The following is a 65,370-nucleotide window of genomic DNA, read 5'->3' on the forward strand; positions in this document are numbered from 1 at the left end:
TCTAGAACATATTTTAAAAGACTATAAGAACAGATTTATTCTTATACAAACAAAACGATTTTGTCGTTGTATTATCTAACAAATCAAAACGAACGACATATCCTAGGTTAATGGTTCTCAATCCATATGTCATGACCCAAAACTAGGTCGCCATGCTGTTTTGAGTGGATCACCGAGATCAACCTTAATAACTTCTTATTTCGGTAACCTCCCCCAAAATGTCTGGAAAAAAAAAACACTGCACTAGGTACACATTTTGCAGCTCTTTCATCAAAATGTAATTTCAGGTATCGACATCTTTGTTAGATTCTGAGGTCTGAAACATATACATACGTAGTCGTTTTTGTGTCGCGCTCAATATCGTTTGATAAAGCGTATTAATTGCTTTCGTAATCCACCAATATATGGGTCAGGAATAGACATATCATCGGCAAAACTGAAGTAATGCATCAATAAACTGTCGATGTTGCATCCAATAGAATACCTTCTCAAATTCTCCTTCCTTGGCATCCGTCCGTCTACGAGAGACGATGGCATAGCTCCAAAGTACGCTTTTGCTTATCCTTCTTTTTAGCTCTCTTTTCAGCTTGCTTTGTTCTTCTCTTTTCCTCTGCGTTTTGAACTCCCTGCCTGACAGCTAGACGCCAGCTGGAACGGTTGTTGGCACAGCTCTCCCAGTCGTTGACATTGATGTTTGCTGTCTTCATATCCTTCTTGCAAACATCTTTGTAGCGCAGATGTGGTCGTCCAGTTGGTCGTGCACCTTCTGCTAACTCCCCATATAACAGGTCCTTGGGAATGCGACCTGGGTCCATTCTCTTGACATGGCCGAGCCAGCGAAGGCGCCTCTCGCTGAGTATGGAGAACATGCTGTTCATGTTGACGCGTTCTAGAACCTCTGTGTTGGGTACTTTGTCCTGCCACTGGATGTGCAGAATGCGCCGCAGACATTTCAGGTGGAAGCTGTTGAGTTTCCTCTCGTGTCTTGCATAGGTGGTCCATGTTTCGCTGCTGTAGAGAAGTGAGCTGAGCACGCACGCTTGGTAGACACGCAGTTTGGTCTTCTCTGTGAGGTTGGGGTTGTTCCAGACCCTCTGGTTAAGTCTGGCCATCACTGCTGCTGCCTTGGCAATCCTGCCGCCCACCTCAGAATCAATGGAGAGTGAGCTGGAGATGTTAGACCCGAGGTATGTGAAGTTCTCGACAACTTCCAAATTGTACCCATCGATGGAGACAGAGAGAGAGGAGTCTGTGTCCTGTGCCATGACATTCGTTTTCTTCAAACTGATGGTCAGTCCAAATTCCTTACATGCATGGGAGAGGCAGCATACCAGCTGCTGAAGTCCATCTTCCGTGTGTGATGTCAAGGCTGCATCGTCAGCAAAGAGCAATTCACGGATGAGTACCTCTGTGACTTTAGTCTTAGCACGGAGACGGGCGATGTTGAACAGCTTGCCGTCAGCCCTGGTATGGATGTACACTCCCTCGCTGCAGTCCTTGAATGCGTACTGGAGAAGCATGGAGAAGAAGATGGCAAAGAGCGTCGGTGCAAGGACACAGCCTTGTTTGACTCCGCTAATGACTGGGAATGCTTCAGATGTTGCGCCATTGAAGCACACTGTGTTGTGCATGTTCTCGTGGAACGACATAATGACAGCAAGCAGACGTGGGGGGCAGCCGATCTTCTGCAGGAGTCTGAAGAGTCCACTCCGACTAATCATGTCAAACGCCTTCGTCAGGTCTATGAAGGCAATGTAGAGGGGCATCTGCTGCTCGCGACACTTCTCCTGCAGCTGACGTAGTGAGAAGATCATGTCTACAGTTGACCTGCCGGCTCGAAATCCACACTGGGATTCTGGGTAGACGCGGGAGGCTAGGATCTGCAAGCGCGCCAAGGCAACACGGGCGAAGGCCTTTCCGACGATGCTGAGGAGGGAGATGCCCCGATAGTTGTTGCAGTCGCTACGGTCTCCTTTGTTTTTGTACAAAGTGACGATGTTGGCGTCACGCATGTCCTGTGGGATGTATCCCTGTTCCCAGCAAAGGCAGAGGAGTGTGTGTAGGGGCTGGAGCAGTGCTGGTTTTCCGCTCTTAAGGACTTCAGGCGGAATGCCGTCTCTTCCAGGAGCCTTCCCACAGGCAAGGCAATCGATGGCTTTTCCGAGTTCTTCCAGGGTGGGCTGTGTGTCTAGCTCCTCCATGACAGGCAGGTCTGGAATGGTGTCCAGGGCAGTTCCAGTGACATTGTTTTGGGTTGCATATAGCTCGAGATAGTGCTCAACCCATCGCTGCAGTTGTTTCCCCTGGTCTGTGATGACTTCGCCCGTCTTGGACTTGAGGGGGCGGTCTTGTAGCTGGGGGGGGCCTGTCGCCTTTTTGATACCCTCATACATTCCTCTTGTGTCCCCAGTGTCAGCAGCTGTCTGTATACTGTTGCAAAGGTTCAGCCAGTAGGTGTTAGCAGAGCGGCGGGCGGTCTTCTGGGCGTTATTCCTTGCAATCCTGAGGCTTGTAGTGTTCTGGGGCTAGGTGCAGGCTTGTATGCCAGGAGGGCTTTCCTCTTTGCCTCAGTCACGGGCTCCATCTCCTCCCAGTTTGCCTCATACCAGTCGACATTCTTTCGCTCCCTCTTCCCGTAAGCTGTGATGGCTGAATTGTACACAGAGTCACGGATATGGGACCACTTGGAATCAATGGTGTCATCAGGTGTCACTTTGGTGAGGGCTTCCTTCAGTTTGCTGATGAACTGCTGTGTTTTCTCTGGGTTGCTTGCACAGCAGGTGTTGATACGTGGGTGACCCTTCTTCTTGGCGTGGTGCAGCTTCTTGGGTGATATACGCACCTTGCTGGCCACGAGGGAATGGTCCGTGTCACAATCGGCACTGTGGTAGCTGCGTGTAAGGAGGACACTGGCCAGTTCTGCACGCCTGGTGATGACGAGGTCTAGCTGGTGCCAGTGGCGTGAACGTGGGTCTCTCCACGACACCTGGTGGATCTCCTTGCATTTGAAGAAAGTGTTGGTCACACATAGGCTGTGGGAGCAGCACATCTCCAGCAGTCGCTGACCATTCTCGTTGATCTTGCCCCTTCCGTAAAAGCCGAGACAGGTGGACCAGGCCTCATGGTCAGCTCCCACTCTAGCATTGAAGTCTCCTAGTAAGTAAAGGCTTTCATTGTTGGGGATACTGGATATTGCCTGATCCAGAGCCTCATAAAACTTGTCTTTCTCCTCGTAGGTGGAGTAGAGGGTTGGGGCGTACACACTGAAGATGTTGACCGGGCCTAAGGATGTTGACAGCCGGAGGGCAAGGATTCTCTCAGTACCTGATGATGGAGGTTCGATGAAGGCGATTAGCGTGTTCTTGACGGCAAAGCCTACACCATGCTGCCTAGGTTCATCCAAGGGCTTCCCCTGCCAAAAGAATGTGTAATTGGCTTCCCTGATGGTGCCGCTGTCAGCCAGTCGGGTCTCCTGGAGGCAGGCAATGTCGATGTTCAGTCGGGAGAGTTCTCTGTCAATGACAGCAGTCTTCCGTGCATCGTCGATCTGCTGTAGGTCAGTGGTCAATCCAGGACACATGGTCCTGATGTTCCAGGTTGCAAAACGAAGAGTTGGAGTCTTTTTATTTCTTCTTTTAGTCTTTCCTGGTGCAGAGTTTTGTGGCCCACTTGTCGAGATGGTTCTCTAAGCTCCACGCACCCAGTGAAGCAGGCAGGCCATGGCGGGCAGCACCTTACTGACTGGGGGCTGCCCAGCTTGAGGCGGGCGGTAGCTGTCCAGTGAGACCTGATGATCTCTCCCACCGTCAGAAGTAACCCCTGGCGCCAAGCTCTACGCCAATCGAGCTTTGACTTAGAACCGGTAAACTGTTACTTCTCGTGTTGTGCCGACGCCGTACGACGACGCTGGAGTGTCCTCTCCAGTGGAGCTATGAAGCCTGGGCAGGGTGGTATGGAGAATCAGCTGTTGCCCATGCAGCAGATCCCCCCCCCCCTCCACGCAGCTGGTGTGCCCAAGGGAACGACGAATGCCGATACATCTTGGCACCAACGGCGTCGCAGGAGTTGCCGGAATGACGTTGAAGTCAATGTCATACCGCCTTAGGGACTCCATCTCCGGATTTTCTGTCGGGGTTTACTCCCTTAGCCTTTCCCATGAGTGGGTATAGCCACAAGGCAGCAGAGGTTTGGAATCAGAGTTTTCCTTCTCCTAGATGAGCTACCATCCAAGGTTTACGAGTCCCATCTACCCGAAGCAACTGGTTTTAAGGCGCCAGTGGGCCGCCTTCACCCCTTCTCCTGTTAGTAGAAAACATGGTCTGCCGGGCTTCAAATCTAAGCCACTCGCGAAGGCCAGGAGCTGGATTTTAGTTGACAGAGGCAGTAAGAGACGCAGGCCGTATGGGGCATTTTGGAGGATTGGGGCGCTTGTCTCCCACTCCCACCCCGGGCAATGTCAACCTTAGACCACCTTCTCAAATTATGATTACGGTAATCAATATACATTAAAAAGAAAGGGGGATAGAAAGCATTCTTGCCGCACACCATTCTGACATGGAAAGACATAGTAGTTTTCTGTCCCCACTTTACACAAATTTATTGTTTGCCGGAACGTTTCTATCAATTATGTTTCTGAAAAGAGTTAAGTGATTTTATTCGGTCAAACTCATTTTTAGCATGTAAGAAACGTACATAAACTGTTATACCGTTATCGACATGATAATTTGTGAATTTTAACCTTATGAGATGATGTCAATCATTAAAGCCTTCGAAACTGTAGAAAGGAAACTACACAGATTCGTCTTGAATTTGCACTGGAAAAAGAACGATAAATAGATGATGTACAGCCGAGAAGGTTCATAAAGATTATGATAATTTTTAAACAACTCGTGTCAGAAGTAGCAATAGAACCTACCGTGATGAAAAAGGGACTGAAACTTTAGACAGCACAGCTGATAATTATCTATTGCATTTATTTTTAACTGTATAAGCCTTATGACCTTATTTATTTTCTCTTCAGTCGCATGTTTAAAAGTCAGTTCTATTTTATATATAAATTTATTGCAAAATGACCAGTTTAATATCCCCAACTCTCTCATCTAGTGGGTAGCACATAGGAAATAAACAACTTACCAGCCACAGGGGGTTGCCGCATCCCCTTTGCAGACCTTCTTCTTGTCTCCACTATTAAAATGTGTGCTCCGTGTTATTCCTGTCTTTCATTTATACGCTGTGTCCTGTATCATACTTTATAATACTAACATTATTTATTTATTTATTTATTTTTGTTGCATATGCGATGTGCTGTGTCATGCTTTATAATCAGTTAACCGTATTATTTTATTTAAAAAAACTGCGGAGGTATTTTGATGATTTTTTTTTTATGTGGCTGACTTAGGTACTAAATACATATGCAAAGTATTTTAGATAGAAATTGAGTTTCGTTCCATCAACCTTTCGATTACAAATTTGATGAATATAGGTATCAAGACATTTCAGTCGGTTACTAATGCACTATTTTTTTGTATTACTTTTATAACAGAGTAGTAGCTAGCTTTACAGTTTATGTCAAATAATCATTTATTATTGTGAAATTCTATTTCAGTGAACAAGTCAGCAACTGCTGTTCTAGTTTTAACCGATCAGAAACAAGGGCAGTCGGATTTCTACGGTACAAATGTCCTCCTTGGATCACGTGATATTGTTTTATCTATATTCGCGTCACTCATGGCCAGATGATGTAGTTTATTTAAACATGGCACATCAAACTTGAGATTTTATGAATGATAACAGTACTGCGTGTTATACATGTACACATTTTTTTAGTACAAAACCCATTCATAGGATTTTAGAATTAAATCATTAACTAAATGACTCTAATAAAACTCTGTTATAAAAATAATATACATACTATACATGATATAGATACAAAAAAAACTTACAGTATAGCTGGTGACTCTAGAAATATGCCTTTCAAAGTAATAATTATGAAAGTCATAATTATATATTTTGAAATGTTTGTAAATTTAATTGAAATAAGAAAAGAAAAGTATCTAAAATAGTGAGGGAAATCATATCTTTTTAAATTCTCAATAAATATTTAATTTGTACGTGTTTAATCGAGTTAGATACTTTGGAATTTTGACTTAAAACTTAAAAGTTACGGATGCATTGTATACATTTTGAAAGAATATTTATATTTTAATAAGATGCTTGGGTAAAAACACACACACACACACGTACACAGACGGGAAAGAAACAAAAACTACACGATCTGAGGCTTAGTCAACAGTGTGATTTTTTTATATTTCGAATTGCCGATTACGACTACTGATGTGTGAATTAGGATGTTTCATTGTGTGAACACGCCAGTCTAATAATACAGTTTTGATGACGTAGTGCGCAAAGTAGTGCCTTGACATAAAACGTTTGTAATTAATGTTACACATCCGAGGTATCTACTGGAAGCGGACATTAGAACATTTTCTGCAAGGTTGGGTATCACAGTAGAAAGGTTCTGAAAGACAGCAGAACTATGGTTTCCCTTACCGTTAAGCAATGAGTCTAGCAACTGGATTTAGAAGTGGGGAAGACTGGGTGAGGGGGTATCACATTGTATTAATAATACCATTATGCAGAAATGGAAAGTGAGTAATCTCGCCCGCAGATGCTCGACGCGAGCTTTATGTTAAAAAAAGCAATAACTCGAAGAAAAAATCATACTGAGAGATACAATATTTTCATATTACCCAGATGAACCACCCTAACAAAGGACTCTGTGATACCAAACTAGTTTTACATGTAAGACTTATCACATGTTATTTATGTTTTAGTGATACGCCTTACTACCCAAATAACGGTCGTGTATGGCGTGTTCTGATGTCGGTTGACATCGGAACGAGGATTCAAAGTTTAAGGAATATCTCACACTTGGCAGCCCATATGGACACTCTTCCACAGATTGATATGTAATTAATTTACTTGCTGTGCTGATTTTTATCCTGGGCGAGTCAAAATTTGACACTAGCTAATGGATGCATTTTCATGTTCGGTTGACATACATTTGAATTTGTTGAAATGAGATGGTAGTCGAGGTATGCCAAAGTATGTTAAAGTAAGTTGATATGGGGGATATGTTTCTTGAACGAAATGAAACGTTGCTTACAGTTCCAATTAGGCATGATATATTTTTTATTTGTTTCAACTTAACCTGATTTGGGCATTCCTGGCTTTCATTGCTTTCCAGCCAACTGAAATGTAGGCCAATGAAACTTGGAAACTGGTCCATTTCTTTGGTGAGAATTTGAATTTATTGGAGGAAAGACATCAGGGTAAGTCTGACAAAAACATTATGACTTTGTAGAAAAGTGTCATTATTGGTTGCCAGTTATGGGAGATATTCCTGAAAATTGAATTTACATTACACTGTTAGTCGACATCAAAACATGCTACACAGCGCCATTAGTTAGGCCGTAAGACCCATCAACCCCCAGAACAAAAATATCGGGTGATGTGTCTTACATTGTAAGACTAATTCTATACAAGAGACAAAGTAAGTTCCAAAAACGTCAATCCACTCTTTACTCTTTATTTCCGTCTCTGAAGGCACACAACCATAATCTACGGCTAGTTTCACTTCTGAGATATTTTTCTAGTGAACGAGCCATCTTTATTATGCATTGCACCGAACTGAAGTTACAAATTGCATGACTTTTTCCAGCTGGAATAGGGCTCCCAAGTGGTCTAAAGCTCTCTCCGTTACAGATAACTGCCATCTCACCTCTGTCTGCGCGGGATCGAATCTCGGATTCTGCTAATGTGGGTATGTGAGAAAGCTTGCCTGTAGCTTCTCGTGGGTTGATGGTTCTTTCCGGGGTTTTCCCAGGTTCTTCCTTCACCATTAATTCTGGCCGTCATGTATAGTCTATCGTGTGCTGAAAAATGGCATTAAACCCGACAACAACAACCAGCTGGAATAAGCTTACGCTTATATGCAATGTGCTCTGTTTACTGAGAGATGTGGTGTTTGCGACTCATCAAAATGTGATTGGATCAAAAGCTAACGTCATGAACCAGATGCATGCATGTTATTTAAATTTTACCCTTTGAGCCAATTGTATTTCTCTCTCAGTGTGTGTGCCGCACAGCCGGGATGTTTTGAAAATGAGTGTAACCTGTATTTGATCTGTGTGGACTTCAGATTACAAACACATAATTCTTTAATGGAACAGGATTCCCAATGTTGAATTGAGCTAATGGTAAGTAAGAGCTTAATTTTGCATCCACCACTGTTCTGAGATTAATGAAGGAATGTATTTTAGCATCACAAACATCATATCCCACAGTAAATAGAGCACGTTGGAGATGAGCATAATGACCTGGCAGGCAAAGTTTGTGCAGTTTGTATGTTTCACAGTTTCAGAGCCTTTAACATCAGTTTGCAACACAGAAAAATCAATGATGATTAGTAAAATATTTTTGAAGTAAAACTAGCCATAGAGAGCAGCAAAGTTTTTGAAAGTTACTTACCTTGGTTTTTTTTTTCTGGTATAACAGGGTCTTATGTCAGGATGGGTCATGGGGATCAGTTTTGTCACTCGTTTTGATTATTTTTTCAGGTTATTGCTTTTTTAAATGTTGAGCACCTGTGGTCTTGCCAGGGTGGTGATGCCTACCCCGTTTATGTTCAAGCATCCATTCCAAAACTTAACAATAATATAATGCTTCATCTGAATCGGTACTATCCTGCAGTGAAATATGTTTCCCCTGATATTTATGCTGTCTTAGTCAACATTTTACTTCCAAAGATAAATGTTTTGTAGCGTGTTCCTTGGTCAACTTTCAGGTGAACTAGAAGCCAAATTTTCATGAATATCTCACACATTTAACAGTCCATATTAATAATTTTCCACAAACTTAAGTGAAATTCTTTTATTTGGATTTTATTTACTCTGAATTCATTTTCCTGATGGAATACATTTCTGACACAAACAAGTGGGCACCTTTTCAGGTTCAGTTGACATACACAGTGCTCAAAGAATTATTTTGTGAGAAAGCCTGCCAGTAGCTTCTCGTGGGTCGGTGGTTCTTTCTGGGGTTTTCCGGGTTCTTCCTCCACCATTAATACTGGCCGCCATGTATAGCCTATCGTGCTGAAAAATGGCGTTAAACCCAACAACAACAACAACAACCTTTTCAGGTTCAGTTGACATACACAGTGCTCAAAGAATTATTTTGTTTTAGTGACAGGCCCCGGGCTGGTGACTTAAATAATCTTACAAGCCCTGACTGAAATTTCACAAGCCCAGACTCGAATTTCCACAAAATTTCGTATTTAATATTGTCACACAACATTGCAATAGCTACAGTTTGAATCTGAATTCAGCAGGGTTCAAAGGTGTTTGAAAGTAATGCAAGTGGCAATTAGTGTTCATTACTAAGCTGGCTGGCTTCACACACTACAACTCCATCAACCAAGAGTTCTGAAATTTATTTTTGTTGGGTTTTGGTGATAGCTACTTGCTTGCAATGCTGTATCGGCTTCAAGAATGAATTACGCTTGAACACTATTCCAACAACATAAAAGAAACGTTGCCATGGTTCACAGACTTGTCAAAAATATAATACATTTTTATTCAAGACAATAATATGTAATAACGTTTGTTCTTGTACACATGTTTATCATCTCTTTGATTTACATATAATGGATTGTTCCACTTCCTGACCCTACTTAAGTAAATTATCAAAATGGGCTCACCCACTGCAGTCTTCAAGCATATCTCACTAGCTATTGTCAGCCAATTAAGTAATATGTGAAATGTTGGTTCATACCTGACCTCTTTGCCTTTAACTGCCCAAGTGATAGTTTTACATCAGCTCCAATCATGACTGTTTGCCGTTTATACATCCTACATGTAATGGTCATATGCTGGAAGTGTTTTTTTTTTTCTTCTTTTCTTTTAAAAGTTTTTGTTATAGAAAGATTACTGAAAATTGTTTATTCTTGAGTCACGACCATGTCGCAGAGCTTGGGAGTATAAAATTGTATTTTTATCATGACATGCCATGCTTCTATCAGATTAAAATCAGATCCCAGTTTGACATAGGACATTGGTGATCTGGTTTTGATTGCAGTGTTATGGCAGGCCTGTCAACATCTTGACAATACATTTATACATTTCATAAGTGTGATCAGTTTCCTCAGGAAAATTCAATTTTGTTTGATAAGCTCGATGGGCTCCTCATTTAGAGTACAGGACAGGCCTGATCTAAAATTATAGTGGCCTTGATATTGGTCTTTCAGATTTTGTGAGCACTGGTACATTTCACTTTGTTGAAATGTGATGAGAATGGAGCGAATGCCTAAGTTGGTTATGTTTCTTGAATTAAGTTTTTTAAAACGTGCTAATGTTGACAAACACAATTAGATGGCATCATTTAAGTAATCTTCACTTTCCCTTAACTGACTTTTTGGACAGTGAGATATTTGGACACATTGAGATACTAGTTTTGACAGTGAGATATTTGGACACATTGAATCATTTGGATACTGAGATATACAAGTTTGGCTGTATTGAGATCTTTGTTTGAACACTGAAATGTAAGTTTGGATTTTAATACCATGACTTTCATACAGAACAAAGGAAAGGAAGGGACAAAAAGATAATGAAAAAAAACTTATGAATTCGCCTACATTTATTATGTTATATATTTTGGGATTGGGGAAAAAAATATTTACAAATAAATGTAAATCGTTATCAGTTTGTCAAGAACTTGCGACATAATCCTTTATTACAATGTTTGCCCCAACTCTGTTCCTGCTGTTCTTTATTTCTGGTATACCAAAATGGATTTAGGTCATGGTTATGGTGTCTGGGGGTGGGTGCATGTTAGACTGCTGTATATATTCAAGCAGGTCATGGTTACATTCATGAGGATGTTTCTGCATGATCCGTTCTGCACTTCGTTTTCAACAGTAGATTGTATCAGTGGTTTAATTTATATCTGCATATGAAGTTGGAACTGAGAGATATAGATTATTATTTTATAAGAAAAGGTTATAATTTGACATGTGCAGTAAACATTTGGCTTCTACTGCTGGTTTAAATAGACACTTCTCTACTCTGCAGATATTCACTACAAACCCTTATCACAAAGCAAAATGAATTTATCAGGAATACATGTAACACTGACTGCAGACATATCCATTACAGACCCTTAACACAAAGCAAAATGAATTTATCAGGAATACATGTAACATTGTCTACAGAAAGTTGACCTTTAACGAATGGGGACAGAGGGTGACTCATATTCTTGCCTGCCCCATTATTTAATTGGAAGCTAAATGACACATTCTTTAATTATTGTTACCATTGGTGTCCTTTCTTTATTTCAGATTGCATAGGATATTAGTTTATTCTTCTGGAAATAGCTGGCTTACTACATGTATAGGCCAGGGTGTACAGAAAGACAGACAAGTGGACAAGCATTGTAATCCTGGATGAACCTTCTCTTGTCATTAATTCTTTTTAGGAGATACGATATGTGTAGCCTGGGTGTAAACAGATCTGAATTTTTCTTGTTGTGACTGTAGAGACGGCTGGGAGTTGTAATGAGACAAGATGAACACATCAAACAGCAACTACCACAGTCCAAACCAGGGGAGAAAATCCAGGTCCAAAGACTATTGTGGAAAATACTTCTTGAGGAATGTACTCTATGTTTTTAATATCATATTCTTGGTAAGTGTTTGTAACTTTTAATTATCAAATGATACATAGACATAAAAATATCCCAGTTTAATTTAGCTTTATTCAGAAAGTCACTGGTAATTAGTTATATGCAGTTCAAGAGACAGAGTGTATCGTGTTATTTTATGTCTGTTCATACATCTGCTTCCTGTTTCATTTTAATCACATAACCTCAATTTCTCTACTATCTACTGATACCAAACATTGCACACAGTTTGTATTTGAGGTATAATAAAAAGGTGTTTTAATTTGTGGGCGAGAAGGCCAAATGTCCAGGTAATGGTGATCAAAAAAATAATGGTTTCATCACACTAGCTTCTACACCTGAAGATGGCTTATATTTTGGGTAAGGAAGAAACCTGTTGCTTTTGGAGTCATCATCTTAAAGGTCTAGGTCACTGAGGCTGAAGATTTTTTAGTATTGACCATATACCTTTACTAGACTTAGAAGATTACTTGCACTTGAGTTAAGGTAGAAGTTTGTTAATGTAGGGTCCAAAGGTTAAGGTTGCTGACTTGAAGTTTAACAAAATTGGTTTCCACATAAATAACATTAGTTTTTCATCGCTGCCCCAGACTAAACTTTGTAGAGGGCTTGAAATATAGAGTACAATAGAAGCCTATGTGTTTTGGGAGGAGGGGTAAAAAGGTCAAAGGTCAAATTCACCATGACAAAAAAGATTAGTGATTTTTTTCTATTATAATTTTAGTTACAGACCAAATACTGTACAAAGGGTTTTGGAGGGCAAGCATTTTAGGCAAGGAAGAGGCCTGTTGATCTTTTTATGTGTGTGTGTGAGCGAGAGAGAGATACAGATTGGAGATTAATGGTTTGTATATATTTCAGCTAACTGGCTTGTCATTACTGGGTGTTGGTCTGTACATCAGGCTGAATCGACATACCTTTGTCAGTCTCCTGGGGAGTACAACATACCCTGTGTCAACGTACCTGCTACTGGCCACTGGAGTTGTCATAATTCTGACTGGATTCCTGGGCTGTTTTGGAGCCTGCAAGGATATCCGATGTTGTCTCTTCACGGTAATTACAATGAACTACACTTTGAGGTACACATCATTGGAGGGGACTTGGATGGTCTAACATGCTATCCTTTTAGTGATACTGGCATCTTGCTGCTGTGTGGGTTTGAGTCTTGGGCTTGTGCAATGTATTTATGTGAGAAAGCTTGCCAGTAGCTTTATGTAGCTCAGTGGTTCTTACCAAATTTTTTCTGGATCTTTTTTCACCAGTTATACTGGCGACCAAGTATCGTTTATATTGTGATGAAAAATGGTATTAAACCAACAACAGCAACACCATTGTATATTACAGTGGTCCCCTTCTTATTTGGCCACCTCTTCTACACCAGAAAGTGGCCTTATAAGATGGGTGGCCTTTCCAGAGGGGCACTATATTCGTGATATGTGTATGTATGTGTATATAGCAGGAAAGCTACAATTAACTTAAAAGCAGTTAATACCTTTATTTAAAAGTAGCATTAATTTTTAAATGAACTTCTTGTCTTAAAAACAGAGTTATTTCAATGTAACATAATAGTTCTTATTCTTAGGCGTGAAATGTGAGTGATGTATTGCTCATTACAAAACCATTCTAAAACATTTTTTAAAATCTTGGTACATATGTTTGTTTGCATTTAAAATAATTCTCTTTTCATTTACTCCATTTTCACACTGCTACAGAATATTCTCATCTTTTGTGATCTTTTTTATTTGAGTCTTCCCCACATTAACTTTTTCAACAAGTGAACTCTCCCCCAATCTTGTCAAGTCGAATAACATTTACTTTTTCTTCTAAAGTATTAGTTCTTCATTTACGTGATGGCATGTTAAAGTTTTGTAATGATTTATTCCTATGTTGCTAATTATACAGTACTGCAGTTTAATTTTGCAGATGAAACTTTTGTAAACAAAGAAACTTCGTTATAAATGAAATGATACATGTACTCTTGCATGATTTTCCCGTCTTTGTCTGGTATCCTGTTTTGTTCAAGGTTAATTGTTTCTTTGTGTAGCTATATGACTAATGATCTTGAGAAAGTTACATCTTTTGTAATCATCAATTTAAAAAAAATGTGTGAAGTCCAAAGCTCATCAGTACTAAGGGATTCTGGGCATAAAGAGGGGGTGGCTGCTCATCAGGGGGGTCATTCATGAGGGGGAACCAATGTATCATAAATTCTCTTCAGTTATAGAGAGTTTATTATAATAGTGTATTGTCAAGTCATTGAAACCATGCAAGGCATAGCATTCATCGATAATAATTCCAGGGAGCCTGCCAAACTTTTATATATATTTTTTAAAGTAAAAGATAACAGTTGTCATTATGTGAAGGTTCTAGAATAATGGGAAATGGGCTAATTCTTCGATGATTATGTTTAGCTGAAGACCAAATCATGTCAGAATTTATGTTAATATACGGTGGTGGTGGTGTTGCTGGTTTAATACCATTTTTCATCACAATATAGGCTATACATGGTTGCCAGTATGACTGTTGAAAAAAATTCAGGAAAAATTTGGTAAGAACCATTGATCCACAGTAAGCTACTGGCAAGCTTTCTCACATACCCACATTGGCCAAGCCCAAGATTCAAACCCACACAGTGGCCCCTGATGGCTTGTGTTTCTGCCATTGAGTTCCACAGCATTAATTTGTTCGAGTTGTATTTCAGCCAGCTTTAATAGACAGCTTTATATAATCATTGAATAAGTTGATTTCTAGGCCATCATTTGGAAGAGTTATTGACCCTGATTTCCCCATTCTCCTGACTTTGCAGCATAATGTTGGATTTCAACCGGTTTACAGATTTGACCTTAAAAATTAATTTTATTTCTATATATATTATTTTATATATTTTATGTCTGTCCATTTGTTTTCTATTTCATTTGTGCTCATAACTCGAGTTTTCAACCATCTACAGTTAGCAGATTTGTGAATGGCTTGTATTAGTGATAAAGAAAGAAGCCTGTCGATTTGGTGGTGAAAAAAGCCAGAGGCTGAAATACAAATTTATTTATACACATTAACATTAGTTCCTCATCAAATACCTGGACACAAATTGGTAAATGTCATGCAAAGTTAGAAATGCATGTTGCTTTTGGTGTCAAAATGTCAGGGATCAAGATCAGTGACTGAAAATGGTTTCAGCACAATAACACTAGTTCTACTCAACAGATTGAAACCAAACGTTGTGGGTGACTTGCACTTGAATTAGGTAGAAGTCTGTCAGTTTTAGAGTCAAAAGATCAAAGATTAAGATCACTGACTTGAAAGAAGGAAGAATGATTTCTGTACAGAAATTTAAGTTTTGACTAGATGCCTTTACCAAAGTTTACCACTGCAGTGGCCTAGTGGTTAGAGCAACCATCTCGGAAGCGGAAGGTTGTGGGTTCAATCCCTGGCTGAATCATACTAAAGACTTACAAAAATGGTACTTACAGCTACCTCCTGTGATGCTCAGCATTAAGAGGCTAGTGTTAGGACTGGTCGTCCTGGTGTCAGGATAATGTGACTGGGTGGGACATCATGCTACATGTCTTCTGTCATCTTGTGTCCATCTGCCCATTAACACAAGTTTTATATATACAATAAAACCTGTCTGCAGCAGCCACCCATGGGAAAAGGCAGAAATGGCCTTTATGCTCTGAAGGCATGCTTAGTTCACAGACTATGTCTGTGACAGATTTATGTACTATGAACCGAATAGCATTATAATTGGCATTAGTAGTATTGTCATTACTATTTCACATGTATTTTTATTAGCAGTAATAGTATGTTACCAAGATACATGTATTTAGGTTAGCTATTTAGCAAAAAGGAAAATAAGAGAATTTAATCAAATAAGTTCTACACAAGGATACAGTATCTTCACTGGGATTTTTTGACTTGCCAATGACAAGAGGTGTTATCTGATCTCCTGTAGAGAAATAAAGCAGTGTTGACTTGAAGACTAAATACTTTCAACTAAATTGTTTTTTGAGTATCGTATATACTCACTTATAAGTTGAGTCGTATGTGTGCGTGTTTTGGAATTTTAACATAGCTTTAAAAATTTTCAATCATATCGCTATGATGTTTGCAGTGTGGCATCTTATATTGATGTTTAGCACTGGGGCATCATGCTGTGCAGACATGTAGCATTATGTCCCACCCAGTCACATCATCCTGACGTCAGGCTGACCAGTACAAACACTAACCTGTTAATGCTGAGTGCTAAGCAAGGCAGTTGTTAGTACCATTTTTAAAAGTCTTTGGTATGAATGAGCCTGGGTTCAAACCTGCAACCTAACACATCCAAGGCAGAGGCTCTAACCACTTAGGCCACTGAAACAACAAAGATAATGATCTACCATAGCATCATGCACCTGCAGAGCAGGGTACATGATGTTTGTTCTACTGGTTACTCCTAACAATCTGCACAGACCCAGATCTGCTGGTGCATTGTGCAATGACAGGTTTGGGTCTATGCAGTTTGCAATTGGACTCTACTTATAAGTGAGTTTTTATAGTAATTTCAAGGCAATAAAAAATGTTTGTAGAGAATTTTGTTTGCATAGTATATACATTTATGCTGCTTATTTAGAGTTCTCTAATCTTCTGGTTTCCTCTGCAGTTTGCATTCCTCCTTCTGTTGATCTTTCTTCTGGAGGCTGTGGCAGGAGTTCTTGCCTACATGTATGATGGTGTGGTAAGTAGTACACTTGTCGATTCAACTGCTGTTGATAAGATTCTCTCTTCCATCATTTATGACACAGTGTAACTTGTTAGCTCATTGCAGTTGGTATTTTTATACACTTGCCATGTGTATCGTGTTACGATGTTGTCCAGATGTGCATCTACTGTTCCCAAACTTGGCACAGTGCTTGCATTTGGTTCATGAAAGAAACATATTGATTTTGGGCTCAAAGGGTCAAAGCTGAAGGTCATAGGGACTAAAAGATGGAAAACTGTGTCAAAGCAGAATCTTAACTTGTATACTAGTTAACCTTGACAAAACTTTGTAAATGACTTACATTTGAGATATGACAGATTTTAATTTGGACTCAGAAAAGGTCACAGTCGCATGACTCTTAATAAAGAAAATGGTTTTTACACAATATTTTGAATTCTTTATCACCATCTTTGACAAAACTTTGTGCGTGGCTTTAAGTCAAGACAAGAAAGATATTTGTTCATTTTGGAATGAAAAGATCTAAGGGCAAGGTCACAGGGACTGTTAGAACAAGAACAATTTCCACAAAACTATGTAAGTTCTGCACTATTTGCCCTGACTTAATATTGTAGATTGTTTAAGACCGACACATTGATTTTGGGATTAAAATGTGTATGGTCATGAGCAGGGGGACTCCAAGAAGGAAAATGGTTTCCACATGATATCTCAAGTTCTATGTCACAAACCATGATCAAATGTTGTGGCTGTATGAATTTGAGACAAAAAAGAGTCACCTGTTGATTTGAAGTCAACAGGTCAACATCACCACAACTGAAAGAATAAAAATGTTTTTCAGATGACTGGTATTCTTGTTACATTAAACATTTACAGAAATGTTTATAACAAAGATTTTATTTGATAATCAGTCCAGAATTTAATATGGTCTACCACTGCTTTGAAAACTTCCAGTCATAAAAAAACCAGAGTTTTGATGCATGCATTAATTTTGTTTTATTTTGTAATGACCTCAACTGGGAAAAGACTTATTTTGAAATACCATTGTTTAGCCTGCCTCTCTAGAGTACCAGGAGTTCGCATACATGCCAACCATTATGCTTTCTTTCCCGAATTATGTCTTACGCACAACTGTATGTGGATTATGCTTTTCGTCATGTTAAAAAATAAAATTAAAATAAGGCAATAAGCAATAAAAAATTTATTTGTAGTTTATATTATCATGTCTTTAATTCCACTCATCCTAAAAAAAATTGAAAATATTATAAAACGAAAAGATTGCTGCATAAGAATAATGTAAGAGCTAATTTGTTTATCTTAGTGTACTTTCTCAGTTTTCTATTTATAGCATATGCATGACCCATTCCAAGAAAATAGGTTTCTTTAATTTGAAACTTTGCATTGTAGATTCATTATGTTGATTATGAATTTAGGTAGCAGGCCAGTCTGTACCTTAAAAGAAAATGGCACCAGATATTACTTGAAATTGACTTTTGCAGGTTGACTTGTGGATGTAAATTCTTAGAGCAGATGCAGGGCCTCTGCTAGGCTTTGCATTTGTCGCTAAATGCGAAAGAATTCTGAAAGTGGTACTAGTTTTTACTGACTGGCGAAGTTGTTGGTGAACAAGTTTTATAACATAAATTGTTTTTTTCCATTGATATAAGCAACTCGGGGCCACTTAATACCTTTTTTCACTATCTGCGGCAGTCAGTGGATCATGTTTTTAGTTGATAAATGAGGCATTATTTGAACATGATTGCAGCTAACTGCTAGCCGCCAGTCAGTTTTGAGAAGCAATTAAATGTGATTAGTAGGAAATAAGGAATTAGGGATTATTTACTTAAATAACATGTTTTAGTGGTCTGAACATAACTGAGTAACAGGATGCCACTACAAGGATGTCAGTCGTCGACTGTAAACAGCCAGAGTCACTTACATCAATAAAAAATTAAAACATTACTTTATAAAACAAGTCTGTATCCAGCACAAAGCATATGGCTAATATTGCTCTGAAAAACAAAGATTTATATCCAACTGCATCTGAGGCAGCTACCAGGTTACTTGTTGCCCCTATTTCTACTGAAGAAAGTGAGAGGGGGTTCAGTCACCAGAACCTGTTATCAAAACAAATTTATGAAATTCTCTGGGTATATATACTCTGAAAAATGTAATGAGAATTTCTATTGATGGGCCCAGTGCTGAGAATTTTGTATTCAGGAAGGCATTTAAGAAATGGTCTGAGAAATGAGGCAGATATTGATAAAGTGTCAGTGACATTGTTCATAAAGACTAAGCCGTATTTTGTATTATCAGTTATCAGGAAACATTCTTATTCATTCTTGCTTTTCATATGCTATACATTGAACTTCACGTGTATATAATGGTATTGTTATATTTATTAATAATTAATCTTGTGCTTTGAAATGTAATATAAACATAAATACTGTTTTATTGTCATATTTATGTAGATTAAAAATAGGACCAATATAATACGCACATATTTAAGTCCCTGCATGATGGCATAAAATGGCTCCTATGGCTGAAAAATGGCTCAAAATGTTTTAACTTGGTAAATTTCATAGCACAAAGAAAAATATTTCCAAGGGAGGCCTGCAAATGGGTCTTTCTTAACTTCGAAACATGTCCGATCAGAAAAAGGACAATTCAACACCACTTGAGATATTTGTAAAGAAGAATATGGGAGTGATGCAATACAACAATCAGATTGAGGACATAATCTGGACATCACAATCATTTTGCAAAAGTTATAGACATGTAGACTAGTTATGGTGATGGTTGATTATAAATAATTTTTCAATATGTTTTTTGTTTTATTCTGGTTCTAATCCACGTCGATTTTAACCTGGAGATCCAGATTAGTATTAAAAATAAATGACATTTGTCATACAGTATGTTGTATTTATGGCATATAACATATTAGTATTAAAAATAAATGACATTTGTCATACAGTATGTTGTATTTATGGCATATAACGTATTAGCTACGATGTCATAGCCTCAACAAAGTAAAGGTACTATTTTTAGTAATAGTAATATATTGATTACACATTTTATGCTCAGATTACACTTTTTTTGCCACTTATATTAGCAGATATTACGCTTATACCTCTCTCTTGGTTGGCATGTATGAGTTTGTTATACTACCCCTGGTGCAGAAAAAGAATATACATGTGTACAACTTCACTGCATCTCAAGCAATCTTTCTAGACTTAGCAATAGTTTGGAGTGGATTGTACATCATTTGTACTTTCTTGGTGATGTTTTTGCATTTAGTTCAGTTTTTTGCATACTGTACGCTGTTTTTCGGACAGGAAGCAAGAAACTATCCCTCACATGAGTGCTAATAAGCAAAACCTTAGTAAATATCAACCCCATTTTATATAGTGTACTTTTTAATAGAACTGGTTTGTCACAAGATATTTCTTTTCCTTTAATAGCACCATAGGAACCATATTTCTGAAGAGGTTTTTATAGAATTTGCTGTGTATGTTTACGATAATGTTACTATCATACAATACTGGTATTGATCTTGTCAGTAGTACCCTGAGTATGAATCGTTCTTGTCTGTTTCAGGTTAGAGAGGAGTTGACAAGGAATCTCAACAAGACAATGATGGATAACTACATGTATGATACAGCAATCACAAAGGCTGTGGATGAAATGCAACAGCAGGTAAGGATGTATACATCTTCCTTTCCTTCTGCAGTTTAACTCACTTATACATTGAATCCAATTGCAAACTGCACAGACCCTGATCCAGACCTGCCAACTCTTAACAATTTTGCTGTAAGTCTTATGAAAATTATCCTTAAAATACAGACTTATATCATACTAGCCAAAACTAAGTAAAACTTATTGTTGCTGAAAAATCCAGATAATCAGTTCATCCGTGTTTTATTTGGATACGGGTTTCATTTTGGAATTAGTGAAATTAGTTAGGGAACCAGACTAACTTTACAGCAGCGCCACAGACACTTTAAACTGCACCTATTTGTTCATGCGAAGTATCTGCATGATCAAACTGTTGATTATAGAATTTTTAGAAATGGTGTCCAGAGAGATGCATGTTTAAAGCGAAAGGGAAAATAAGCTTTTAGTAAAGTGTTAATAATCAACACAGAAGAATAAAAATGAGTATTCGGATTCTTGAGAATAAAAACTGGAAAGGACACAATTAGGTTTATTAGATATTACGTGCCAATTTGAGTACGCCTCATGGCAGGAGATATGATTGCCATCATCATGTGAAATGGAAAAGAATTTCCAAGAATTATGTCAAGTTGAGAGATTGCAACAAGCCATTGAGCTGCATAGGGTTTGGAACTAGAGTTTGTGCAACTGTACTAGTGGTAAATAAAGTCTATGCGTACTTTACAAACTTTTCAGTTGAACATAATGTTTATCTTCGATACATCAAACCTTTACTTTCGTTTTCCAGCTTTACAATAGCAGTTATTGACATTTTGTTATACCATACTGAAAACTGCTCAATCTTAAGGAAAAAAATCAACTGAAACGGACTCATCAGTGTTGGCAGGTCTGCTGATCTGCCATCACATAATGTGCAGACAGATTTGTGTTGTACATTATGTTACCTCATGTGACTTCAGATTAGGGTCTGTGTTTGCAGTCTAACAAGACTTATAGGCAAGTATATACATTAGTTAACATATGCTACAGCAATATACAGTCAGCTATAGTTACAACAATCAAATTTATTTCTAGCCATGATTCTGTTGTTGTAATGATCTTGCCTTAAATTGTGAAGAGTTTCGGTTGTCAAATCAGCAAGAAAAGTTTGTGTCAGAGATATATTATACAGAATTTGACATCATAAATTTCATGTTTAATTGTTATAAGTTGATTCATTTTGAAATGCTGGAATATGTTTAGTTTATCTCTAGATGTATGAAGATAATTCTTCAAATGAATTGTGTACAAAAGTTACTTTGTTTGGTTTAGCAAAAGATTTAATATGAGACACAAGTGGTATCAAGTATAACTGGTGGGGAAATTGCATGGGAAAACCCCAGGGAGAATAACAACCCAAGGGAAGCTGCTGGCAAGCTTTTTCACATGCTCACATTGACTGAGCACGAGACTTGAACCTAAGTGGAAAGAGGTGAGATGGTAGTGATTAGTAAAGGCAGATGCTTGAGACCACTCAGCCACCAGAGGCCTCAGTTATCATTGAAAATGACTATCTGCTGTTGTGATTGTAAAATAACAGACACCAAAGACCCAGTCTTACTTGCGATGTTGAACATTAAGATAAGTATATGAAAACTGTAGTAATTAATTAGTTGGTGTTGAGGCAGGACACCATTTTTGCTTTTGAGTGAAGGTTCTGAAATATATAAGATGACTCATTAAGCTTGAAACGATTAAGTGGACAGAATTTCTTTACATCCTTGTTTTACAGTTTGAGTCGTTTATTATTCTTATTTTCGATAATTAAAATTATTGACTTTTGTTACATCCATGGCAAAACATTTCTCTAGCGTTTCTTTAGTGAAAGCATTTTGCTGTCTCATTAATATAAAATGGGTAATTATTTTTAAAAAACCATTTTCTCTTATTTTTAAAGATTACCAGTCACATATTGTTTTGCTCTATTGGTCATTGACCAAATGAGAATCTGGGATGGTCTATTATACATATTATGTTATCCAGTGTCCACCTGTTGGTTAATACACTTTTTATATTGTTACTCCTCTTTAACTACTTTGAGGATTGCCAAGAAACTTTACACATTCATAATAATGTCTAGTTGGTCCAGAATGGAAATGATTTTGCTCAGACATCCATGGTCACCACAGTGGCCATCTTGAAATTTTTTTTATCACTGCTACATTTGAATGGATGGTTGTATCAGCATGGGGTTTTCACTGAAAGAATTCTTAGTTGTGTTTAAATGAAAATGTTGCTGATCTGACATATATTATGGACACCTGAGCAAACATCTTGAAAATCTTGCTGGTCCCCCTCAACAGAATGTCATATGAGCATGAGGTTTTCACTGGAAGACCTCTTATGGTGTCTGCTTTGTCAGAAATGAAAACTGTGCTGTTCTGGTATCCATAATGGCCATCTTGGTCACTGCTTGTCTTTGGTTGAAAGTCATATCAACAGAAGGTGTCTTATGATGTTGTTGGTATCAAAATAAAAATTTAGTTGGTACCAAAATAAAAATGGTGTAGATTTGATATACAGTATGGCCACCACAGCAGAAATCTTGAAATGCCTACCAACCATCCAGTATGCCTATCATGGTAGCCAGCTTGGAAATCTTGTTATCGTTACTTCCCAAATTAATCATCATACATAGGTGCAAGCCCTCACGATTTTGGCGTGAATTTTACGACTTTCTACAGGATTCACTAATTCATGCCACGTGCCAAAAAATCACTAATTCCCCAATTCTCATTTAAAATTTTCCAGTTAAGTGCTAATTGTGATATCGGCCATTGCCGAAACGGTTCAGCACAGCTAGTTATGATATTAGTAGAACTATAGCCGATTGGTACTATTGGCCCGGTAGCAAGCATTTTAGCATATTTTAATCTATATGTATAAGAGTAGTTTTACAAGTGCTTTTGAAAGAAACCAGGGCCTAACCAGAATATTTCTCTGCACATGTGCTGCCAACACTGATTTGAAATACCGTATTGCATCGCATCTTTAAAACATTTTCACCACCAAGGAAAAATAAATGTATTGCACAAAAAGTGAGTTTAGTTTGGAATATACCAAAAATTGGCCATGCAGTCAGCCATCAAACACCGATATACATCATGCTTTTTGCACACAGTGTGCTACAAATTTTAGCATTGGGCATGGTGGCAGAGATTATGTCAGGAAGTACATTGGTAGCAAAAAGCACATAGAGGTTGGGAAACTACATGAAGACAGCTTTTTTGAGCGTTGGAATATTTTAGATTGAAAGATGAGCATATATCGTAATTTGCTTGAGTTCGCAGTTTTCTGTGCATGCGCCGACACCGCTAATCATTCACCATTCGATGTTATATCTTCTGGATTAATACCATTTAGTAATTAAGCTACACAACAGTTAAAATGGAGTACACCAAAATTTGGCCTAGTGTTCAGCCATTAAACATCACTGTACATTAGGCTTTTCGCACAGTAGTATGCTGAGAATTTTACAGTTGGGAATATGCACAAGGGCTGGTATTGTTGTTTATAATTTACTTGTCATATATGTACCCATGTAGTAATATTATTATAAGTACATGTAAGAAAGATAAATTGTAAGCAACAAAATGAGCTATTGGAGGTATGTGGCAGAACGATGTGAAACAGCACACTGCTTTAGCATCCCCAGCAGATTTCAGTTTTGGAGTACTTTAAGCCACCTACTCAAGTCCTGCATGCTACCAGTTCTGAAGCATTGTTTGTGAGTTTTCTTGTTGAACATAACCAGTCCTTCTCAGTTGGAGATCAGCAACAATGACAGTGAAAAATTATTTCCTATTGTGAGGAAAATTAAGACAAACTTTAAGTGCCTCCTAAGGTGCTGAAAATTTGCAGCAATCAAGATTAACTAACAGGCAAGAGGCCTGAACTGTTTTGAAAACAAATTTACTATGGCCTGATTGAGGAAGTTCAAGACTGCCACAGCATTATATCATAACAAATAGCATGAAGTTTGTGTGTCAGTAAATTTGGCTGCAGATATAGTAGTACATGTAATCAGTGTAAATAATGTTTTAGTTTTATTTTGGGATTTTCATATAATGCAGTACTGACCATCAAAGTGGATGCAGTTAGTGTCATGATATAATTTTTCACTAATTGTGTTCAAAATTCACTAATTTGTATCCCAGTTTTTACTAATTGTGAGTCTGGAGGGCTGGCAGCTCTGGTCATATTGACATTGAGTTTTCACAAAGGACTTCTTATGATATTTAGTTTGTTCTACATAACTGCTAAAACAAATGGACAAGCAGGTTTTCAAAACCATCCCAGAAAGGATGAACCTGGAAACCTGGAATATATCACAAAAACCCTCCTAGACTGAATTGCTCAGGCAAGAAGGGCCACCACTTTAACACATCAGGGAAAAGAAGATTTTTCTCCTAATGGTGTGAGCAGAGAAACATCTCCATCTCTCTCTCTTTCTCATATATGTCTCAGTTCCACTTCCACCTATTTCTTTTCAAGGACAAGAAGTTAGTTCTGATGACTGCTTTGATTGTAACACATTTGGTCATTATGGAAAGGAGAACACAAAGACTAGCCTATAAATAACTTCTGAAATGCTAAAAGACCAGATCATTTCAAGTTGCAAAGACTGCCTATAAGTGTGACGACTGTGACTTAAAAATAAATACAATGAACTTTAAACAGTTTATTAAAAAAGCACTTGACACTTTTGAAATAAATTTATTTGGATATGGCATTAGAATTAGTTTCTTATTGTAACGTTAGTATTATCAAATTTAAATTGGGTCAGCATTATTTGGATCCTTGTTGCTGTGTAAAGAATCAGTATGTTAATAAAATGGAGGATACAAATTGCTTCATTATATAATATTTTCTGAAAGTGTTTACAGAGTATGAAAGTCAATAAATAGTAAGTAGCATAAATCAAATCATGTAAATAAATAGTTATTAAGCATATATTGTACATTTTATGTTACTTTATATCTTTTTTCTTTATATTTTCATTGTATATAATTTTAACTTTGTACTAGTATCATCACAAGGGGGCTCTTGATGGCTGAGTGGTCTAAGACACTTGCCTTTACAGATCACCGACATCTCACATCTGTCCTTGTGGGTTTGAGTCTTGGGCTCTTCTATGTGGGTGGGTGAGAAAGCTTGCCAGCAGCTTCCCATGGGTCAGTGGTTCTTGTTGTGTTCTTCCTCCACCAGATATCCTGGCCACCATGTATCATTTGCTGAAAAATGGTGTTAAACACATAACAACAACAATAAGGAAAATCTTCATGAGTGTCTATTCCATCATTTTTGTATTGATTGAAACATGCTCAGGTAACAACTATCTGATAACTTTGATCTTGTCATTAATACTGGGACTGCTGTTTGCAGTACCTCACATTTGTGACATATTCCTCCTGTAGGTGGCCAGTTTTGGGCTCATCACATGCAGCTTAATTTTGTAATAATTGGTTCCTGCTGTTGTCTAGTTTCAGTGCTGTGGAACCCGAGATTTTCAAGATTGGCAGTATGCCAAATGGAAGAGGAATGAGAATGAGACAAGAGTAACACCAGATAGCTGCTGCAAGACACCAAGCTTCATGTGCGCTTTGAGTGACAGCCCTAATAATATTTACTATTTGGTAGGTCAGTTAGAACAGCCTAGATCCAAGTTTTAGTGTGTATAAAGTACAAAGCACATGAGGATTGTATTATTCCTTTATGACACTTGTGTCATAAGCATTTTCATATACTTTTTTCCATGTTTTAATGTGTATTAAGTACAAAGCGCATGAGGATTGCATTATTCCTTTATGACACTTGTGTCAGAAATATTTTCATATACTTTTTTCCATGTTTTAATGTGTATTAAGTACAAAGCACATGAGGATTGTATTATTCCTTTATGACACTTGTGTCATAATCATTTTCATATACTTTTATCCTCATTTGCATTTTTAGCAATTATTTTTAGTAATAAACCAGAAGAGCTTGTGGGATGGCCTGTTTTCCGTCAGTCGATTAGCACAATTTTGTTATGTCCACTTACCTTGAACTATTTGGAAACATGCCAGGAAACTTGACAGACACACTCTTTCCATGGTCTAGTTGGTCCTACATGAGATTAGTATCACATGCACATTCATGTGAAAATCTTTTTTTAGTTACTCTACCTGATTGGATGGTCAAATGAGTTATTTACAAAAAGACTTCTTATATGTAGTGGCTCTAAGTAAATATGGTGCCAATCAGACCTATATTACGGATACCACCTTATGATATATAGTGGCTCTAAGTAAATATGGTGCCAATCAGACCTATATTATGGATGCCACCTTATGATATATAGTGGCTCTAAGTAAATATGGTGCCAATCAGACCTATATTACGGATGCCACCTTATGATATATAGTGGCTCTAAGTAAAGATGGTGCCAATCAGACCTATATTACGGATGCTACCCTATGATATATAGCGGCTCTAAATAAATATGGTGCCAATCAGACCTATATTACGGATGCCACCTTATGATATATAGTGGCTCTAAGTAAATATGGTGCCAATCAGACCTATATTATGGATGCCACCTTGAAAATGCTATTGCTACTCCTCCTGAACAGAATGTCATATTGACATCGGGTTGTCACCAGAATACTTAATATGATGTATAGTTGATTATTCTGACATCCATTATGGGTGCCACATTATTTATAATTATCCCTGGTGAATGGTTATATAAACATGGTGTTTTACTGAAAGTTTTGTATAATGTCTATTTGGTCCTTAATGAAAGTGGTGCTGATTCAGTATGGACACTCTTTTAGTGGTCTTGAAAATCTTCTTTTTGGTGCTTCCCCTGAAAAAGATATATCCATCTGAAGGTTTTTACCAGAAGACTTGTGATATCTGGTTGGTTTTAAATGACAGTGGTGCCATTCACACATCCACTATGACCTCTATCTTAAATATCCTGTTATTGCTATTCCTTTTGACTGGACAGTCATGCCAACATATGTTGTTTATTGAAAGATTCCATATGCTGTCTACTAGGTTTTAAATGAAAATAGCGCAGATTGGACAGTCATTCAACAAACATCTTGAAAATCTTGTTATTGCTGTTCCTTTTGAATGGAAAGTCATATCAACATGGAATTTGTTATCATGACTCCTCCTAAACAAAATATTGTATCAGCATGGGGTTTTCCATCTTCGCTAGCAGTGGCTCCGATATAACCCTATCTGCACCTTGGCAGATCAAATATTTTCGTGCTTTGTCCTGGCGACATCTTTTGGATTTGATGAGTTGCCTACCTTTGTAATGCCAACTAACCAACAGCATGTAACAGCAGTGCATTGTACATTGGTTGAAAATGGTGGAGGCAATTGACTTAAAAGGACATGGGTCAATTGCCTCAACCTCTGAGCCACCACAGCAACTTATATTTGAAAGCAATGGCATATGCATTAGATCAATTAAATCCATTTAAATTATTTAACTACATAGAGATGGTCATTACCACTGTTCACTGAAGCTACAGATTGCACAAGTGCACTATTCATGCAAAATTTACTATTCTGTGTGATTGAATATGCCATATGTACTATATACACATCATGTGATTGAATATGCCATATGTACTATATACACATCATGTGATTGAATATGCCAGATGTAGTGATATACATATTTTTAAATCTTCATAGGTCATTATATGAGTAAAAAGTGAAGAGATAAAACAGATAACTTTAGTTTCATGCTTACCATATTTTACATCTTTGTTTTTAGGGTTGCAGTATACAGCTAGAGTATTATACAAAACATTCCCTGATACTGATTGGAGGGATAGGGCTAGGACTTTGCTGTGTACAGGTAATAAGGCTCTACCAATATATTTCCCCCCAAAATGCACATTATGTTGTTCCCCACAAGTATTAGCTCATTGATCTCTATGCTGATCTAGGAAATCTGGCTTGCTGGTTTTAATCCTGTTTGGACCACCCTTGGTTTGCTGTCATGATGCATGCCTGCATTTGCTACTGTGCACCCATTGACACAGAACTAGACAGTGTTTCCTATGCTAATGGGCCATTTAACATGAATCAATTAACCATTTGTTATACCACTGCTTTTCATATCAGGCAGCTCTTCATTCACTTTGTCCATCCTTCCATGTGTCCTATTTGCATTTCATCTTACCTTTTAGTGTTCCATTTAGGATGATGGTTTTATTGTACACCAAAACTGGATCACTATAACCTGCTTTATGGGGTGAGTTAAAAAATTGTGACATATTTACAATGCAACAAGCTCAGCCCATCAGATGCAAGATCACCCAATTAATTATTTGTGGAACCCACACATTATTGAAATCATCCAGGAATTTGATGTAGTAAGCAAAGATTCTAAATTTGATCAAATTCATGTCAGAAATGTGGCTTCTGGAGTGGTAACAAACTCATCCAATTCGATACTTATCCTAAACTACTGGGAGGACTGCTACCTAACTTGTCAGACACAGTCATCCAAAGGTCTATTTAGTCCAGAACAAAAATGGACATCCAGTATGACCATCATGGTAGCAATTGAAAAATCTTGTTATTACTGCTACTCCTAAATGGATGGTCACATTAATATTTGGTTTTCACTGAAAGACTTCCATTCATAGCTAGTTGGTCCTGTGTAAAAACAACTCCTGTATGGCTTGAAAAATTGCCACAACTATGACCATTTTGAAAATCTTTTTATTAATACCCCTTCTGAAAAGATGTTCATACTGATATTGAGTTTTCACCCAAAGATTTCTTATTATGTCTAGTTCTTTCAGAATTAAAATGGTGCCCATCTTATGTCCAATATGGCTGTCATGCATCCATTTTGAAAATCTTGTTATTGCTACTCCACCTGAATGGATGGTCATATTGACATGGGGTTTTCCCTGAGATACATCAGGTTGGTCCTGTGTAAATGTTTCCTATCAGACATGATGTTGGACATCCAATCTTGAAAATCTTCTTGTCGGTACTGAATGAATAGTCACATTAATTTAGAGGATTTAAATGATTACTAAATGAAAATAGCACCAGTCTGACATCCAGTATGGTCAAACAAGGAGGAAAATGCTTGTTCCTGGATCCTACATTGTATCTGTGGATATATGATTATTAGAAATTTATTTAGAGTGAAAGAAATACAATTGATTAGGTTGGAGAGTAATAATTCATTTTATCCAGCAATCAAACCCACACAGTGAGTAATGGTAAAACTGGCTGTCTTGCACCCACTCATATTCTCTCTCTCTCTCTCTCTCTCTCTCTCTCTCTCTATATATATATATATATATATATGAGCCTTCCTTAAATACTTGCATTTGCCAGAAAAGGATGACAAGGTTAAAGGTTTTGACCAACACGTACATATTTTGAGCGACTGGAAACAAGTCATAAGATAATATCCCAAACATCATTATATCAAATTGCTTTTGATTTGTGTGTGTATAGTTTGCAGATTAGTTATTTCTTGGACAATCTGTAGTGGTGTTACAGACTAAACTTAATTTAAAAGTAACAAGCTCAAGTTTACATTGTTTTTTTTTGTTTTTGTTTTGTCAGGCACTGAATATTAGTGTCAGTGGCCTAAAGGTTATACTGCAAATAGCTAGCTGGTTAAATGGGCAACTTAATTAGTGCATTTCAAAGAGTAGCTTCTCAATTAAGATGGTTGTTGTTCTGAAGTTATTTTTAAAAAATGGTAGGTTTATATATGCATAAATAAAACAATTTTTTTGCACCATTCATAATTGATAGACTTCATTATGGCTAGATGAGACAGTTATAAGTATCAGTCCTGGTTTTACGGCTTGAGATAACTGCTATCCATGTCAGACTTTAAGCAAAATAATTATTTAAACTGTAACCCTTAGCATGTGTTTGTAGACAAGAGATTTGCAGTACATTACCATGAAGCAATGTCTTGATGAATTTTTTACATAACTCGAACCTGTGTACCTGGGAGAAACACCCCATACTGGGCAGTGAGTTTCTTCAGTCACAGATGAAGTGGTCACATTAATAGGTTAGAACAGTGACTTCCTAGCCAAAGCAGCACAGTGTATCTGGATTATTCATGTAAATGTACAGGTTAGAGTCCTGGACCATATGAATTTGAATGCATTCATTGTGATTGAGCCTGACACTTTTCCTGCAAATGTTAGTGATAAGACTGTTTGGTAATGATTGCATGGATTTCTGTAAATGTTAGTGGCATGAAACTGGAAATGATTGCATGGACTCTGTTATTGTTTATTTTGGTCAACCAAGATTGCACTGTGACACAGTCATCATTTTCAGTGAAGTATTAAGTGGGAATTTTGAAGTAAATTTTGTGCAACAATTATGGAGGAAGTTGGTAGGTGAATTTCTAACAAAATTTTGTTTCAGTAAATGGACAGTATCTGAATGGGATCCATTTAATTGAAATGTTACATATGCCTCCAACCGCTCTGGTGGCCTAGTGGTTAGAGCGTCCACCTTGGATGCGGGAGGTTGTGGGTTCGATGCCCTGCCGAGTCATGCCAAAGACTTAACAGAAAATGATACTAACAGCTGCCTCGCTTTGTGCTCAGCATTAAGAGGTTAGTGTTGGGACTGGTCGGCCTGGTGTCAGGATAATGTGACTGGGTGGGACATCATGATACATGTCTGCGGCATGATGCGCCAGTGCTAGACATCAGTGTAAACTGTCACACTGCAGACATCAGAGCGATATGACTGAAAAATTGTTAAAGCTACATTAAAAATCCAAATTACACACACACATGTGCTTCCAGCTAGGATTATAATACAAGGTGGAAAAGTCAGGGTGTTTCTGATGGAAATGGCATGGTAAATGTACATATCGCTTGGTTTACATTTTCTCTGTAACATATATATGCAGATTGACCTTTCACTTTACAGTACCCATTTGTCTTTTGCAGGTGTTTGGAATTATATTTTCTTGCTGTTTGATAAGGAAGATCAAGGAAAGCAAACATCGATACTGAGGAGGCAAAGAAAAGTGAAGGATTTGTCAGTCTCATTAGAGAACTTGAATGGACCAAGTCTCACTCTGTAACATACAGCATCTGTCCTTTAATAGACAATGGAGAAATGGTTATATAATTTCTGGGCAATCCACTTTATTGCTCTTTTTCATCGACTTGCCCTAATTTTAAGTAGTTGTGTATATTTGGAAAATGGCCAGTACTTCTGTACTAGATTGTGGGTGTTTTTCTCAGGTTAAAAAAACATGGAAACTTGCAAATGATACTTTTAAAAATTGATGATGCATATTTTTTATTAAGGACCTACATTGGGATGCATAAGCCCTACAGTAATCTCCCTTTCATTCCATCTGTCTTCTGTCAATTCACACTTCTTTTAACCAGGACAGATATATAACTGTTGCATAATTGAGTGTCATTTGATAGGTGAATTGCTCCTTACATGGAGACCTGCCTTTTCTTAAAGGTCCATTTTTCCATCAGTGGAAGTTTTTATTCATCTTTATATTCATGAGACTTGATGGATTTCCAGCATTCCAAATCCTCACTTAGAAGAGTTATAGGCCCTGAATCATTCCAAATCCTCACTTAGAAGAGTTGAATGCTTATCTTCTGTCAGAACCCTCCTTTTTAATGCCCTGTGATGCAAATTGTGGTGAGCAGAGCCATTGTGATGCACATATTGCTACTAGTTCTAGTTTTTTATTTGCGCATGCAAAGTTAATGCTAGATTTTTCTTCAGTTACAAAATGTAAATATTTTGAATCCATTATTAGGGATAGGAATGCATCAGTGAATACATGCACAGTGAACCTAATTTTGGCTTTCTGTACCTTCCAAATTCAGCCAAGGGTTATTAATAATAGCAATGTATCAGATTTTTAAAAGCAGGTACAGATATCTACTGCAGCAAAAACTAAACTTTGTTTTTTGATAATAATGATCTTAAATTAGAAGCTGTAGCATCTTTAAAAGGTAATTGTCTACAATGCATTTGATTTCCTTTGTAACCTGATTACATTCTTATCGAATTTATCATAAAATGTTTCATATTTGTTTCATGAATAAAATTAATCATTGTTACTGTTATTGTCTTTTGATGTAGCCATAATATTTAACTGTGACACTTTTATTGATAGACAGATTTAATCATCAAGCCTCTAATGAGCAAAATCTGTGTATATGTTTTGTTAATTTGTTAATTTTTTAAAAATAATAATTGTTTATTACAATCAAATTTTGCTTGTAAATTTGACTTGTATATTATAAAATTTGATGGAGGAACAAATTAAGAATTGAAGTTGATATGCAAAGTTCTGGGAAAGTTGGACCAGGTTTAGATTCAGGCTACAGTATCATCAATATAAAAAATACTGGCACTTTACTACTGTTATAACAACGCTCTTGTAAAGTCTTGTGACAGATCAAAGTTAATTAGATTTCATAACTTTCATCAGAGTAATGCAGTATTTAAAAATACCTTATTTTCTTAAATTATTAAGTTTCCTTATCTTCCTATAATTTTGTTTTGTATTCATAATTTTTGTGTTTTCAGTGTTTTCATTGGGTATGGGATACAGAAAAGGGTTCTATCCATCAATTCATCACACTCTAAGTTCCAGAACATAATTCCAAAACCCTATATCTCCGTAAAACTTGGAACCTATGTTTTTTTAAGCTTAAATGGCCATAAGGCCAAGTGAGTTTAAGTGCCGTTTGCATTCGGATAGTCTTGGATTCCACCATTGACCGAAAGGTAAGATCCAAATATCTGGTGTGCACTTGAGCACTAAATACAAGCAGACAATAGCAAATTGATAACTGTTTAGATGATTACAATAAGTATTGACATGTAATTATGGTAAGTATTGACATGTGATTACAATAAATATTGACATGTAATTACAATAAGTATTGACATGTAATTATGGTAAGTATTGACATGTGATTACAATAAATATTGACATGTAATTTCATGTAATAACCCTGTTTCTAGGGTTAACAATCTATGGTGCAACAATGTAAACAGCAGTTGGCACCAAATTTACCAAAATCAGTATTTGTTTTTGCCACCAAAATTAGAACACATTACAATGTACATTAACGATATTTACTGTGACCTAGAGCTTGTTCGGATCTAACCTTTAAGTCAGTGTTGAAATCCAAGAATATCCGAATGCAAACGGCACATCCTTGCCTGTTCTTGTCCAGGCGTCAAAATCTGCAAACAATTGTTGCATTTCTTCATTATGTCAGAAACTGAACCAAGTGTATCAAGCTGTTTTGAAAATTGAACTATTTTTTATTACGACTGGCTTAAGTTGGAAAGTAGCGGATGGAATTCAGATAAACTAGCAGCTTTGGAACTATCGAGGGGTGCAGACTCGTGTCTTCCATTGTATTATATTGTTACAGGTTACGAGCCCCTGTGACCAAAAAAGTTCATATAAAAATTGTAAAAAATTTAAAATTGCATCTACTGGCTATACTCTACATTAAAAGTACCTTCTTGGATCCCAACTATATTTTACCTGAACAGCTCTTAACAGTCATTGGTCTGTTCATTCATCCATCCATCATTCATACTTTCATTTCAGGAGCAGAACTCTCTATGAAGCTTTGTACACGTTATATTAGTGGCTAGATGTACTCTTTGCTATTGGGAATACTTCAGTTTCAGTATTTTATGTAGCCATTAAATGACACACTCTTATGAATAGTTTTGACTACAGGTATAAGAATTCAACTCACTCTATTGCCGAATGGTTCAACAACTGCAGAGGTGACTGGAGAAGGTAGGGACTCTGGTGCAGACAGTTTTTATCAATATTGATCAATATGCCAAATACAGGTACCATATAAAATATTGAAATGTTTTGTCTCTACAGGCCGACAAAGAAAACATCTCCACCTTGTGAAATGTAATGTGTTGGCATATCAATAGTTATAATTCCGGTTTTTAAAATAATGCTTATGTACAAAATAGAAGCAGTTATCATGACACATCCAGCTACCTTGGCTGTACCCTTCACTCATTATAATGAAAAGGTTGGTTCTAAGCTCAATATATTTAAAACTCACTGAGGACATCACCAGTCTATGATCTTTCACTGTGATTCGAAGTCAGGGTTTCTGAGTGACACATTTCCATCTTTAAGTGAACACTCATAAGTTTAGATCTCTTTGTAAGAACAGTTAGATTTGGAGGAGGAGAGTGATCGAGTCTGGAACCATTTTAAAATTGCTGCAATGCGTGGTCATTTTCTGTAACATTTGTTTACAAAATATTTTGGTAGCAATGGGCAAAATGTTCTGCTTGAATTAAACTCAAAATGGTGAGCATGCCATCCCATTCTTTCTTTTATCATTAAATTACATGGGTTCATGAATACTTGATATAAATTGGAAATAAATTGATAGATGTTGTAAAACATTACTTTAAACAAATATTTGAAAGTATTGGTGTATGCATTAGATTGATCAAATCCATTTAAATTATTCAACTACATAGAAATGATCATTGCCACTGTTTAGTGAAGCTACAGATTGCACAAGTGCACTAATCATGCAAAATTTATGTCATGCAATTGATATGCCGTATGTAGTGATATACACATCATGTGACTGAATATGCCAGATGTAGTGACATACATGTTATGTGTCTGAATATGCCTTATGTAGTGATATAGATGTCATGTAATTGAATATGCCAGATGTAGTGATATACACATCATGTAACTGAATATGCCAGATGTAGTGATATGTGATTGAATATGCCTTATGTAGTGATATAGATGTCATGTAATTGAATATGCCAGATATAGTGATATACACATCATGTAACTGAATATGCCAGATGTAGTGATAAACATGTTATGGGACTGAATATGCCTTATGTAGTGATATAGATGTCATGTAATTGAATATGCCAGATGTAGTGATATACACATCATGTAACTGAATATGCCAGATGTAGTGATAAACATGTTATGGGACTGAATATGCCTGGTTTAGTGATATACATGTCATGTGATTGAATATGCCACATATAGTGATATACACATCATGTAACTGAATATGCCTGGTGTAGTGATATACATGTCGTGATTGAATATGCCTGGTGTAGTGATAAACATGTCGTGATTGAATATGCCTGGTGTAGTGATAAACACATTATCTGTGTCATGTGATTGAATATGTGTAGAAACTCGTGCAATAAAACCAAACGCTTATAAAGAAAAGAAAATCTGATGTGTGGATAATCTAAACAAAGTCTGTCTGTGATTTGCTCTGCATAAAGTCATCTGTCTTCATCACCAGGATATTTTTTGTGTTTGGCAGCCTCTTATACACTTCCTGATTGAGCATGACTGGAAATTCATTTAGGTATATCTAAAACAAAGGTTGCTCATAAGTTGATCAGGAATTTCTTAGAAGTCCACTTTGTCAGAACTTCTGCTTTCATTTGGGATCGAGACCTTGTCATTGACAACTTGGAGAATGTTAATACTTTGGATGCATCTTCAGGGACCTCTGACCAAACAGAAACAGTAGAAGTTTCTCAGAGTGGACTAGAACTTGGACTGCTGATGTCAGTCCCCAGAGAGAAAAAAAGGACTCAGAATTTCACAGGTTTTCATGTTAAATCTAGAAAACGTTGGTCATGCACATGCCTCATCAATTCGTGGATTGTAGGAAAGGTTTTCATGCATAGACTAAAATTTGCATTGCAGTCAGACACAGTATCTTCTGAAAATGCCAACAGAACAATGCCAATACAGTTATGGGGCGATGAATATTGCTAGGGCACAGGATGCATGACAGGGAAAAAAGAATGGCCAATGTAAACTTTTTCAAGTGCATGATTTATACCACTCACTAATTTTCCTGATCCTGCCTCTCTTTAGAAACAAATGGGACTGCTGCCCTTTTCCACTTAGTTTTTGGCAGCATCTCCACCTTTGCGATAGTTTTATCCTCACTAATTTAGAGCTGTCTTTGGTAGTATGATCACAAGCAGGTGAGAAATCTATTAATCACTAAAACATATTGAGTACATACATTCAGGCAATGAAAAAAAACAGTGTGCACATTATTAATTTTGATTTTGTCATGATTAAAACAGGTAACAGTGTAACAAAAATTACTAGGTCACTTATATTGTGTGTCTGTCTGTCTGCTATAATTCAGATTAATGTTATTGTTCACCCTTGCTTTTTTATATCCTTTTCATTAAACATTTTCCAACCTTGTACAGGCTGTGCAGGTGTTTCTGTGAATGTTGTACATACATAAGTCTTCTTGCATTCAAATGTACAGAAAGTTTTGATAGTATCACTTTTAATGTCTGAAGTCTAAAAAGGGCCCAGTACAGATTTTCCTGTTAGATTTTACTTCTAAAATCAAAGTTTGTCCAAAAATGTGTTGATACTCGAATGCATACAAATTTGAAGGCTAATAATTAGAAAGATTTAAAAAAACAAGAATAGAACAAGTAGACAACAAAATATCTTTTATATAACAGAGCAGTAATAAAAGCTTATACAATTTAAAATTTACAAAAACCTGGTTGACAGCAGGAAAGAGATTTTAGATGTGCATACCTTGTTAAAACCGAAAATTGGTGCTTTATCTAAAGCTATACAAGCGTTGCAAAGTAAGAAAAGCAAATGAAATGCCAAACATTCAGTTGAGTAATTAAATCCAGTAAACAAAGGATAAACAAGAGACACACTAGAGTGACATGGAGAAATAAAGAAAGCTCAAGTAATTTGGAATTGCATAATAGGTTCACAATGAAATAATGAATGCAACAAAATAATGAAGAGATTAAAATCTATTTTAATTGTACCATAATAAAATTGGGAAATGAGGTAACTGTTAACATAGCAGCAAAAGAATAATGATTTAACAGAAATGACCAAAAAGATGAGAACAATAAAAGCAAAATGCGAGTGAAATTAATAGGAAGTTTGAAAACAAGTTAAGATTTGTTTTTCACTGATTTAAATAACAATAAAACCTCACAAAATGCTTAGAAATCAACTTTTACCAAATATGAAAAATGTGCTTACCTCTGGAATAAATTATTTAAATTCAGTATCTCTATTAATATCCCATGTACCAGTTTATAAAAATTGTGTGTGTATATATATATATATATATATATATATATATATATATATATATATGCAGTTTCTTTTCTTGAATGGTAACATATATAAATTAGGCAAAAGGATAAAATGAATTTGAAAAGATTTCAGTAATTTGGGACAAAAGTTAACAAATAGAGATGCATTCAAAGATGAAGTGATTAAAGTGACCACCATTAGGTGAATGGATTGATTCATTTAAATGAGAAATAAAAGAAATAGGCGATTGAAAACTAAATTTTAACATGGAAATTAGTACTATGAACATTCATTTATTACTCAAATTGAGAACAATAAAAGCAAAATTTGAGTGAAATCAGATATGATGAATAGAATAAGGATTTGGATGACAAAAACACCAGAATATGTTCTGTTTCATTGTTTTCTCATTGAACAAGGACAGGATTATCCAGCTAGTATTTTTGTATGTAAAAGGGAGACCCATTCATTGTTGTGAGAGTTAATGATGAAATTTTCAAAGAAGATAAATGCTATTTGTTCAGATATTTTTAAACTCTAAAACTACACCTTAAACATTAATGAATGATTATGGATTTAACTGCTTTAATATCATGTTTTTCCTGAATACAGTTCTTGTACAATAGATTGGTCATAAGAATACATCATTCAAAGAAAGTTGAAGCTGATAAATACAGTATAAAAGAATCACATGTATATTATCTGGAAGAGAACAATATTTTATTTCTTATGACAAGGCAAAAACCATTGGAAAAGAATGCTAATTATGCTTGATTAAAACTGGGTGCAGTGTCAAATTTCTTACCATGGCATATGTACAAGTTGGCAACAGGAGCAGTTACGATGCAGTAGCTGTTGTGTTGCATTCATGAGCATTAACCTGCTTAAATTACATGTTCCTGATAGATCTTGTGATGGGAGTATACGATGTAAGAATTGAATGGAAGAGCTCAGCTATGTGTAAAATGTATCTTGTTTGTTGTATAGAGATAACTAGTCCCTCCATGTTTTCTTTGTTTAGGTCTTCTATTTTGTATACAGCAAGGTCACCTAAGATTACTTGCCAGATTTAAAAATATCCTCCACTAAATGAAATAGATAGACTTTTGCAATGAAGTAAGGTGTATTTATATTTCGAAATCCTAAGTAGGACCTTTTTAAACAATACTTTTGTGCTCTGAAGGTATCAGCTATCATATGATCAAATAATTTGATCCATGCTTTGGAATCATGTCATTTTACTGATAATAGTGTTATTATATCTATTGATTACCTTGGGCAATAAATCTGCTTTTCTGGTTTTCACTCTTTAAAATTTTCTCTATACCCGTCATTTACATGATCCCATTTTTAGACTTTGCTTTCATAGCCCATGCATATTTGGAGAAAACGTGTTAGAATGTATTTATGTCTTATTTATTCTTCTCATATAATTGAATGTTAACAGTGTCTGCTTCAGGTGGAGCATCTGCATGAGTGATGTAAACCTTTTTATATGGAAATCTTTACTCTGCTTGCTTTTGTAACTTGTAGGCAGATTGTTCAATTAACCATTGATTAATATTTACACAATGAACTAGATTTGCAGTTTCATAGTACAGATACTTCAAATACTCTTCTTTATTCTTTAGGTAGATTGTTCAATTAACCATTCCTCAATTCAGTATATTTTTATTTTCCTGTTAATATGTTCCCACAATTGATTAATATATACATACATATACATACATACAGATACTTGATATACCCTTCTTTATTCTTTATCAATCATTTTTTAAAACATTAGTCGTATTTATAATGATTGATATTCTATTAAATTTTAAAGTATTAAAACAAATTATCCTGTTTAATTTTTTACTTTGATAGTAAGACATGATGTCTGCATCTGAGAGTGGTGTTTAATTGCTTTATACTTTACAGGGAATAAAATTTGTAGTCTCAAAAACTAACATGGAAGAAAAAAAAAGTATTCCTCTGACCATTTCTATCATCAAGGAAAATACTCTTGTTTTAGAAAGTCTGGAGAATCGACAGTGGACAGTTCAAAATGCAGAAATATTTTAGACTCAATGTGGGTATTCGTTTTACATTTAACATTAATAAATTTCTGTATTCTTTTTCAGCTGTCTTCATATCACAATTTCAGGACCTTTTAAACAGATGTCAGCTAGGAATAAAACAACCTGTAAAAAAAGAAAATAAATTTACAGAAAGAACATTTAAAATGGCTTTGGGATTTTAAATGAATGGATTGCCTCAGAAAAATTAATGTTAAATAAAGGAAAATCCAGTGTATGTATCTGTTTGTGTGTGTGTGTGTGTATGTATATGTATGTATGTATGTATATATATATATATATATATATATATATATATATATATATATATATATATATATATATATTTAACCATTTATCAGACTATGAAGACTGAAAAACAACAATGTAAATGTTAAATGTTCCAATTATATGTAAAATATTCATTGTACTTGGTAATAATTTCTGCTCGTTTATGACCTTTATCTTGTATTTAAAATTGTGCAAAATCCTATCTGCTCTGTCTTTTCTATCACCCTTACCCTCTATGATGACTAACTCCAAGGATTTGGTGTGGCAGGACATTTCTAGAACATATACCTATGTGTTGTGGGTAGCTATAGCCAGTATAGTTTACATTATATGACTGATGCAGTTGATAGTCAGCCAGACAACCAGCTCTGATTGGTGCCTCAAGCTATACTTGGACAGGATTTGTGACTTTATTTTGTCAACTTTTTCATAATATCACTTTGTTTTATTAAGTTATGAGCTTTATATTAACCTGAATTGGAACTGCAAGTAATGTGAGTCTCCACTGAATTTGTATCACTTGTAATTTGAATAAATTTTTTCTCTAGTCCCTTGTACACTTTTGATGACAATAGATAACAGGTGTAAACATAACCTATGACATAATCAGTATTGGGTATCTAAAGCCAGACACATTTTCCATTGTACTTTAAGAAGCAGTTCAAAGTCAGCCATAATGTATACAAGATTTTCATTTGAAGCTTATTTACAGAGTTGTTTAATTAACATTTCATGCCTCGTAATAAACTAGTGTCATAAAATTCTGTAATTTAGTTTTAAAATTAAACATCTTGATAAAAACTTGTTCTTCAAAAATAGTGGTTTGTATATATTTATTTTAATGTATTCAGCTATGTGAACTTGCAGTATTCATTCCTTATCAGTGTAAATGCCATAGAACACCAATGCACTAGCCAATATACCTAGACTAAAAATAATTAATTGCATGAAAACAGGAAATTTTGCTTTAATGTGTATAAAAATTATCAGAAGAAGCTAATTAGAACTGATTGCCTAATACGGATATCATACCGGTGATGATGTAGCTGTATAAGCATGGCTGTAAACGATGTTCAGGAATTTCATAGTTCTGTCAAACTGTAAAGAACTGTACAAATACTGTCTTGTTTGTATTCCTTATCTCTTTGTTTCTCCATGGTCTATAGACCTCTTTGTTTTATATGTTCATTATAGTGATTCTCGATTTCTATCGTTACGTTTTCTTTATTTCAGATAATTTTGGTGTATCTTTGTTTTGAAATGTTAACAAATGTTGTTGTACATTTGAATGTCTTTCCACATTTGCATTTAAATGTATCATTGTCAGTGACTGCTGTGATATATAATAGGATGCCAGAAGGATTCAGCACACAGCTCTTAGGTTGTATTTACTGTCATTAAAGCATTTAATTTAGCTGTTGCCACTTGTTTCTATTTGTTCAGACATTTTCTTTTTGTAATTTCATGAGGATTAAGAGTTTGATATAACCAGTAACATTAAAAATTATCGAAGAAAAAATGCCTACAGATGCAGTAAGCTTAGCAGTGAAGTACTGGAACCGGCTGCTAGTCACTTTGGGACACAGCAGTATTTGGGAAGCAATCTCTTCATAAGCAATAATGTAAATAAGTAAACATCAATGTCATGGTTTGAGCCTATAACTGTTTAATTAGTGCACAAAACCTGACAAAAATGTAATGCTCTGTGTATAAATAAAGTACTCGATATTTTAAAAACCAGCAGTGCACCTTATTCTTGTCCCACAACTTTTGTACTTGAAAGTAAACATGAAACCTTTATAATGATTTTACTAACAATGGTAGACTTTTATCTGAGAAATGACAACCAAGTATTCTACATCCCGATTCACTTAAAATAGTTCAAAACACCACCAAAAGATAGTTCTTAGAAGTGAATTTTGGGTGAAAGAGACCGATGCTGATGATAAAATTTCAGTAATGTATCAATAATATATTTCAGATTCAGAAGGTTGGACTAAACTGTGCTATTTGTGATGTTGGTATATTTTTGTTGCTCACTGATGATGTCATGAAAATTCATAGTATTGATGGGTACAACGGCAACTTACAGAAAACATCAGATATGCTTCTGAATACTAAGAGATAAAACTTAATAATTAGTCTGTAAAATGTTGTCAAAAGATAGACCAGTAGAGAGTATACATTCCGAGCCACCACCTGTTAGGATTTAAACTGGTTAAAAATGGTAAAAAAGCATAGGCAAGACTTACTTCATTTTTCAGAAACAGCTAGACCACTAGAAGATGATGCTCCATCATTTTGAATTGCTCAGTAAGCCGTAGGTTACCCTCAACTATTTAACAAGGCCCCCCCCCCAAAAAAAAAAACATTGTTCAAAGATTTTCAGTATGTATACACCTTGGCCATTTACTATGTTGTCTTGTGTCTAGTTTAAACTGACTTAAGCTTTTATCTATCTATCTATATATCTATATCTATATATATATATATATATATATATATATATATATATATATATATACACACACCAGACAGAAGAGAAAGTGCTATCCCTGGATTCTATAGAAGAATGCTTAATAATAGTAGGCAGAATTAATATACTATCATACAGGTTAGAGAATGTTTAATTCGTACTCTATAGAGATTCCTATCCAGGTCCATGGGTAAATGACACCCATCAACTTGTCTGCGTACATGAGCCCATATTCCCTCATAACTAAGCACACATCACCAAAAAATGATGCTACTCAGTTGGTGTTATATGCTCTCATGTGTAGTAGACACACTTGCATGATGACCCAGTAATTAATTCTCATCTATCTACACATATATATAAGACAACTGGTATATAGGTACAGTTATCATAACTCTTCATTTTAAAAAAGTATGAAAACCTACATCATGTGACCCTACACAATTTTTAAAACATTTAAAAAAACAATTAAAAAAAACATGGACCACCAATGGTGCAGTAAGAGGCAGCCTACTGTACTGCATCAGTTATAAAACAGAATATAGACCACCAATGGTGCAATAAGAGGCAGCCAGTACTGTACTGCATCTGTTATAAAACAGAACATGGATCACCAATGGTGTAATAAGAGGAAGCCTACTGTATTGCATCTATTATAAAACAGAACATGGACCACCATTTTTACAAATTATTTTTAAAAAAAATTCTTTACTATCAGTTTTCTGTATTTGTCAAAATAAAGATAGAGCACATTTTGCATTTTTTTTCTTCATCAGAAGCACTAGACCTCCATATATAAATATCAAGATAGAAATTGGGGGCAGTGATTCAAGAAAACAAGTATTTTCAGAACTTTAAGAGATTAGTGATTACTAGACTAAATTCATAAGGATAAACTCAAAGAGTGTAACCAATTATTCCATTAATCCAAACAAAACATGAAATCACTTAAATCTTGAACCATAAACAATAAACAAATGATCAAAGAGAACAATTTCTCATTATAGAGATAAAAGTAAGTAGTGATTAAAGAGAACAATTTCTCATGATAGAGATAAAGTAAGCCATGATCAAAGAGAACAATTTCTCATTATAGAGATAAAAGTAAGCAGTGATCAAAGAGATACAATTCTTTAAAAGATCAAAGAAACTTGAAATTGCTAGGTTATAATTATTTGTCCTTTAGACCCAATCACAGAGGTCACCCATTAATTCAGTCTTTAAGTTAACCACTTAAAAATATCAAAACAATTATATAAACACATACATTATGCTTCAATTGACAGTTTTGAACAAAAGCAGAGTTTTTCAATATACAGTATTATCAAAATACTAATTGGTGTTGTTATTACAAAATATGTTGTTATGATAAGTTCTAAATGTATGACTTCTTTGGATCCTGCAGCAGGAACTTGACAGATTAACATTTTTAGATAATATACAACTATAATTGTTTGTCTTTTGGAAACTTCCCATCTAAATTATATTGGATAAAGTCATAGATGGATGTTGTGGTACTGATAAAGATGTGCAATAACTACATTTAATAGAGACTGTGATGTTTACCCAAATGAGTGTAAACATCAATGAAAGGCACTTGAGGACTATGAAGGAGTTATAAAATTTTGATTTTGAAGCTTGTTCTAGAAGAGGCAGCATGCAATCCCTGTATTTATGCAAAAAATATATACATAAGAAAACATGGATTTAGTTGAAAGGTTTAACAAGACAAAGTTTTTATTCTGATCTCACATGAATCAGATTACAAACAGTTAATTTAAAGTCTCAGAGATATTTATGATTATGATACACTAACGATTTGCAATATTTTGTAAGCTAGACCAGTATGCATAAATTATATTTTGCACACTATTTCAATGCTTACTGACAAATACATGTGGCTAGGGTTACTAACGTACTACACTATGTTGCTAATGGTTGAGTAAGTATCAAGAGGAAGAAGAAAAATGATTTCAAAAACATATGCAAAAACCTGTTACAAGTTTTGCTTATTAAAACCATAACTTACATACATGGCTCGGTTATGTGTCAACTAATGCCCCACATTAATACATTCCAAGAATTTTGGAAGTGGATACGGATGTTCCAGTACATCTTCACTATTGTTTTATGGATTATCCACCAGCTCCTGAAAAAATAGTAGCTCCTGATTTATTTGAACCCTGGCCGAGTCATACCAAAGACTTACAAAAACGATACTAAAAGCTGCCTTGCTTGGCGCTAGCATTAAGAGGTTAGTGTTAGGACTGGTTGGCCTGCTGTCAGGATAATGTGACTGGGTGGGACATCATTCTACATGTCTGCTGCATGATGCCCCAGTGCTAGACATCACTATAAACCACCACATTGCAGACATCGTAGCGATATGACTGAAAAATTGTTAAAGCTACGTTAAAAATCCAAATCACACACACACAGCTCCTGATTTAAACGAATTATCTCCATTAGAAAAGAAATTAATGAAATTAAATGTCTTGTAAATACATGTGAAATAAATAATAATTAATTTTCATAAAATCCAATATATCGATTAAATCGATATTTTCCATGATAGGTTATGCCACGTATTATCATTTGGTGAGAATTCTTTAAGTACCATGTTCCAATCTGATAAAAATTGGACCTCTAAAGTCCTATCTGACAGACACCAATAAAAAGGTCATGTTCTGTTGACCTTGTGGATCACCAATCAAATCACAGCTTTCAAATTTCTGATAGTGATTCACATAACATATAATTAAGGATAACCATCCTTAATATGAACTTGCAACACTTTATCCAATAGGATACAGAAAATAGAGAACTGGAAATTCCAAAGGTTTCCAAAACATGAACCTTGATTGGTGTCTGTCAGATCTACAAATAGGACCATGGTGATCTGATTTTAATCAGATTGTACACTGTTCTGAACTACTATTTTATACTAACTTAAACTCTTCCTAAATCAGAAAGCTCCAATTTCAATTTATGAAGAGTCTTTAGATTTATGATTTGTTTTATAAAGTGAGCCAATAGTTTAAATAATTGGTACAGAAGTTATATATTTGTTGTTGATTTTCTCCTTAAATAATTTCAATTTTAAATGTTACTTTAACTGATGTACTTTCTTTTTTCTTTTGTTTTTTTTTCATATTAAATTCATTTTTATTGCACGTATCATACTTTTTGAATATTGTACATAAACCCATTTGTTAACTTGTTCACTTTTGCACACTGAAAGTTTGTCCTTTTATTGATAATGCAAACTATTGATAGGAAAAAGAAAAAACTTGTTCATTTCTCTATCTTTATCTCGCTTTCAATGTATAGCTTTTATTTGGTTTTATAGCTTTCAACTCCTTGTTCTGAAGATTTAACCATGCATCAGAAACAAATATACATTTTTGGTGTATCTCTGTTGGCTTTTTTTGTAGATCAAAGACATATTCTTTGCTTCATTCAACTGTTGCTTCATGTTATAACCGGGGCGCTGGAGTGGCCGAGTGGTCTAAAGCACTCACCGTTATTGATCACTGCCATCTCACCTCTGTCTGTGTGGGTTCCAGTCTCCGGTTCGGCCAATGTGGGTATGTCAGAAAGTATGCCAGTAGCTTCTCGTGGGTCAGTGGTTCTTTCTGGGGTTCTTCCTCGACCATTTGTACTGGCCGCCATGTATAGCCTATCTTGTGCTGAAAAATGGTGTTAAACCCTACAGTATCATGTTATAACCTGGCAAAATTAAAAATGTTGGTAACCCTTCTGAGTAATGTTTTTTCTTCTGAATTTATGTGTTTTATAATCCGCTTTTTTCTACATTTTATCAATCCTTTTTTTGAACTACTACCTGGTATGATATTAATTAAGCTGTATTAGCAGTTATATCAATAATTCTCTTCAATTAATTTAAAAGATTAGAAGTCCATTTCTATTCTTGTCATTGATATAATTAACTATTGTATCTGAAGTAATCATATATACAAAATTAATTTAAAAGATTGGAAATCCATTTCTATTCTTGTCACTGATGAAGTTAACCAATGTATCTGATGCATTCACATGATGTTGAAAATTAATTATCTCCAATTCATGATCCTGGTTAGTGCTGCCATGTCACTTCGGGTGCTTTCTATAATTCAGTCATTGATCTTAAGTCCTCAGGAAGAACAAAAATACAGAATTGATGATGACCCATCTTTATCTTGAAATCAAGTGGTATTCTGAAATTACACGATAAACATATCAATTTTGGTACCCATGTTCTGTGCCATTTCTTACTTTCCTAGACATTTCAGAATACCTGTTTGGATTGTTTTCACAAATCTCAATAACCACAAATCTTCAGTACGTTCAGGTTTAATACTACTTGGATTGTAGGCAATACAGTGTTAATGTTTTACATTATTCCTCTTTGGATTGTAGGCAATAGTGTTAATGTTTTACATTATTCCTGTTTGGATTGTAGGCAATACAGTGTTAATTTTTACATTATTCCTGTTTGGATTATAGGCAATACAGTGTTAATATTTTACATTATTCCTATTTGGATTGTAGGCAATACAGTGTTAATGTTTTACATTATTCCTGTTTGGATTGTAGGCAATACAGTGTTAATGTTTTACATTATTCCTGTTTGGATTGTAGGCAATACAGTGTTAATGTTTTACATTATTCCTGTTTGCGATGAATTAAATATTATCAGTATGTTATTTATTAATTTTTCATATCTTTGTTCACTTGTACTTACATACAATATAAACAATATCACCCAGTGAAATACCAATTACTAAATATATTTTCATAAGTAATTTGTTTATCAAGAGTAAACATCATAAATTCACCTTGTCTAGAAATATCTGAAACAACATTTGGATGAATAGAAAATAAAGAGAATGGTCTTATCTAATTATTTAGGTTCTGGGTAACTAAATTTTTTTCTCTTAATTTTCATTAAGGTAGTCTAGTGATTTTAGTCTCTTCCGTATAGGCTCATTAGTTTTCTTTTTAATTCAACTTCCTTTCAACGCTAATTAACAACTGCCCCACCAATCAACTGCTGTGCAGTTACTATCTTCTATCAACTATCTTGTTGCAGGAACATGTTTACTTCACTCTTGCAATTTACTGGCAGCAAATCATGATGCTGCCACCTACATTGACAGTCTTGTTGCACATCAAGAACTAATGTTGATGGGGGTGGGGTGGGGGAGGAGGTGTAAAGATAAAGATGTATGTCAGGGGTCTGTGATACACAACCCTTGGCAGGGTCCTCTGCACTTCCAGGTCATAATTTAACTGTAAAGAAAACTTACCCCTGGAAACATACTTGTTGCTTCACTCAATTTCTTTAGGATGGTTTATTGGTGGGATGCTGGCTGTGGCCCCTCCTCCCATCAGCCTTTTAAGTATTTTCATTAAAACAGTATATATTGTTCTCTTCGAGATAAAATGTTATTGATTCTTTTGTGATATTTAATGAGTAAGGAACACTAGTGTCAATTACCTGTAATGTAGTAGTTGATTGAATATTAGTTTGTGAGTCACTGTTCAGGTTTTATTTTATTTAAACTGTATATAAACCCAATTTCTTTATTTGATAGATATAATTATTACCAACACAATGCTTATTAACTTACTAAAACTTTACCACAGTGGTGGCCTAAGAGGTTAGTTCCTCAATTTTGGATGTGGGAGGTCATGGGTTTGAACCCTGGCCAAGTCATGCCAAAGATCTATAAACGTTGTACTAGCAGCTGCCTCGCGTAGCACTCAGCATTAAGAGATTAGTGTTAGGACTGTGTAACAGAATTGTAACCGAGTGGGTTTTGGATTAAATGAATAATGCAAACACAATGTGATGGACAATGGAAATTTATAAACTAAATTAATAAAAATGTATATATATATATTATAAATACAATGATTTTCTCACGCTCTCCACAAACATTCACAAATTGAAAAATGAAAATATGATTCATGTAATCTTACGTATGGAAAGTGAGATTCAAATAATCTCAAGGAATTCAAATATGTTTCAAATAATATTAAGCACTTTAAGAGATTCACATAATCTATATTATGCAATGTAAGCGAGATTTCACATAATCTCCTAAAATACAAATAAGATTCAAAATAATCTCATGCAATTGAAAATGTACTCAATTGGAACAAACACATGCATCTTGACACTCGTACAGTTGTAGGATTCATAAACTGATGAACCACACAGTTTCACCGAGTCCTTGGGTTGGCCCACACTTTTATTGGCCGTTCACACCCTTCACGGATCCACCACATGTATATGTACACACATACATACAGACAGCATACATCACCCTTGTATTGGCTGTGTCTACATTCATGGCTCCACCACATGTACAGACATACATATACACATACGTATAGACAGCATGCAGCACTAAACAGCTACAGTCAGCCCTAAACATCTTCAGTCAGCTCTAAACAGCCCTGAACATCTTCAGTCAGCTCTAAACAGCCCTGAACATCTTCAGTCAGCTCTAAACAACCCTGAACATCTTCAGTCAGCTCTAAACAGCCCTGAACATCTTCAGACAGCTCTGCACAGCCCTAATACATCTTCAGTCAGCTCTAAACAGCCCTGAACATCTTCAGTCAGCTCTAAACAGCCCTGAACATCTTCAGTCAGCTCTAAACAACCCTGAACATCTTCAGTCAGCTCTAAACAGCCCTGAACATCTTCAGACAGCTCTACACAGCCCTAATACATCTTCAGTCAGCTCTACACAGCCCTAATACATCTTCAGTCAGCTCTATACAGACCTGAACAGCCCTATGGCTGGAGAACACAATGGAGAACGTCCACTCCTTGACAAGATCCAAAACGATCAGTCTCGTTTAGAAATGGAATCCATAGGAGAGTGAGTAATAGTCAGAGCAAAATACCCGTACATATCGTGGTTTTAATGTCTCTCATTGCAAGTAATTTTCGACCAGATACATGCTAGTACAGTCACTTACCTGTAAAAACAATTATTCACCCTAGGTAACGTTGTACGCATGTACAACGAAAGATGGTCAAATCATTCTAAGGCAAAACCAAGTCATTTCTTGCCTTATTCTGTGACAGACTGGTTGGCCTGGTGTCAGGATAATGTGACTGGGTGCTAGACATCACTAGATATTGTAGTGATATGACTGAAAAATTGTTAAAGCTACGTTAAAAATCTAAATCACACATGCACATAAACACTAGGCCGAGTGGTCTAAAGCGCTCTCCGTTACGGATCACTGCCATCTCACCTCTGTCTGCGTGGGTTTGAGTCTAGGATTCGGCTAATGTGGGTATGTGAGAAAGCTTGCCAGTAGCTTCTCGTGGGTCAGTGGTTCTTCCTCCACCATTAATACTGGCCGCCATGTATAGCCTACCATGTGCTGAAAAATGGCATTAAACCCCACAACAACAACAAAAGCACATACACACTAAAACTTCATGAAGCATAGTCAAATCCATATGTAAAAATCGTCTTTTCTTTTTCTGTATTAGCTGATAATGAACCAAACAAACCACCTTTGTCTGTTAGAAGACTTCTTTTATGCCTAGCAAAATTATATTTACTAAGTGTATTTTTGTGCCCAAACTACAACACCAATATTTCCTGGATTTCTCAATTATAAAGTAATACACAAACATGTATGAATTTGTCTAATTTATTAAAAACTTATTTTGAACTTGTTCACTTTGCTCCTGCTTTTCATGAACCTTTTTCCAATTTCTTAAAATTTACTATTCAATGCAATATTCCTTATTTTGTTTCTGTTTTAAATTTATCCACGTCTTATCATTCTTTTACTTAATGCTATTTGTGTCTACTTGAGCATTAAGTTTTTCTTTTTCTTTTGCTTGTTTCATTTATCATTTTATCTAATTAATTAACACTTACTTGTAAAACAAACTTATCGTTAATAATTTCTTCACAGATGTAATCTTTGGTATGTTTTTTATTGTTATATTCTAGCAGGCAGAACATTGTTTAAAATTGGTAAGTGATTGACAATTTATCAACTATATTTTATCAATGAAGTCATTAATAGATAAATTGGAGGTAATTCTCATAATTTTAATAATAGTTTAACTTCTTTTTATCTTTTGTTTTTGCTGTCATCTATAATATTATTTATTGCTGCTAAATATTTCTACTTTTTCAGTTGTTATAAGATATTAGTATTAGCAGATATATGATCTTCCAATTTTTCTGCAGCATTTTTAATCTCACTAATCAGGATTAAAATATTCTGCTTGTTTTATTTTATTATTTAAGTCTGTCTTTATGTTTTTTGAGACGTAATTCTAAATAATCAAGTCTTTAAGATATATAATTACTGTTTCCCTATCACTTTCTAATGCATCTATACCCAGATGTAACATTATTCAGTAAACTGTAAGTCTTGTTGAAGATTTTTTCCCTTTTGTCTCCAATGTAATCTCCACCAGCATCGCATGAAATAAAGTCACTTTCAAAATAATTTTTTACTTCTAGAGAACAAATGACATTTAAGTATTTTTTAAATTATGTATCTGGTCATGAAAATTTTATAAATTTCTAGGTTTTAAACGATGTTACATTCCATAGTTGCTTTTGTAGATCTCCAACTATTAAATCTTTGTAATTTAGATTTGTGGTTTTTTGTACAAGATTTATAATTATTACCAGTAGCTTATATATATATATATATATATATATATATATATATATATATATATATATATATATATATATATATATATATATTCTTTTTTCTATGATGTTATTCCCTCTTTGATGTTTTAACGCATATTTCAAGATTATAAAATTCAACTGCAATTAAAACATTTAATGTTTAATTTCTTTCATAAATGTATTAGTATTAGGAGGAGGTTTGAAATATAGTCATAGCCAACAACAAAATCTAATCTCTGAAATGAAATTCATAATTTATAATCTGTTATTAATATGATTAAAAAATTAAATTTTCTGCCAGATATCCTATAGCTGTCATGATGCATTTCCCCACCAACTTTCAGGATTCCCAGTATAACAGTATTTACAAAGTTTTAAAAAACCCACAAACAACCCAAGCTGAATCCAAGAACTTAACTGAGATTGTTCATGTATGTACAAAGTTGGCCACCTCAGCTCCCTACCCTTGGGTATGGTGCTATGAAACCCACATCAAATTGTTTTCTAGGACCTAGAAAGTAAGAATGGCTGATGTTCACTGAGTGTGTTCATATGTATAAGTTTTTCACTGAATAAACATCACCTTCTGTTGGTCTAGGGTTAGTTGAAAAATTAAAAAGGATTTGTATATGCCAATTATTTTTTTGTGCTCTTCTGGGCAAACTGGTTTAAAGTAGATAGAACATGGTAGATCATCCAGGATGTACACTATAACCTACAAGAATAGGCCCGGAGAACACATTATTATTTACTAATACAGTGCAATCCCGCTATAATGCGAATTCAGATATAATGCGGTTGTGGCGTGCCTCCCGAAATTTCATATAATCATTCGCACATGAAAAAATATTTTTTGTCCAAAGTACATGAAATAGAGTATAACAAATTTATTATCATTATGGGGAGGAGATCGTGTATGAATTCCAACTTAATATGATCGTAGCATGGTTCCTGAAATTTTAAATACATGTATGTGTATTTTTCTTGTACTGCGAAAGAATTTTTTTTGTAAGTACAAGAAATAGTGTGTAAAACGTTTATTATCATTTTGGGGAAGAGTTCGCATATTTTTTGAATATAATATGATCGTGGCGTAGCTTCTGAAATTTAACAATATCACTAGGTTCTTGAAGTGTTATGCCAAAATAAACATTATCGGAAATGTTACTTATTACTGGTCCATGAGTAAAGTCATTAAGTCGTCTTTGTGATTGTCTTCAATTAATTCTGTATACAATCATTGCTCAAACAATAGCCAACATGTGTTTCTTCTTTAACTGCATACACAACCAAGCAGCAGACAATGCGGTGGTTGATAAAAGATTCTCACAATTTAATAAGCATCAAAAAATGAAAGCCGCCAACATGTTTGCTGGGCTTACCGGTGTTATTAGATGCAATCAGTTGACCAGTAAACAATGTCTGCTTTATTAGCTGGAAATTGAGAGGGTATGAAATTGTACATGCGTTCAGCTGAAAAAAATGTATAAATGTGACTCGTGACCATTGCAGGCCTACTGTACTTAGTTCTCGGGTTTTGCATGGGTATGGTGTTTGTTTATGAACTTGTCATTAATTTCCTATTTTTCATTTTTTTAAAATTACCATGATGGAAAAGCAAGTTCACAAACGCAAGTTGTTCTCTGCACTTTGTGCAAAGATTAGTACAGTCGACTCCGGTTAACTGCACAGCCTCAGGCCCGCCACGAGACTGTGCAGTTAAACGGAGTGTGCAGTTAACCGAAGTACGGTACAGTACAGCTTTAAATCAGCATGGCACGAATATAGGTGAAGAATAACACTGGTCAACAGTGAAATCATTACTGACTTGAAAAGGCCCTAATCTGTAGTATTTTGGTGTGCCGAACACGAATATAACCGTGAAAAATTTGTATTGGCTCTCGTTTTGAAGATATTCATATACCTCATTTTCTATGTTTCACTGTGTAAATTTCTCCAGTAGGACTGCAGCAACATCCGGAATAATGATGTAACATTGCATAATACCATCATGCTCACATCATCCACAGTTGATTGCATCATTTTCTGATGCAATGCAATACTAATGCCATGCGGCTGCTGAAGTAAGTTGACGTCAGCAGTGTACTATACATGTGTAGGCCTATTATACTAATGCCAGGCGGCTGCTGAAGCTGACGTAAGCAGTGTACTATATAAAGCCCAATCAGATAGGTTCAGCATTTAAAATATTTTAGACGTTGTGCGAGACAGTTCAAGCTACTGTTACATAAAACTTATTATTTTATCCATTTACGTACAATAAAGAACAGTAATGCCTCGAAAGTGTGTTAATACCGCGGACAATTTTTGCTATATTTGTGGGGAAGTGACATTTGCCAACCAGAAGAAAAGTATCAATTCTCAAGTGAAGAAGGCATATCATCTTTACTTCGGATGCAAGGTTGGTGACCAAGACAAGCCTTGGGCTCCGCATATATGCTGTGCTACATGTACAACACAGCTTTCACAGTGGTTGAATTGCAAAAGGTCATCAATGCCGTTTGCAGTCCCAATGGTGTGGAGAGAGCCAAGCAACCACCTAAATGACTGTTACTTCTGCTTGGTTCCTCCTCTTTCCGGCGGAATAACGAAGCGAAAGAAGTCGAGAATAGTCTACCCAAACATTCCGTCTGCATTGAGACCAGTTCCACATGGTGAGGGACTTCCTATTCCAGAACCTCCAGCAGAATATTCTCTTGATTCATCTGACGAAGACAAAGGTGAGTCGACCTGTTCTTCTCCTGGTCCATCAGCATGCAGTGATCCAGATTTTCACTGTGGTGCATCATCAACCCCACACAGAATAACACAGGAAGAACTAAATGACCTGATTCGTGATTTGGACTTATCAAAGAACAAGGCAGAATTGCTAGGATCAAGACTCCAACAATGGAATCTTCTAGAAGAAGATGTCACAATTATTGCATATCGAAAGCGCCACCAGCAATTGGAGCCTTTCTTCAGAAAGGAAAGTAATCTGATATTCTGTTCCGATATTGAGGGCCTCATGAATGCTTTAAAAATCACTCATGACCCACAAGAATGGAGACTATTTGTGGACTCTTCGAAACTGAGTCTCAAGGCTGTGCTTTTGCACAATGGAAACATTCTTCCATCTATTCCAGTAGCGTATGCTGTCCACATGAAAGAGACATACGATAACTTAAGGCAGCTACTGAATTCCATTGAGTATAACAAGTACAGCTGGCACCTCTGTGGTGATTTGAAGGTAGTTGCCCTTTTAATGGGACTGCAGCAAGGATATACAAAATACATGTGTTTCTTATGCGAGTGGGATAGCCGAGCAAGGGAAATGCACTACATGAGGAAGGAATGGACTCACAGGCAGAATGTAGCCATTGGAGAGAAGAATATCCAACACCCAGCTCTGGTTGAGGCTCAGAAAATCTTGCTACCACCCCTTCACATCAAACTAGGTTTGATGAAGAACTTCGTGAAAACCATTGACCGGACTTTGCCAGCATTCCGATACCTGCATGAAAAATTCCCTCGACTCAGCGAAGCAAAGATTAAAGAGGGAGTTTTTGTGGGTCCTCAGATTCGAGAGCTTTTCAAAGATGACCGGTTCAACAACTTGCTGGAAGGTGACGCGAAACAAGCATGGAATGCTTTTCGCCTAGTTTCTACAAACTTCCTCGGAAATGTTAGGGCAGAAAACTATAAGGAACTAGTAGAAGACATGTTGATGAAGTATAAGAAACTTGGCTGCAATATGTCTCTAAAGATTCACTTCCTTCATTCCCATTTGGATTTCTTTCCTAGCAACTGTGGTATTGTTAGTGATGAACACGGCGAACGTTTTCATCAAGATATCGCAACAATGGAACAAAGATACCAGGGAAAATGGTCCACTACAATGCTGGCTGACTACTGCTGGACACTCCTCAGAGATGCTCCCGAACAGCTGTACAAGAGACAGGCGAAGAAATCTAAGATGTAGTCAGTGACTTGATTTTTTATAGGTAGGCTATTACAGTTGACCTTTTACTATTGGAATGCATTTCGTTATGTAAACATTAATTTCTTGCAGATTACAAAAAAACTAGAGCCAATTTTGCAATTTGACTGTCATATTCGTGTTCAGCACATAAAAATTGATAAGAATTGACTAATTTTATTTCAGTAACATGACTTTTGTAAAAATTTGTTGTCCAGTGTAACATATAAAGATGATTGGAATCCACTCTTTCAATGTTTACTTAAATAAAACAAGAGTCTACAATGAACAGCACTAACGTCATATTGTTAAATCAAACAATGAAATTGACAATTTCCGAAAGACATTGGCAATTGATGTCTGCACACAAGTTTTACTAATAAGTTGGTGAATTGCCGACTCTATTTTGTAAAACGGTTCAAACAGCTCACATTCTCTCTGTTCCATGAATCTGCGTAAATTCTGGAGTGACTGAATAGCGACTTTAGATGAAACCTGGTTATCTACTGCATTGTCGTCATCACTTCTTTCGTCATTTTCTTCTTGTTTTGTCTCTGTAAGAGCTGCAACGATGGTTGAGTCGTCGATTTCACCTTCTGTCTGAAGACCGTCATCTATTGCAACATATGATTGTTCCCACGCTATTGCTCCCTGGTGGGCGGGAATATACATGTATCTACCACCTATGGCGTCCTTTACATGTCAATCATTTACAAAGTCGCATTTACCGGCTTAATTGTCGGCTTATTTGAAGCGCTACAGCAGTGGACTGGCAATAACTGATCCTGACTATACATTGTGCAGTTAACCGGAGTAAAATTGTAAGGAATAATGTGCCATGGGCAGAACATTTATCGTGCTATTATCCGGAGTGTGCATTTAAGCGAAGTGCAGTTATCCGAAGTTTGTTCCCATTGAAAAGCATTGGGAAAAAATGGGACCGGCGTGACTACATGCAGTTATCCGGAGAGTGCAGTTAACCGATGTGCAGTTAAGTGGAGTTGACTGTATAGTAGTTTTCACACATTTCTTTTGATATTCACAAAATCTGAAGTAAAAGTTATATGCACGCTGAAAGCATGTGTTGATTGTTAATTATTCTTGCTGTAGTTGTTCAAACGAATAGGTGTACAAGCGTTAATTATTGGAAATTTGCAATGGATAAATGTACATGGAAACGCATATGAGAAAATTTTAGCAGTATGAAATTTGTACAGACACCTTTCATAGACCCTGGAACGTAATGAACCATACATTTACTTCGTCTTTCTTAACCTAATTTTGCTGTTAATTTTTCCCATTGAATTCAGACACATAATGATATGTGACAAAATTATTTAATAGTTTAAATATGTATGCATTTTTGGCAATGGAATTACATATATTATGTATTAATTGCAAGCCCTGATGGTATCAGGTGGCAAGTAAATGGTGTTGATACTCTGTTCATGCTGTATATTAGACGTTGAATTCAGACACAATGATCTGGAAAACAAATATTGAATATTGTAAATCTGTTTGCAATTTTTCAATGGAATTACATGCATTATAGATGAACTGCATGCCACCATAGCACGGTAGTAAACGGTGTTGATACCCTATTCATCATACACGTTAGACATGAATACACGTATATGTGCCAATGAGTTGTTCTCTGAAAAAAGTAAAATACTGTAAACCCCGATATTAACGCGATCCAATTTTTTGGACCCTAGTTATCACATTATAGCGGGGTTCCACTGTTCTTAAATGACAGAATATAAGATCTGAAAGTTCAGGATTCTTTAAATCTCAAAACTGGTTTTACCACTTGAAAATAACATTAAAATAAACAATAAATGCAACACCAAGAACTGGTTAGTAATACTGGTGTCAGATAAGTGAAATGATTAAGATTTAAATGATATTGAACAAATGTTTACAAGTAAAATAACATTGTATTACACACATTCTGTGTAGTATTAAGCATGTATTTCAAGTGGTAAAATCTAGGTTGGGACATATTGTCATGATTGTAGCTTGTAATTTTCTGCATGTTCAAATTAAAGGAGATGCTAATAATATAGCTGCAAACATATTCACTGATGCAAGGAATCAAGTGGAGAGGGGAAGCTCCCCTTGTCTTTTAAAAATGTGAGGGGTACAGAACAGTATAAATATTTTTTCCCCCTTAACACCTGAACATATTTCTTTTTCATGCATCTAGTGCTCTACTGAAACAGAAATCTTAACGTGAATCCTGTTACTGCATCTGTATTGACATTTTCACAATTTGATCTGTTTGTGATTTAATTCTGATTGTTAGTCTGTACACAGAAACCCCATCTCACAATCTGCAGTCTCTTTTTTTTGGGGGGGGGCATGACATGCAGTCCGAATCATAGTCAACTCAAATCCTAAGAAACTTCAATTGTCTCCATTCGATCAGAGGTCAACAGAGATGCATTTAAAGAAATAACACTATCCAATTTATCAATGACGTATTCATTATCCTGAATCATGAGTCCCATCCATCATAGTGAACTGAAGAGTAATCACTTATCATCTTATTACTGGCCATTGTCATGTATATCATGAATATCAATGACACATGGAATAGACAACCACAGACAGAAAAACACAGCCAAACTTTATTTGGACTACTTATACATCATTGGCTTTTACTTGCAGAAGTTCACATTTTACTGTGTGAGTTCTCATGCAAAGCTAATTTACATATTACAATTTGAATAAATGGTTCAATTTGAAATACCAGATGATGACTGAGTTTCAGGTATGATGTCTGGAGGAACAAATGTAATATAATGACTGTGGTTCAGGGATGATGTTTGGAGTGTGTGACAAATGTAATAAAATGACTGGTTTTCAGGTATGATGTTTGGAGTGTGTGACAAATGTAATAAGAATGACTGGGTTTCAGGTATGATTGGAGTGTGTGACAAATGTAATAAAAATGACTGGGTTTCAGGAAGGATGTTTTGAGTGTGTGACAAATGTAATAAGAATGACTGGGTTTCAGGAAGGATGTTTGGAGTGTGTGACAAATGTAATAAGAATGGTTTTCAGGAAGGATGTTTTGAGTGTGTGACAAATGTAATAAGAATGACTGGATTTCAGGAAGGATGTTTTGAGTGTGTGACAAATGTAATAAGAATGACTGGTTTTCATGAAGGATGTTTGGAGTGTGTGACAAATGTAATAAGAATGACTGGGTTTCAGGAAGGATGTTTGGAGTGTGTGACAAATGTAATAAGAATGACTGGTTTTCAGGAAGGATGTTTGGAGTGTGTGACAAATGTAATAAGAATGACTGGTTTTCAGGAAGGATGTTTGGAGTGTGTGACAAATGTAATAAGAATGACTGGTTTTCAGGAAGGATGTCTGGAGTGTGTGACAAATGTAATAAGAATGACTGGTTTTCAGGATGTTTTGAGTGTGTGACAAATGTAATAAGAATGACTGGTTTTCAGGAAGGATGTTTGGAGTGTGTGACAAATGTAATAAGAATGACTGGTTTTCAGGAAGGATGTTTTGAGTGTGTGACAAATGTAATAAGAATGACTGGTTTTCAGGAAGGATGTTTGGAGTGTGTGACAAATGTAATAAGAATGACTGGGTTTCAGGAAGGATATTTTGAGTGTGTGACAAATGTAATAAGAAAGATGCCACTGAACAAGAAGGTCTAAAAACATGTTATGTGGGAAAAAGAAAGTAAAAAGATAAAACATGACAAATTAACAATTCACCTGAAAAATGTAATGGCTTCAAACCAAGCCATGTCCTAATGAAATAATTAAGCATATTACATATGCAATGAAAACGGATAACAGAATTGAACTGTGACTACATTTGAAATTTTTTAAAAGATAACTACAACATAAAAGACTACACACATTCTGGACAAGATATTTTCAATGTATGATTAAGGTACAGCTACAAAACCATGAAGCACACAAAAATGTCATTAATTAATTAACAAACAATTAATACAAAAGGAATTTGTTTCTTTCATAGAAAAAACAAACTGATGCTTCCTGTACTATATAGCAAGATAAACCAACAGTTTTGATACCCACATGGAGCAATTATCTGAAGATTAAATCATGTACATGAGGGAACCACATAATGTTTAAATCTTGTACATTAAATTTTGCATCTGTTTACTGAAGACAACATTATTCATCAATTTAAGGAAATCATTTTCAAAAATACTGGAGCTCTCTGTCTCAAAGTTGTATTCAGTGTTACCAATTTTAGCCAAGGCTTCTGATAAAAACAAACTGCTCTTTTTCAGCTTTAATCGTAGCTGAACATACAACTTTAAATTATAAATGTGGATAACTTAGGCAATGAAGTACTACAAAATACTGGATAGGCTGAGGCCCCTCTAAACCATATCATATTCTAAGGGTTGTTCCATTTAAACATACATGGTACCCGGGGAAGGCAATTTATAAAAATATATGCCAGGGTACTCAGATTACAGATTTTATATAAAAGCTATAAAAAAAAATTAAATTGCATCTGTGGGTGACTAGTCCGCATTAAAAATGCCTTTCATGGGTCCCAAGTATATTTTACTGGAACAGTCCAGAGTGAAATGACCATCAGACTTGTCAAAATAAAATAGTGTTGTCTAATTTGCCAGATAGTGTTGTCGAATTTGCCAGATATAACATTGAGTGCAAAAACTAAATGCAGTCAAGATCCATGTGTTGGTGAATACAGGCATAACATGCTATACATGTATGTCCCATTTCTTGTTTAAAGTGCACTGATTTAAGACTTTAACTTTGCCAACGTACAAGATCATCCTAAAAGCACCCTACCATCTATACAGCCTAAGGGATATACATGCATTAATTTCATCCATTAACTGACATGCCACACATGACTGCTACATTACTGCACATGACATGACACACTTGACATGCCACACATGACTGTTACATTACTGCACATGACATGCCACATTACACACTAATATAAAGGACTTGCCATGTTAATGCACATGACTTGCCACATTAATACATATAACTTTCCACATCACTGCACACGACTTGCCACACCACACATGACATGCCACCTTACTACACGACTTGACAGTATCAAGCCTGTATTTGACTTTCATAAACTTTCACAAAAAAATTTAAAGCTGTTAAAACTGACACTAAAGTAGATGTAACAAGCAAGACAGAAACTCCTCAGCATAGACTTATAGTAACATTGGACTACAGTAACATTAGACTTATAGTAACATTGTACCTACAGTAACATTAGACTTATAGTAACATTGGACCTACAGTAACATTAGACTTATAGTAACATTGGACCTACAGTAACATTAGACTTATAGTAACATTGGACCTACAGTAACATTAGACTTATAGTAACATTGGACCTACAGTAACATTAGACTTATAGTAACATTGGACCTACAGTAACATTAGACTTATAGTAACATTGGACCTACAGTAACATTAGACTTATAGTAACATTGGACCTACAGTAACATTATCCCAAAGTTTCAGTTGAATGTAGAAACTGATGTTCAAGATATGACTTTAAAAACTTATGATGAACCGAGCTTTCTGCTTAAGCAGGTGGGACAAGCGAGACAGGAACAACTTGCTTACAAACAGCGTACAAACTTGACACTAACGGTAATCTTATAAATGCTGAATGCAGCGACTGATTTAGAAGATGGATGACTTTCAAAAACTTTAGCATTGAACTTTAGCATTGTTCACTGTGACGCAACAAGCTTTCTGTTTAAGCAGGTGAGATGGGCAAAACAGAAATTCCTAGAATACCATGGCTAAACTTCAGACTCATAGTGATATTACCAGTTTCACTTGAATGCAGCCACTGATGTAGAAGATGAGTGATTTTTAAAAACTTTAATGCAAAACTTTAACATTGCTGATAATGCCAATGATGTCGTAGATACTGAAGAAAATGACAACTATGTCCCACCAAGCTTTACTGTATGTAAACAGATGATACATTAATCTGATATTATCTGGGTGGAGTTATCATTTGGCTGAACTTCTTTTCTCCTGCAGCTTAGCAGCAGCTTTTTTCTTCATCATCTGCAATCTCTTATCTGCATTAGCAACCGAACTTGCACCTCCCTGACTTGACTTGCTAGTTGAGGCTTGTTTTGAGAGTGATTTGTTTGCAGCAGCCTCTACAGATGGCTTGGTAAACACTGCAACCGATTTGGGCAGCTCTGACAATGAGGATCGAGAGACTGACTTCTGGGGATCAGAACTGGCTTTGGATATAAGCTTGCTGCTATTACTGTTGTTGTTGTTGTTGCCACTACTGTTGCTGTTGCTAATACTGTTGCCACCAGTGGCAGTGACATCCAATGACTTCAATCGCTCTCTTGACTGGGAAGTAGTTAGAGTGGGCAGCTTGTCTGATTGGTCTGATTTAGTCAGCAAACCTCCATGTTTGGACAGGTCTGGTTTAGCTGGAGCAGGCTTCTCTGATTGGTCTGATTTAGTCAGCAAACCTCCCTGTTTGGACAGGTCTGGTTTAGCAGGTGCAGGCTTGGCTGGGTCTACCTTTGTGCTGGCCTTGGATTGCCCAGACAGATTAGCAGCTAAACTGGCTAGACCACTAAGAGGCTTAGCTGTTGTGTGACCAGTAATCTCCTTGACTGTAGAGACCTATGCATGAAATCAGAACAGAAACATTAGTCAAAGACGAACTTAAATTACCTTCTTGAAAATGAAAATAAATTGTTATTGCTTTATTAATAAATCAAATATATCACAAATGTTCCAAAGTATCCAATGTTACACTGTGCTCATGTGTTTATTTATGCACAGACACATCCATGTGCATGCATATATGTGCACACAGGTATACATATACAAATGCACACACTTACTTACACAACTTTGAAGTTTTAGTGTTGATGCCACTAGTGCAGTCAAGTTGATACCCATGTTTCACTATGCTTATACAGATGAGATGAAAATAATAGATTACTAAAGCCACTTTTCTTGAAAACAGCATACTGTCAAGTAAATAATAATTAAAGTTGTTGTTGTTGTTGTTCTAAGGTTTAACGCCATTTTTCAGCACAAGATAGGCAATACATGGCGGCCAGTATAACTGGTGGAGGAAGAACCCTGGAAAACCCAGGAAAGAACCACCGACCCACGAGAAGCTACTGGCAGACTTTCCCATGTACCCACGTTAGCCGAGCCTTGGACTCAAACCCATGCAGACAGAGGTGAGATGGCAGTGATCCGGAACGCTTTAGACCATTCGGCCACTCAAGCCCCTAATAATTAAAGAATAAATTCCATGAAATCAAGGATTTCCTCATGAAATATAGTAACTTTGCAAGTATCTATCTAAAAGGTTGCATCTGATAGAAGATGAAGACAACTGCCTACATGCCCTATATATATATACACATATAAGTCGAGTCCAACTGCTACCTGCACAGACCCAGATCTGCCATCTCAATGTGCCAGCAGATCTGGGTCTATGCAGCTTGTTAAGGGTAATCTATGGAACAAACAACATGTACCCTGGTCTGCAGGTGCATTATACTATGGAAGATCAGAACCTTTGTTATTTTCAATTTGACTCCACTTACAAGTGTGAATATACTGTATTTAAATGTTAAAGAGTCAGACATATTATTCTGATGATAACTTTACCATTTGTAACTCTGACACCAATGGTAAGCTAAATTTAGATGGTAACTTTACTATTTGTAACTCTGACACCGATGGTAAGCTAAATTTAGATGGTAACTTTACTATTTGTAACTGTAACACTGATGGTAAGCTAAATTTCAAATTATAACTTTATCATTTGTAACTGTGACACTGATGGTAAGCTAAATTTAGATGCTAACTTTACTATTTGTAACTCTGACACTAATGGTAAGCTAAATTTAGAAGGTAACTTTACTATTTGTAACTAACACTGATGGTAAGCTATCTTTAGAGGATAACTTTACCATTTGTAACTGTGACACAGATGGTAAGCTAAATTTAGATGACATACCATTTGTATCTGTGACAAAGAAGGTAAGCTAAATTTAGATGATAACTTTACCATTTATAACTGTGGCACAGATGGTAAGCTAAATTTAGATGATAACTTTACCATTTGTAACTGTGACACTGATGGTAAGCGAAATTTAGATGATAAATTTACCATTTGTAACTCTGACACTGATGGTAAGCTAAATTTAGATGATAACTTTACCATTTGTAACTGTGACACTGATGGTAAGCTAAATTTAGAGGATAACTTTACCATTTGTAACTGTGACACAGATGGTAAGCTAAATTTAGATGAAAACTATTTGTAACTGTGACACATATGGTAAGCGTGTGTAGCTTTAAACAAATTTCCATCATATAGCTACCATGTCTGAAGTGTGGCAGTTTATAGTGATGTCTAGCACGGGGACATCATGCCGCAGACATGTAGCATGACATCCCACCCAGTCACATTATCCTAATACTAGGCTGACCAGTCCAAACACTAACCTCTTAATGCTGAGCACCTAGTGAGGCAGCTGTTAGTACCATTATTTTATAAGTTTTTGGTATAACTCGGCAGGGATTCAAACCCGTAACCTCCAGCATCCGAGACAGACACTATAACCCTATAACCACTAGGTCACCGGAGCACTGTATGGTAAGCTAAATTTAGATCTTGTGCAAGCAATCGTGTACATCCTCTATACGTATCATTCAGTTATATGTGCAAATTCTTGGGGACCAATAATCTGTTTGCATTCATATAAAATAATGGTAAATATTAACAAAAGTATATTTAGTGTAACACAGCTGTGCCAAATTCATTGAAAAACTCAGTATTGCTTCTATTTCTATTTGATTAGCTGTATGTCTATACCCAATTTATAGAAAACTCAATATGGCTTCTATATCTTTGATCAGCTGTATGTCTATACCCAATTCATAGAAAACTCAATATGGCTTCTATTTCTTTTGATCAGCTGCATAGATCAATGCCAAATTCATAGAAAGACTCAACATGGCTTCTATTTCTGTTTGATTAGCTGCACAGGTCTATGCCAAATTCATAATATGGCTTCTATTTCTGTTGATTAGCTATATATGCCTATACCAAATTGATAGAAAAACTCAATATTGCTTCTATTTCTATCTGATGAGCTGTACAGGCCTGAACCAAATTCATAGAAAAACTCAATATGTCTTCTATTTCTATGTGTTCAGCTGTATAGGCCTATGCAAAATTCACAGAAAAACTCAATATGGCCTCTACTTCTTTTTCATCAGCTGCATAGGTCCATGCCAAATTCATAGAAAAACTCAATATGGCCTCTACTTCTTTTTCATCAGCTGCATAATTTCTATGCCAAATTCATAGAAAAACTCAATATGGATTCTGTTTCTTTTGATCACCTGTACTGATTCATAGAAAACTCCATATGCCATCTATTTCTATTTTAAAATATTAATAAGCAGCCTCTTAGTATACAGGATAATCTGTGTGGGTTTACACATTGATGATAAAATGGTCCAACAGGACAATCTGTGTGAGTGTACACTTTCAAAACAAGATGGCCCAAACAGGACTATCTGTGTGGGTGTAACATTCCTGATAAAATGGTCCAACAGGACAATCTGTGTGGGTGTACACATTCCTGATAAAATGGTCCAACAGGACAATCTGTGTGGGTGTACACTTTCATAACAAGATGGCCCAAACAGGTATCCAACAATATCGGACAATAACTACAACAAGATATGTAAAATAACAGCAATCAAACTCCTGCAGGAATTCAACAATATAAGGCTGCCCATGAAAAAATCTTTAAAGCCAGTGATTCTTTGACTATGCAGTGGAAAAAAATCTCGAAATCTGGGGATCTCATTCCACCAATTTATGATACTGTAACTTTACAATTCTCAAAGGAAGTAGGTAAATATAAACAATTCTCAAAGGCAGATGGCAAATAAAAAATATTCCATTCACGTAAAGCTCCACAAATTTGTTCTGATTAAAATCCAACAATCTAAGAAGTAGTTATCTTGCAGAAATGATACTGTGGGCCAGAGGTCTCAAACATGTGGCATGCGGGCCACTTGCGGCCTGTCAAACTGTATCCTGAGGTGTCCAAAATGATTGACGTCACAAGGTGTCATGAGAGATAACAAAGGTGGTATGACCATTGGGCCATCAAAAATGCTCTGCTGTGGCCATCAGGGTGGTTTGAGTTTGAGACCCCTGGTGTAGGAAGATTGGAATCAGGAGAGATAACTCTGTTAAGATATAGAAAACTCAAAACCAAAATCTTATAAGTTCTTGCTAATATAAACCTGCACACCAAATCTGGTTTAAATCAAACAATCCTTGATAACATCTACATTACATCTTTTTTTATAATAAAAACACAATCTTTTGAACATTGTATGTTGAAAAATTTGGCATTAATCTTAATTTAGTGAAATAAAGCTAGTGTCCTTTAATAACAACATGGTGATCAAAAACTATGTTCCACATATAGTCAATAGAAATAATAAAATTCCTT

The 65,370-nt window shown here is 35.9% G+C and overlaps 2 protein-coding genes across 4 annotated transcripts in view; one reads left to right on the top strand and one right to left on the bottom strand.

Annotated features, from left to right (window-relative positions):
• Positions 1 to 6,384: 6,384 nt before the first annotated feature.
• LOC149784972 (CD151 antigen-like) lies at positions 6,385 to 41,072 on the top strand. 3 transcript variants are annotated; one of them, XM_089978630.1, is made up of 8 exons: positions 6,385 to 6,493; positions 11,396 to 11,741; positions 12,598 to 12,789; positions 16,379 to 16,453; positions 20,030 to 20,128; positions 25,630 to 25,782; positions 27,927 to 28,010; positions 31,114 to 41,072. In XM_089978630.1, exons 2-8 carry the CDS (start codon positions 11,622 to 11,624, stop codon positions 31,177 to 31,179), a joined length of 789 nt encoding a protein of 262 aa, XP_089834756.1. In that variant the 5' UTR covers positions 6,385 to 6,493; positions 11,396 to 11,621; the 3' UTR covers positions 31,180 to 41,072. The 3 variants fall into 3 exon arrangements, with proteins under 3 accessions (XP_089834756.1, XP_089834757.1, XP_089834758.1); XM_089978631.1 differs by having other exon boundaries at positions 6,405 to 6,597; XM_089978632.1 differs by having other exon boundaries at positions 6,435 to 6,454.
• Positions 41,073 to 57,421: 16,349 nt separating this feature from the next.
• LOC149784973 (integrator complex subunit 12-like) overlaps positions 57,422 to 65,370 on the bottom strand; it is a 48,417-nt gene continuing 40,468 nt past the window's right edge. The window contains exon 8 of the mRNA XM_089978642.1: positions 57,422 to 61,486. Within this exon, the coding sequence (XP_089834768.1) occupies positions 60,845 to 61,486 (642 nt within the window). The 3' untranslated portion in view covers positions 57,422 to 60,844. The remainder of the gene's footprint in view (positions 61,487 to 65,370) is intronic.

Source organism: Sinohyriopsis cumingii, chromosome 13 (assembly GCF_028554795.1).
Source record: "Sinohyriopsis cumingii isolate HCF-2022 chromosome 13, ASM2855479v2, whole genome shotgun sequence".
In the NCBI taxonomy this organism is placed as follows: domain Eukaryota; kingdom Metazoa; phylum Mollusca; class Bivalvia; order Unionida; family Unionidae; genus Sinohyriopsis; species Sinohyriopsis cumingii.

Excerpts from the sequence above, each read along its gene's own strand:
- LOC149784972 (XM_089978630.1), top strand. The coding sequence starts at position 11,622 with ATGAACACATCAAACAGCAACTACCACAGTCCAAACCAGGGGAGAAAA. Across the intron at positions 25,783-27,926 it reads CTAATAATATTTACTATTTG|GGTTGCAGTATACAGCTAGA; the intron begins GTAGGTCAGTTA and ends CTTTGTTTTTAG. Across the intron at positions 28,011-31,113 it reads TAGGACTTTGCTGTGTACAG|GTGTTTGGAATTATATTTTC; the intron begins GTAATAAGGCTC and ends TGTCTTTTGCAG.